Below are 72,089 nucleotides of genomic sequence, written 5' to 3' on the forward strand. Positions count from 1 at the left end.
TAGACACCCCAAGCCAGCATACAAGGCTAAGCAGGAGCATGGTGTAGACTTTGATGAGGTAATTTTCTCCTGTCATTAATATGACCACCCTACGCTTAGTCTTGGCTTTGGTTGCTCAGCTTGACTTGGATTTATACCAGATGGATGCCAATACGACTTTCTTACATGGGGACTTGCATGATGAGATTTATATGGAGCAGTCTAAGGGCTTTGCAGAACCTGGTAGGGAGCACCTAGTGTGCAAATTGAAGAAAAGTCTTTATGGCTTGAAGCAGGCACCTAGGGAGTGGTATCATAAGTTTGATGCCTTTATGCAGTCATAGGGCTACATCCCGAGTGCTATGGATCCATGTCTTTACACGAAGAAAGCCCGTGAGATAGTTCTTTATTGATTTTGGTACTTTGTGTGGATGATACGCTGATAGTAGCAGGGAAAGCTCATGATGAGCTAGATACTCTTAAGGCTCAACTCAAGAAGAGATTTGAGATGAAAGATCTGGGACATGCCTCTCACATACTTGGTATGCCCATTAGATGTGACATGCATCAAGGAGTCCTCTATTTGTCATAGAGGGAGTACATTCATAAAGTCCTTGAGCGCTTCTGCATGCAGGACGTAAAGCCTATTGGCTATCCATTGCCTTCTTATGTGAATATATCATAGGCTAATTGTCCACTGACAGATGACCAGAGGGCCGTGGCCGAGATTCCCTATGCATCTGCAGTGGGCAGTCTTATGTATGCCATGATAGCTACTCGTCTAGATATTGCCTTTGCAGTTGGTGTTGTGGCATGCTATATGGCTACACCTAGTAAGAAGCATTGGGATACCGTGAAGGGTATCATGAGGTACCTGAAGGGCACTGCAGATATGTGCCTATGCTATGGCCGCTAGGATACATGAGTTGTGGGGTACACTAACTCTGATTATGCACGACATGCAGATAGTAGGAAGTCCAATTCTGGCTATGTATTCACCTATGCTGGAGATTTTGTTTCTTGGATGTCCAGGTACAGAAATGCACGACCCTTTCTACTATAGAGGCCGAGTATGTTGCAGCCACTCAGGCTTGCAAGGAGGCCATTTGGTTGGGTCGTTTGGTTGCTGACCTTGGTATTGATGCTACTCTACAATGCATTTGGATTCTATGAGTGCTATTCACTTAGCCAAGAATCCGGTCTTCCATGCAAAGACGAAACACATTGAGGTGAGGTATCACTTCATACGTGGGGTCGCTGAGGACAAGTCTACTGACCTTATCAAGATATCAATTGACCAGAATTGTGGAGATCTACTCACAAAAAGCCTCTCTACAGAGCACTTCTCCTTCCTCAAGAGGTTGATGGGCGTGGGATGAGATGACATCTTTCCTCATCCTGTTTTACATGTGTGCATGTTGTACTGTCTTTTTTTCTTTTCTTTTCACTCCTCACTAGGGCAGATTCGACTTGAAGTGGGAGGTTGCTGGGGGTAAAGGCGCCTCCACCTAGCCGTGCGTGTATTACTACACTGACAGTCACCACCATTGCACACTGTAGGTGGCGAGCGCCCATCACTGTCACTTTATTCTTTATTCTTTTAGTGACAGTTTCAATAAAGGAAGGCCCGGTCACACGTTGTGACTATTGGAGTTCCCATTTCTTGTCTCTCTCTTTCTTGCTCTTGCTCTCCCGCCATAGCTCTCGAGTGCAAGCTTCGATCCTTCTCTCCTTTCACTATGTCTCTGCAGTATCTCCTAAAACCACTCCCTCCATCTAGCCCAACTGTGTGGTCCAAGTCTGGAGCATCGACCTCATCTACCAAAAATTGAAGCATTAGAGTGTGCCGAAGTAGATCTAACAAAATGGCCTGATGGCGTTTGAGACAGATGCTGGTCCACCATATCTCTGAACCGAATAATATGATTTGGAGACATATGTGTGAATATCTCTTGCAACTCCTTATCGCTCATTCCTCGACTCATCGTGCTCTCCAAATATCACAAAAAGGTCACGTGTACATATAAAAATTGATGTTATCATAATCAATATAAAGATTCAAGCAAAGCATGGTAATATAACTTTGAAAAAAATGATATTAGTTAAAATGCATATTCTAGAGTACCCTTACAAGTGATTCATCAACGGATTGAGTAGGCGAATCTCCTGATACAACTCTGCATACACTGGAAGGTCGATGGAAAGGTCACCACAAAAGGATGAGTCCATCTTGTTCTCAAAGAATTCTTAGTCTCCTGTCTTTCCATCATCGTTACCCGATTCTATCTCCTCTATATGCTCCAAGCCATCTTCGACCTCCACCCCTTGCAATATTGACACCTCCATTTGCATACTGTCCTTATCTATGCTAAGATCATTGCTTTCATCATATACTCTTACACTTTGGGAAGCTAAAGGTACAACATACCACTATCGAGGTTGTCGAGGGTTCGGATAGAAAATTACATGTTCAAAATCACATACAAGAGAGATTTAACATTTCACTACAAGATAGAAGCCTTATACTGACGTTCAAAGTGACGAAAATATTCATAAAGAAATTTGTCCCCGTCGTCGCAAAAAATATCGGTATTAGCGACGCCATAGAATAATCGCTATCGGCATCGCGATCAGCATCGCTTTGCAATGCACATTGCGATACTAACAGTGACGCGTACAGTAAATTTGCGATGCTAATAGTGACGGTAACATAGAGTTTTTTTTGTTTGGGCAATACAAAAAAGTTTTAGTAATGTGTACAATGCTCATCTAAATGAAGGCAAAGTGTACTTGAACCAATAAAATAAATACAAGATCACGTAATGAAAGTGATGCTACAATCATGTGTGGCAAGATACAAAGGATGATAATAACATAGTGGATAGAAAATACCTACATAAATCACATGACTAAAAAAGAAGAGCATGTGAGCTCCACGGATCCAAGGGTGAGCTATAGATCCTCGTCATTCGAAACCTCGTCCTGCCCTGCAACAAAGGGGTATCCAACAGACTCTGCGAAAAAAGAAACAACTACACATCAGTCCACCATACAATAATGCATTCTAATTAAAATTAGTAACTACGGATAAGAAAGATGAGTGACTTATAGGGCCTCTGCATCTATACAATCGGTCTGTCAATGCAGTGAGACCATGTCTCTCTACATATCGAGTCTCTAGCCTAGTGGGATCGCGGTTTGTAATGGAGTGTTGCAAAGAAAACAAAATACAACTGTTAGAAACATGATTGTCAATATAAGGGATATTGTGAAAAAATAAGCAAGCATAAAAAAATAAAAAATTACAAAGTCCTATAGATAAGTCCTGTGGTTGCCACTCCCAAGATGATGGACCACTCTTGCCTCCAGTCATGCCCTCGCCGCCTCACGCTACTTACTCCAACGTCTTGGAGAATCTGTAGCCTCCTCCCCCCTAATTTGGCGCCAGTAATTCGTGTCTAGCCACTTGGGCTTTGAGGCCCCACTCTTAAGTGCCTTGTGTGCCTCAGATCGTCTGTGTGACATGTATGCATGCATGCATTCCATCATCCAGCCTGTAGAAAACCTATCTGCTACAGCGAGTACCGGAAACTCCTCATGTAAGAATGCTACTATGTAGTCCTTGCTCCCCTCCAGTATGTTCTTCTAATGATCCAAGATGTTGTGCCAAAAAACTTGTTGACACAACTCTCTCATATGAGCCCTCACCCTCCTCCCTGCATCATTCATGATGATGGCTCCTATCCTATCATCTATAAGGTATCCATACCCCTCTAGGGTATGTCTAAGATGTGTCCTCTCCCACATGCGAACATGCTCATGGGCATATCCAAGAGGCCCTTGTACATTTGGTGTACCTACGGGGGTAGTATCTCTCAGAGTAGCACCCATAGGGGTGCCACCTATGGACAGCTGAGCAAACTCTGATAGAATAACGAGACGGACACACTATGTTGGTACCTCCATAGCAACCACCTGAGCCACCCTCTCTCGAACCTGCACGAGAGTGAGGAGTAGCACCTATATCCTGAGCCAACCGTGGGCTCACTGAATCCACGTCTCAGCAACATCCCCTAGAATCACTCTCTCCGTCCGGCCCAAGTCTGGAGCATCGACCTCGTCTACTGGAAACTGAAGCATCAGAGTGCACCAAAGTAGATCTAATAGAACGACATGATGGTGTTCGAGATAGCTGTTGGTCTACCATATCTCTGAATCGAGCCATTTGATCTAGAGACATACATGTGAAGATCTCCTATAGCTCCTGGTTGCTCATCCCTCGACTCATTGTGCTGATCTAAATATCCACAAAGATCACCTGCACAGAAAAAAATTGATGTTAGTATAATCAATATAAATCAAGCAAAGCAGGGTAGTATAAATCTTAAAAAAATATTGAGTAGATGGATGCTCCAAGTATATGAAGTATCCTATGGTTCCATGTCAATCTTCTGACAGAACTCCGCATACACTGGCAGGTTGATAGATAGGGCACCACAAAAGGATGAGTCTGTCTCATTCTTAAAGAATTCTGGACTCCTATATTTCCATCATTATTACCCGATTTTGGCTCCTCTACATGCTCAAGCTTTCGGTGTCCTCCATCCCTTGCAATATCAACCCCTCTATTTGCATACTGTTCTCATCTACGCTGGGAACATTGCTTTGATCATATACTCTTGCACTTCAGGAAGCTGAAGTTATAACATACCACCATCGAGGTTGTCAGGGGTTTGGATAGAAAATTACATGTTCAAAATCACGTACAAGAGAGATTTAACTTTTGTGACATGTACCATGTCATAATAATTTTTTTTAAAAAAAGTTTATACACCTGTCCACAATGGGCCGGCAACACAAACGTGTCACGCAAATCCGTCCATCTTTTTTTGAAATCTATTTCAAGAAATCCAGATGGACCTCATGGAATTGTTGCTCGAGCTCCTTCAAGTACCACTTTGAATCACTGCACATCGAATAGTATCATGGAGAAGCTACGATAATCCACTGTGATAATACTTTGCAAGTTTCCAAAATAATCCATCTCATCTATAATGGTGTTTGGATCTGTTGCTCGTCGTGAGATCTCTTGCTCAAACTTTGCCATGATACCACAATATGTTGTGGAGCGCATTTTGTCAGTATGCTCCACGTGGAAATGCCATCAGTGCGACCACGTCACACTGTATATTTTGCACTATACATTAAAACACTCAATTAGTTGCCCCATATAAAATGTAGTTATGACAAACCCTAAACATGTCGTCACCTTTGGACTACATCCCCTTGAGAATTCAAACTCCTCGGTTGAGACCTCCGCCCTTTTGCAAGATGTTGCGGTCAAAGCTCCATGCAACCATCACATTGACATAAACTATGGCATCTCCTCCATGCCCTTGTGATATCAAATCAGTCAATGGCGCATACTATGTCAAAATTCAGATCACGCTTCTTTCCGATCTTTCCTGGCTTGCTCGTATCTAGCGAGCCATGTCTCCATGGAGACATGGTGCAACATACAAAAGCGATTCATTTTCTCCTCCATTGTAGCATCCATTCTTTTTTCTACCCCATTTCCAACCACCACATCTCCATTCAGTCTATCATCATCCTTTAGTGAACATAGCATATTGTTGTCTGAATCCACCATTGGTAGCCACTGTGAAATATACATTAACACCTCAGACACCAACCAACCTTCAGCCATGCTACTTCTAGCCGAGCTCGTTGTTGCACAAATCCTTTTAGGGTTTTCATGAAGCACTCCAAGAAGAACATCCATCACATATGGACAGGTCTAACAATCGCTACTTCATCTACAAGATGCACAAGAAGGTGAATTTGTATCGGTGAGCATATTGGTGGGTATGTATTTCTCAAAGAGATAGACCGTCTCCATTGCTCCCTGCCTTGCAGATTCAATAGAGGATGTCTTGATCTCCTTCTGTGAGATCCATTGCACTAAATTTGACAACTTGTAAATTGCCCCGCATATATCTGGAGTAAGGCGTTGTGTGATCGTGATCGGTAGTACAAACTGCCATAAATGAGGAAGCATTCTGAACAATGACTACACTCTAAATAAAAAAGTACGCATGCCACTTACAATCCATTCATAGTACAAACTTGACATATCTTATGTCAATCATGGGATTTTAGCCCTGATAATTGGTCGTCTTTAGAAAATGCGGACCCGAGAGAACGCATCATACTCGTCGAAGTGCAGATAAAATTGATAATTTGCTTCACAATGCACTCTTCTTTAGTGGACAAAACCAAAGGAGTGCGAGCTAGCTGCAAGTTACTATCAGCACTCGACTGTGGCCAAATTGCCTCCATCTTGCCTACCTCCTTCAAATCCATTCATGCCCCTGCAGTGTCTCTCTTTCTTGTGATGTGGTCCCATAGTAAGTTGCCCATGTTCTTGAAAATATGCATGGGATCCAACAAGTGGTTGATTTGTAAGTGGGTCCAATATGGCAACTCGTAGAAAACTGAGAAACATCACATTCCGTTTGGATGTGACTCCGTGTGTACCATTTTCAGATCGTACCAACTTTGGGCATTCATACGTATTGGAGGTCGTCCAAGAAAACCTTCCCTGAGTTCATGACCCTTCGGCAAGAAAGCGGTGTGTCGTTGATATACCATCTTCTTCATGGTTCGTGGCCTTCGAGAGTCCCAAACAATGGACATGCATAATAACCTGAGGTAAGAAGACTTATCCCCTTACTTCTATCCAGTGAATACCAACTTGCACAAGCCATAATAGATATTACCAACGAGAATAGAATCCTACTTACATGAGCATTACCCGAATCCCAGAAAGTCAAGCATAGTCCACATGAGAATGGCTTGAATATTGGCGGACCTCAGGGGGGTCACTCATGAATATATATATATAATGTGAGTTCAAAATAAGGGGTTTTTAAAACACCATTTTTATACATTTTTTACATACAGAATGGTGCCATATAAAGGGGTTACTTATTACAGATTGAATAGAAAAGGATTGTGTTTTATTCAAGAAAAATTCACAGATTAGGATGTTTATTAATAGGCCATGAATGCATGTTATATAGAGAATATATATATAGTGAACCCCTCGAGTGGCAGACTGACGACCATCGCACTTACTTATAACTTCCATGGTGACCCCCTCCTCCCACAAAATCTTAAGCTTATCGACTAATGGACGAAGATACATGTCCATATTTTTGACTTTGTAGCGGTCGGGAACGAGCAAGCTAAGGATGAGATGCCATTTCTTTGTAGAAATCCATGGAGGGATGTTGTAGTTGACAAGGACTATAGGCCACACACTGTAAGAAGTTAAGCACAGACCGAATGGGTTCACGCCATCCATAGCAAGAATGACTCGAGGACTCATTGGCTCTTAGGCAAAGCCTGGAAAGGTAGAGTCAATGTGGCTCCATGAGCATGAATCTAGTGATATTTGTTAAACTCCATTTGTGGATCTATTTTGTGCATGCCATGTTGTCAAGCTCACCATGTTGGACGTATGAAACATGTGGTTTATGCAGGGGATAAGTAGAAAGTGTCTAAGAACTTTTTGAGGGATGGTTTTTCTTTGCAAGTCCTGTCGATACATGTGAGTACCACACTTTGGAATATCTCCATAGTCTCGCATTCTCCTCGAAACAGTATGCAATCATTGATACATGCATGGATGCTATTATAGTCTATGCCAAGCTTTCGTAAAACATGTCGTGCATCATCACGAGACTTAGACATGGTATTTTCAAGTGGTAATATATGATACTTCTGTAACCTGAAAAAAATCATAAAACACCTTGAAAAAGCACAATTGTTTTTTATGATACTGGCAAAAAGAAATCAATGAAGCATATGTACAAGGTACCTGAAAAAATTGGTCACACGCATCGTTCCACCTGTATTTTGCTTGCACACTTAGGAGTGCAAGCAGTGTCTTCAGGCGAGATACTTAGCACCCATCATATAATGGTATGGATGCTTCCTCTCTAAGCGAATTAGATGTCTTGACATCCATCGGCATCAATGCATCGATCATTGCCTCCATCACAAGCTCCAAGCTTGTAGGAAAGTTTGGAAGGCTGTCTGTCTCCTCTGGTATTGATGGTATAGATTGGGTATAGTACCTTCCAAGTGGTGGATTGTCTTAGGCACTCCATATATCACATGCCCATGAACTCTTTTAACTAGCCTCAAAGGGTGCCCTTCTCCTTGGGATGAGACGTCACCTCCTTGTAATAAAATTTTTAGCCACACCCAATGTTTTTGTATATGATATTCAATCAGTTTGTAAATACAATACATGATTGATATACACTTTTCTTACCATTTACTCAAATTTTGAGATCGCCTGATCAATGATCTTTGATTGAAACTCGCCGAAGCATCGTACGTGTTCTATCGACAATTGACATTTTCGCTAATTGCCAGCTTACATTTAGAGCAAGGACATGGGACATGCTGATTAAGATACGCCTTGTGATCTTGAACATCATGACCTTCATCGTTTTCCATTTGGTTTGTTATGAAAACAATTTGTTTTGGTTATCATTCTTTTTTTCTTTCTTAAATTGTTTGAGAAGGGACGTTTTCTCTTGTAACTCAAAAAAATTAATGTATGTTAAGTCTCCACCTACCCACAAATTAACATATGTTAGGGTGCTTCCGGTCTCGTGGTATTGCATTGGACCTCACCGGACCTTGCTACCACTATTACTACTACTACTACCAACAAGAAAAGAAGATCTTACTCCCTCTTTGATTTTTATCCATTCCTTCTCTTCTCTCCCTCCCTCTCTCTCTCTTTCTCTCTTTCTTTATTATGTTGTATGTTTATTCCCTCTCTCTCTCATTCCTTCTTTCTTTTTCTCTCTTCCTCTCCCTCTCTCATTTCCTTTACCAAAACATCTCTTTGTCTCTCTGTCTCTCTCTCTCTCTCTCGCTCTCTCTCTCTCTCTCTCTCTCTCTCTACTACTACTACTACTACTACTATGACCCTAAATAAGAAAAGAAGAAATAACAACAACAACAAGAACCACTACCACTACCACTACCACTACACCAACAACAACAACAAACAAGAAAACTACTACTACTACTACTACTACAAATAAGAAAACTACTACCACTCCCACTCCCACTACTACCACTATCACTACCACTACCACTACCACTACCACTACAACAAACAAGAGAACTACTACCACTCCCACTACCACTAATACAACAACAATAACAATTTAAAAAAACTATAAAGAAGAAACTACTACTACTACTACTACTACTACTACTACTACTACTACTACTACAAACAAGAATAGAAGAAATTAAAGAACTACTACTACTACTACTGCTACTACTAGAACAACAAATAAGAAAACTACTACTACAACAACAACAACAACAAACAATAAAAGAAGAAATTAAAGAACTACTACTACTACTACTACTACTTGAGAGTTGGGTTTAGGACCCGATTTGGACCCATTCTTGAAGCGATGGAGCTTTTCATGAAAAATAAAATGGTGGCAGATGGCCAAGCTGGAGTTTTTCGAGATGCAAAATGACGTCAGGAATCCAACGCAAGACTCGAATCTCCATTCTGAGGTCATTTGATCCCCCATTTAGTCCCCGCCGCAAGGTTCGGGGTTGTGAAGTGACTACTGGATCTGGGAGCAAAAAAGTATGTGAAAGGGCCCAAGTGTATAGATTTCGATATCACAAAGCCAACCGTCCAGTTGGATCACAAATCCGAGTTCGTTTGCACCCCAAAACAGGCTGAAAACCCTTCAATAGTAGTGTGAAAGTGATTTTTTTAAAAGTGGATATTTTATAAATGAAATAAAACTCTAAATGAAGAAAATATGCAAAAACATGTTGTGATGCAGGGAGGGGCATTTTTTGATTGATGCCCCATTTTTTGGGGATGTATGCGCCTCTTGAATGCTCAATCATGTAGAGAGAGAAGGGGAGATCCTTGATCTATGCAGAGAGGGCAAGATTTTGATGGTAACCACATGCAATATGATGAAGGGAATGAAATTTTGATTTTTAGTCTTTCTCTCTCCTCCCTCTCTCTCTTGCATAGAGGCACTTCATGTGGCCAGAATCAAGAAGAGGATCGGGTGATGGATGCTTGTCCGGGGGAGGCACCAAATTTTTCTAAGAGGCTAAGGAGGCTGAATGCTGAAAATCTATGTTGAAATCCATGGCTGGTTGGTGGAGACATAGTCCCAATTAAATATTCAAAAAACCCGAAACACGCAAAAAGGCGGTATGCTCTATTTTATGAAAGAATTTTGCTTGTTTTTTATCGTTCATGGTCTAAATGGTGTGCACATGGGTTGAAATTTTATTTGAATGTTCCTTGTATTATATTTGAGGGCTGCAATCATTGTTATGCAGAACCCATATTGATTTACATCCATTATAAATTTTTAAAACCCGAAAAAACACTAATTTTGATGAAAATTGATAGTTTCTTTGATTTTGAGTTGGGAAAAATGAGTGGACATGGGATAAAATAAGAAAAAATATTGAGTTTTAGTTCCAATGATCAGCCATTTAAAAAAAACCAAAAAAATCCTATTTTCTATTAAAAACAAATAGAAAAATTAGAAGAAAATTAAAAAGATGGATTTTTACGCTAGAAAAAAATGAAAAAATAAGATCTATGTATGTGAATGTCTGACGGGGCTGAAGCATGAGGTTAAGCCTTAGTTTGGCCTTGTTCTTTGTGTTAAAGTGCATCTTATTTTTACATACAAAAAATGACATAAAAAACCCTCTACACCTATATAATGCGGCAAAATTCAAACGGTGAGGGGGAGGATGATGTTATATCATAGTTTAAACGCTGAAATAATAAAAATTCTGATTGTTCTCTTTATGCATAACATTTAGGATGTGGTTTATTTAGAAATAATGGATCTAGTGGCAAGAGGTTAGCCTTGGTGCTAGGTTCCTATAACGAAGCATTGAGTATTAATGGAAATTCATTAAAAGGGCTATTTTTGCATGACACATAGGCTGATTTTATACCATAACTGTTTGTGCACAATCATTCACTTTTTTATGAATCATATACACATGGTATCTATTCCTAGCATGTATAGCACTTAGTTGAATGATAAATGACCCACGTTGGGGAGAGTAAGGCACCCGAGCTGTAGGTCTAGACAATGGGTCCAAGGGGACAAGTAAGTGAGGACTCGTGCATTCTTGGAACGATATAATATTGGTACCAAGAGCGGAGTCTGTTTCGTATGTGTTATATGTGTTAGCGACATATCGCGGGGCCAATCCCCAAGGTGTAGGAGGGTTGTAGTGGAGCTGCAGCAATTAGTTGAGGGGTATCTCCTATGTTGTTCTACGTGGTGAATTACACCAAAATGTGTAGAGTCTCCCTCTGAGGAGTTTGAGAAGGTTAAGGGTTGGACTACAAAACATGATACAAACGCAAAATGTATGTATGATGGCAGGGCAATGTGTCCTGTAGACGCTCTTGACCCCAAGGCCATGGGGTTGTCTTGTGCATGTTAGAGGTCCGGCTAGTGCTATAGCCAGTTCCGGCCCATTTTCGATCCCATCACTGGTGCATTTTTCGGGAGCTACCTATAAGTGGTGGTCTTTGGATCTAGGTTGTGAAGGGACCTATGTTTATAATTTCCATTAGGAGTGTGCTAAGCTAACCATAAAATGGGGTTTGTTCAAGGATAGAAAACCTTGACTTTCCCTATACGAAACTTACTGGTGGACTTAGTTAGTTATGTAGAGCATGAGTCCTCTACAGGAGATAATTTAGGTGATGAGAAGAGTAACCAGTTAGTGGTTACCCCATCCTGTAATGCAATGGCATGGGCCGAGGTTTGCCTTGGTGTGGTCTCTACCCAAGAGAAATCATGTATAACCATCCATCAACCTAGAGGACATGGGATTGATATGTTGGAAGCTATGGCGGTCATAGCATTAACAAGTGATTATGCTAAAACCATAGTGCCATGGGAAAAACTCGACATACAGTGGAGCACAATTATGTCTGAAACATCCCATGTGGTGGGGCATCGTGCGAAAAAATTTAGGTATCACAAGGATGTTAGAAGCCCTAGCTATAAAGGGAAAACAGTTGCTTAAGAGGCACAATCCCCATGACCTAAATGCTAAGGATAAGTTTGCGAGGGGCAGAAGCTCCTAGATAAAGCCATCAAGGAACTGCCTGGGAAGGGGCAAGATATGGAAGATCCTCTAAGAAAGGATCTGAATGACATGCTAAGAGCTATAGGACTCCCTAGACCACTATGTGAGTGGCAGAAAGGGATGGTAAGGATAATATTAACCTCCATACACTAGTAAAGCTGGAAATGGAAGAGGTTGTGGACCCTAAGACACTAGAGTTAGGTTATGATTACAAGGATTTTAATGCCCTAGTGCTGATTCCGAAGGAAAGGACAAAATGCCCTCCTCCTTATAAGGATCTCCCAGTGTTTCATGGGCTGGTTAATGAGGATTCGATGGTGCATTTACGAGAATACGGCCTAACTTGCCTTACAAGTGGGTTCAATGATATTCATCGGATGCTTGTATTCTCAAGTACCCTAAAGGGAGAGGCTAGAAAATGGTACTGGAGCCTCCCAAGAGGGTTGATTAAATCCTTTCATGAGTGATGTGATCAATTTTTAGATGAATATGAGAAGAAGGTGCCTATGACCCAAGTTTTAAGGCGGCTGATGCAAATTAGGCACGAGTCCTATCCTTCTGTTAAAGAATATGCTAGAGCCTTTGATGATCTTCTGAGGCTTTGGCCAAGAAGAGCTACTGCATTGCCAAGTGATGTGCTATGTGAGCTCTTTTTGAGTGGCTTAGATATTAACATGCAAAGCCAAGTGGAAATGTGGAATCCTAAGTCCTTAAGGGAAGCAAAGATGCATGCCATTGATTATGAGGAACATATTTAGAGATGTTGGGAAAACTTTTGGAGTTTTCTCTGCTCGGTACAAGTGCATCCTAGCTTCCAACCATTTCTACAAGGAGATAGCTCACCTATTGATACCAAGGCAGACTATGAGGGGAACCTTGGTAGCCAAAATCTCCAACCAGAAAATTGCAGTAGTAGGAATAATATATCCCTTGGGGATGAAAAGATTCCAAGCCCAGTAAGTCCCATCAAGGCTTGCAATGCTCCCATGAGAGGTAGTTGCGATGGCGGCATTGATAGGACCATCAGGCCTATGAGTATGAATAAGCGTGCTATGAGTGGTCCTAGTTGTGCTGTTAGTAAGGCTCTTGAGAAGCTTTTTCAGTTCAGTGATGAATCATGCTTTCGAGTAGATGCTATTCCTTTTAGTAAAAGCATGGTTCCTATGGTTAAGCAGTTGCAAAATGGACAAAAGCAAGTAAAGACCTCTCATATGAAGAAGATGCATGATGCCAAAGGTCCACCTGTACTAAATAGAAGTCATAAGGATGTGAGGCCATCTGGCTATAGCAATAAATCCACAGTGAGTCCATTGGACCAATGTGGGCAGTCAAGGCAGCCTAAGAATGCAAGAAGGGATACAAGATGGGTTTGGAAACCCAAGATCTCTCAAAATGTGGCTGGTGCGTTAGATACAAGGTCAATAACACCATGCAGATATATTGTGATCAATTCCCATGTAGGTGTGATAAAAGTCCATAATGATACATCTGACAATACGCACCACCCTAGGATACAGTCATGTGATGGGTCTTGGATTGAAACCCTACCTAGTGTTGGTTGCAACACTGACTTATGTCAAAACCCAAATAGGGAAGGTTCGAATGAGCACCAAGTTGTGATTCTTTCTATTGAAGAAGCCTTTAAACCGCTTGAATGACCAGCTCATTTGGATGACAATAAATTGGGACATGTGAGCCCAAAGATGTCATTCACCTAGCCAATGGTATCCAAGGAAGGATAGGCCATATCGAGGTTATATTAGCAGAAAGACTTGAACTAGTGGATTTATAAAAGCCTAAGATCAAGCCTTGAGTTGCGTGGCATGAGTAGCATGGGGCTCGCCATCCAATTGTTGCTATCCTTGGTATCCTGGTTAGTTTGATAGGATGTGATGTATATGTCAAGACGACCCTGTATTGCATGGATAAGAATGGCCTATCCATATTTAGGCCAAGAGGGCTAGCTAGTTTGCAGTGAAATCTACTATTTCTTTAGGCTAAGAGAGTCATCTGTCTATTTGGTGCAGGTACAGTTAATGGTCTTTAGGCCAAGAGGGCCAGCTAGTTTGCAGTGAAATCTACTATTTCTTTAGGCCAAGAGAGCCATCTGTCTATTTGGTGCAGGTATAGTTAATGGTTTTTTGTTGTAGTGATTGCATCACACAGGTTGATGAAGTCGCTAGAGGGAGCTTTTGTTGCGAAGGAGGTTCTTGTGGCTATTCCAGGTGGTTTCATCCCCTTTCCGAGTCTTTTTCCTTAAGCAATTAATGATATATGTGCGTGTAAGGGTTACTTTCTTTTGTTTGTTGGGGACCGGCACTTGAGGCATGAAGTCCCAGGTTTAGGCTTTGTATGTTTAGGGGTGGTTTGAGTGGTCATTACCTCCTGCCAAGGCATTGTCAAGCATTGAAAGACCTATTTTGGAAGGCAATTCTAGTGACCCAGTTTTGTTGACCTGCTAGGCGGTCGTTCTAGGAGTTCCTGTCAGTTGTGACGCAGTTAGAGAAGCCTACTAAAATAATGATGGAAAGAGACAAAACCCTACATATCTGAAAGAAAATATATGAATATACATAGGTGTGAAAAAAGAGGTTCTAACCCCTATAAAAATAGAAAAGGAAAGAAAGACCTATTTTGGAAGGCAATTCTAGTGACGCTGTTTTGTTGACCTGCTAGGTGGTCGTTCTAGGAGTTCCTGTTAGTTGTGAGGTAGTTAGAGAATCCTACTAAAATAATGATGGAAAGCGGAAAAACCCTACATATCTGAAAGACAATATATGAATATACATAGGTGTGTAAAAAGAGGCTCTAACCCCTATAAAAATAGAAAAGGAAAGAATGAAAAATCCTTGAGCTGTTGTTTATCGCCTTGTGAAGGCCTGGTAGGTTCCTGGGGCTGAGACAAGCCCTGGGGCTAATGCCTTGTCTTCTGAGGGGTGGCATCTAGCTGAAAAACAAAGAATACAAGAAGGTTGGAGCAAAAATAAAAGTGAGCATTAGAAAAGGATTCAGTGTCTCCTTGTGAGGGCTTGGTAGGTTCTTAGATACCAAGATAGGACCTGAGGCCGATGCCATGTTCTCCTTGGGTCACTACGCTTAGCTCCCTCCTTTTTATACACCCGAGTATGAAAAATAAGAGGCTAAAAGACACCATGTGCTAAAAGAAACTATTTCTTGATCAGGCTATAGGAGTTCTCGCCTAGTAGAAGCTCCTAGTTGAGTTGTCTTTAGTTAGGTAGGTAGTTTAGACCACCACTTAGGATGACCTCTTTGATAGTTCTTTTTAGCTTGGCTGTGTTGCAGCAATTGTTTAGTGACTAGATTGGGTTTTCTATCAAATTATGTTAGGCCTACTCCTCATGAATTTCATGCCTTGGTTTTGTCAAGGGGGTAGAGTGAGAGCTGTGATGTGTTTTGTTGTGTATCTATTTTGTATAAGCTTGATGCTCTTTGTAGTTGTGTTTATGTGCAGATCTTGTTGAGAATCTGCCAATCACACCCTATGTATGCCCCTTTGTATGGAACAACTAGGCTAGGAAGATGCAGTTCATTCTAGGAAGAGAGACAGATCCCATAGGCACAGTGATGAAATGTGCTACCAAGAAATCCTATATAATGATGTACTTGACTATCACTTTCATATCATGATAATGCAATAGTACTTGTCTCTTTCTATCAAGTCTCTGTGTCATTGTCAGTCCTACACAAGATTGTGTTTATGAGTTCAAGTCTCAATCTTGAAACCTAATTCACTTGTGTAACAGTTGTCTTCTTTGTCAATGTCAACATGAGTAGTATCTTCATCTTCCATCCTCCATAGCTTCCGCCTTTGCCATGTTCTAGATCCCGCATTTGTCACATGGTATCAGAGCCCAGTCGGGCATGGCATAACTCCCTTAACTGCTCTCTTAGTCCCTCTTAACCTCAAGTCAGCTCAAGTCCAACTCAAGGTTCCATTTCTTACCTCTATCCTCACTGAAGCTTCCATGGCAGCCATAGCCAGCAGCACCCTGTCAACTTGAAGCTCCTGGATCTCTCTCCATAGATCATATCTGAACCTGCTCTCTTCTAGACATTTGTTCCTTGACTCCCACGGCTTCTTTCTATCACTTAAGAGCTTGACATTGGCCACTCCATAGCTCAGCATTGCTTAAAATGTCAATCTCTGCTCTGTGTCTGCCATAGCTAGACAAGACATACAGCACTTGGAGCTTCTATATCTTACTCTACAAGCCATCTTAGCCCACGATTCCTTCTGGAGAAACATTCCTCTACTCGTGCCAAAGCTCCCTGATACATCACAGTCCCACATTGCTCATCATCGAGCCCAGCATTGTGAAAATTGCAGAAATCTGTAAGAACTGCGCCTGTTCACGGAATTCGACTCTACGCATGCAGTACGGGCCGCGATCTGGACGAGGAGATTAGGGCTTTGGTAGAGCATCTCATAAGCTACATTTCCATAAAAAAAGTTTTAAAAATGATCCACCATAGCTCCTGCAATGTTAGAAAAACCAGGCCCCTGTCTCAGAAACCCTAAAATCCACCATAGCCAAAATCCTTCAAACTCAAAAATTCTTCATTTTCTCTCTCCTGACATTCAACCCAAGCCTCTGTCACTCTGATCTACTGTGTTATTGAAGTTCCCAGCAAGATTTTACCAGCAAGGAGGGGATTCAAACAACGGGTTCATCAAGCAAAGGATCGGCATCAAGAATCACCATCTTCAACTCCAGTATCCCTTGATACTTAAGAGTGTTGATTTAACACTATCTTCCCTTGTGTTTTTTGACACATTGAAGATCAATTTGGTTGCCACTTACTCACAGATGTGAAGCGGATTCTTGGTCATATCTATGATAACCAAGAAGATTTATATGTGGATACACTTCATGAAAAGTAACATGACCTATGTTGCTTATCTACACTACATAGAAGATTTTTGTGATCTACTTGCAGAGAGACATGGAGTTGTTCATACTACAGTGCAATCAATGATTCCATCTAAAGTTTTTGAAGACACTCCAGTTACCTTGGCCATCATGAAGAATGAGATGTCTTTGCTTGAGGGGGACAAAGACGTGAACATGAAGACTAAAGTTGCAAGCAAAGTCAAAGAAGAACTAGACCAAGAAGACCATAAGATCAAAGAGCAAAGGAAGAAGGACAATAAGAAGATCAGACATGAAAACCAAAAGACCACATCATTCAAAGCTGAAGAACCAAAGATGAAAGACCAGAAGATTTTCCATGCTGAAAAAGAGAAATCATATGCTGAAAAAGACCACAAGGGCCTATCAGTCCTTGTCTCTCATTTTCTGTTTTAAAAGCATTGTACCTGCCTTAATGTTCCTTTCATAAGCTTTGTAAACTCCTCATGTAGCCTTGTACTATAGCCTCTGTACACTTTGTGAGGCCCGTGTTACAGCCTCTGGATGTCCACCATGTTTATGGTACCCACACTTAGCCTTTTCTGCGACAGCCTCTGGTGTTTTGCCATGTTTGTGGTATGCCCACACTTTGTAGGTGCTGCTCTCACTAAAGCCTCTACACACTTTGTACTTTTAGGTTGTGATTGAGGAGGGGTGTTGAGAATCTGCCAATCACACCCTATGTATGCCCCTTTGTATGGAACAACTAGGCTAGGAAGATGCAGTTCATTCTAGGAAGAGAGACAGATTCCATAGGCACAGTGATGAAATGTGCTACCAAGAAATCCTATATAATGATGTACTTGACTATCACTTTCATATCATGATAATGCAATAGTACTTGTCTCTTTCTGTCAAGTCTCTGTGTCATTGTCAGTCCTACACAAGATTGTGTTTATGAGTTCAAGTCTCAATCTTGAAACCTAATTCACTTGTGTAACAGTTGTCTTCTTTGTCAATGTCAACATGAGTAGTATCTTCATCTTCCATCCTCCATAGCTTCCGCCTATTCCATGCTCTAGATCCCGCATTTGTCACAGATCTGTTTGTGGGATTCGATGGGCTGAGTCACCCTATCCTATGGTTGCCAATGAGAGCTGGGTTTAGGACCCGATTTGGACCTCTGTTCTTGAAGCGATGGATCCCGTTTTTGGAGCCGAAAAGTGTCTGAGAGGCAGTAAAGAGCCAATTTTCATGAAAAATCAAATGGTGGCGGATGGCCGAGATGGATTTTTTCTAGATGCAAAATGACGTCAGGAATCCAACCCAAGTTTCAGATCTCCATTCCGAGGTCGTTAGATTCCCCATTTAATTTCCACAAGGTTTGGGGTTGTAAAGCGGCTACTAGATCTGGGAGCAAAAAACTGCATGATATGGCTCAAGTTTATAGATTTCAAGGTCACAAAGCCAGCCGTCCAGTCAGATTGCGAATAAGAGTCTGTTTGCACTCCCAAATAGACTGAAAACCCTTCCATAGTTGTGTGAAAGTGGTTTTTTTTAAAGTGGACATTTTATAAATGAAATGAAACTCTAAATGAAGAAAACATGTAAAAACATGTCATGATGTAGGGAGGGGCATTTTTTGATTGACGGCCCATTTTTTGGAAATGTATGTGTCTCTTGGATGCTCAATCATGTAGAGAGAGAAGGGGAGATCCCTAATCTATGCAGAGAGGGCAAGATTTTGATGGTAACCATGTGCAATATGATGAAGGGAATGAAATTCTCATTTTTATTCTTTCTCTCTCTTCCCTCTCTCTCCTACATAGAGCCACTTCATGTGGTAAGAATCAAGAAGAGGATCCGGTGATGGATGCTTGTCCGGGAGGCACCAGATTGTTCCAAGAGGCTGAGGAGGCTGAAGACTGAAGATCTATGCTAGAATCCATGGCTAGTTGGTAGATACATAGACCCAATTAAATATTCAAAAAATCCGAAACACGCAAAAAGGTGGTATGCTCTATTTTATGAAAGAATTTTACTTGTTTTTTATCGTTCATGGTCTAAATGGTGTGCACATGGGCTAAAATTTTATTTGAATGTTCCTTTCATTATGTTTGAGGGATTCAACCACTCTTATGCAAAACCTGTATTGATTTACAGCAATTATAAATTTTTAAAACCTAAAAAAATACTAATTTTGATGAAAATTGATAGTTTCTTTGATTTTGAGTGGGAAAAAATGATTGGACATGGGATAAAATAAGAAAAAATGTTGAGTTTTAGTTTCAATGATTACTCATCAGAAAAACCAAGAAATACCTATTTTCTATTAAAAATAAATAGAAAAATTAGAAGAAAATAAAAAAAGGGTTTTTATGCTAGAAAAAAATGGAAAAATAAGATCTATATATGTGAATGTTTGACAGGGCTAAAGCATGAGTTTAAGCCTTAGTTTGGTCTTTTCCTTTGTGTTAAAGTGAATGTTTATTACTTTTACATACAAAAAATGTGTAACGTGTCCACCTATTCTCTCGTAGGATACGTCTTCGCAGCCCATCGGAAAGAGAGTCCACAAAGCGCTGCCCGGCACTCCCACGGAATGTCACAGGGTTTGCGATCTAGGTCTTCCCGAGTTTGCCACGAAGTGGAAGCATTCCGGTCGTTCCCACTTAGGACCAACCTGAATCACGGTTTTCCTAATGGTCAAATTCGTAGAACAGCAGCTAACGTCGAACCCCAAGCGAATTACTTTACGCAGAAACGTCAGGGTTGAAGCGGATTCATGTTGCACTTGGTTCAAGGAGAATGGGAAACGAGAGGGATGCAAAGCTTGACCTCTCTGCCCATAAGGCATAGTCCCATTCTGTTTCCCTAAAACAACATAAATCGGGTCTCTAGTATCCTAGATTCTAGGTCAACGTTCCTTGCCGTCAATTTCCTTCGAGAAAAGTTTCCGACCAACCGGGACCACCCATCCGTAGGACGGACCCGTGGCCACATCCACCACACTTTCCTAAGGGTTGCTTTAGTTGTCTAATTACCTACCACATTTAGTTTGACATGCAAAAATAGCTTCCTTAATTAGCCAATTAATCACTGATTCCTTCACGTAATCTTAGTACTTGACATAGAAAAACGCTGTCAAACAAGTTCCTTTTCAACCATTGATCTTATTTATCTTTGGAATACATCATATAATCCATCCCGTAGGTTAATCCATAATCCGCCCGAAGGCAATCCAGCAATCCTCACGGATTACTAATCCAAGTTTTCGTCGGTAGACTAGTATGCGGGCCTCGAGATCCAATCTCGAGTCACATTGGCCTCTTGTGCAGGACCGGAAGGCAAGGGATTTACGGCCAAAGCCCCCTGGCGCCCAAGCCTCCTCCTGCTACAAGTGGCATCCAATGGAGAGACCTCTCATGGTGGGTTCGGTCCACGTTCCCGGTGCGGCTAACAACTCCCTTGGTTAGGGTCAGGCAGACAGTTGGGGGTAACTGATGTTGCCTCTCCCTCCGGGCCTTCAACCTGAAGCATTTATTATTTTTCCATATTTAGTTCTTTGAGCAAAGCAATACAAACAGTGCTCCTAAATTGTACAAATCAGTCAATCTAGTGGTCATTTATTTGGCTAACTGCTAAGGTGTGAATTCTTCTCTCCGAATGCATCCAGCATTCAATCCAGGATCAAATTGCGACTTGGCAAGATCTCCAAGGGTTTGTTGTTTATTTACCCTTTTATCATTGGGTTAGGATTTATACCCTGTCAACCCAATTTAGCAAACACCTTAGGTACCTTGACTAAGACAGTAACTCCTGGGCAACTTCGTCATCGTGACTTGATTGATCCTTTACTTGCTAGGCAATACATAACTTCTCCTAACTTGGCAAATCAGCCCAAGAAGGGTGATGTAGAAGGATAACTACACATCCTCTTGCAAGTTTGACTTGCGCTAGAACCTGCCAACCTTATTCCAAGGAGTGACAAATCTATCTTGTGATTAAAACACAAAAGCATGCGACGTTGCAACTTGTACACAAGTTTTGCACTTAACTTGTGGGATCGTTTCTCCCATCAAACGACGTTTCTCCCATCAAACGACGTTTCTTGGTCAAGAAATATGTTTGGCCAAGATGTAGGGTTTGGGAGTCCTCTTGACCCAACCCAACCCTAACCTTACTAGGTAAACAACCTTTGGACCTAGGGTTTCTAAACTCAATCGGAGATCTAGTATTAGGTCATTCGATCCTTAGGGTAAAATCTTAGATCGTTAGTGTATGGGCATCCAATTAACCCAAATATCCCGTGAATGTGGGTAGGACCTTTGGGTTTAAAGATCTCGACTTGGCATCCCAAGTGTGATACTAGGTATAATTTTTAACGTGCTAAACCCTACCTAGCACTTTGAAGTATTCATCGTACCAACAAGTTATGCTTTTACGAATCCCTTGAGGGTTATAACATTACAAGTGATTAAGCTAATTTGGTCTACTTGTCTTGCAACAAGAAATGATCTTTTCTTAGAGATGCTAAGCTTATTCTAAAGGTATAAATAGTTGCAAGACATCACATTACGTGTAAATATGTGATTCATTACTTCTATGCAACTATAAGGTTTGCAATGACCATTTCTTTTCCTTGCTAAAATCATGATGATTGACAACTTGGGGAATAACTTGCATAAAACTACATAGAATTGCGTCAAGAACTTATGCCTACAACCTTTCGTTTAATGCAATTGAATTTCAGGCTTTAATATGACATGCAACCTTTTCTAGATAGAACTTCGATAAATGAAGTTCATGCATTATGAATGTCATAAGACTATGTTGACTTAACCCATTCTACGACAATTAATGCGACTTAAAATGCAAGCATCATTGCATGCAACTGGCAAGTTCATGGTTTCATTTCCATGCAATGCAACTACTTGGACAACATCGACAATGATTATGTCATACAAATCTATAAGTGGAAAATTACTACCTAAATGCCTTATGCACTTTTCTTTTCCGCGGCCAATCAAAGATGCATTTAAAACAATTTCATCTTTTAAACCTAAGCAATATGCACTTGCGATTTGCAACTTGGAAATGCAAGCAACCCAATTGCACGACATGCACTAACTCTTGTGAATCGTTCAAGGAGATAATTTCCCAAATGTATTTTAACTAGACTATGTGATCTAGAAACATGCGTAAATGCATTCTTCCCATGAGAACTTAATGCGTCTAATGCATTGCTTTAATGCGGAATCATTCTTTTAAGAACCTAGGCTTGAGGGCTCGTAAGGATATCCATGTGTATGCTTGGGTTGGAGACTTCCGCGCGTGCGCCTTGCATCTTTTGTTTTGGAGCCATCTTTGAAGTAGGGGATTTTGGACTCTGCGGTTTGTCCTTGCCTCTATGCGATCTCTAAACTTCCTCCGGGCTTTGGCAAAATAGCCTCAAAATCTGCCTACTTTCTCCCTTGCGTAGGAATGCCCTTTACAGGACCTGGATTTTAGAACCTGGGAATAAGCCATGTGGACGAGACTTATGGAAGCTTATCTTAAGAAGCTTCTAAAGAAGGTTCTAAGAAGCTTGTTCTTCACAGCAAAATGACGTGGAGGAGGGGGGGAAATGAGTTTGGAGGAGAGGACAACGGACAGGGCGACGTCAACGAGGAGGGTGTGATGGTGGCGGTGGAGGCGGCTCGTAGCGCTGCAACAGGCGGGAGCGGGTGGCATGTGGTGGTAGCTCCTTGCATGGTGACGGCGATGGCGGCAGCATGTGTGCCTCTTTTTTCTCCTCTCTCCCTTCATGCCTCCCCCTAAGCTTAAGGGGGAGGTTATATAGCGTTTGAGGGGGGAAATAACCGCCCCCGTGGCACTTGCATGACTTCTCCCTTCTCCCCATTGAACTCCACCACTATGCCTTTCTCTCACACTCCCTCTCCCCCTACCATGCATCGACTGAGGGGAGGGGTAATTAATAAAAAATTTGCACTACCTTAATCATTTATCCATTTACCTTTTTGTAAGGGGTGTTTCTCGTGCGAATTGCGGGTTTTAACCTTGGCCTTATTTGGTCAATGCGGATGAGGATTATTATCGTGCTTGCGGGGTAAGGACTTTGCCACTAACATTATTGCGGGAGATGACTTAGCATAGCTTTTGCGCGGGGCGTGTATTGAACAAAGTTCTTCAATATTTCATGCGGAAATATTAAAAAATGACATAAAAAACCCTCTACACTATGCATTGTGTCAAAATTTAAATGATGAGGGGGAGGATGATGTTATACCATAGTTTAAACGCTAAAATAATGAAAATTCTGATTGTTCTCTTTATGCATAACATTTAAGATACGATTTATTTAGAAATAATGGATCTAGCGGCACGAGGTTAACCTTGGTGCTAGGTTCCTATAACGAAGCATTGCGTATTAGTGAAAATTCATTAAAAGGTTTGTTTTTGCACGACATAGAAGCTAATTTTATACCATAGTTTTTTGTGCACAATCATTCAATTTTTCATGAATCATATACACATGGTATCTATTCCTGGCATGCATAGCACTGGGTTGAATAATAAATGACCCACGCTGGAGAGAGTAAGGCACTGGAGCTATAGGTCTAGACAGTGGGTCCAAGGGGACAAGTAAGTGAGGACTAGTATATTCCTCGAATGATATAATATTGGTACCAAGAGCGGATTCTATTTCGTATGTGTTATAAGTGTTAGCGATGCATCAAGGGGCCAATCCCCAAGGTATAGGAGGGTCACAGTGGGGGCCACGACAGTCAGTCGAGGGGTGCCTCCTATGTTGTTTTACGTGGTGAATTACACCAAAATGTGTAGAGTCTCCCTCTGAGGAGTCTGAGAAGGTTAAGAGTTGGACTATAAAACACGATACAAACACAAAATGTACGTACAATGGCAGGGCAATAGAGAGATGGAGAGAGAGGGATGGGATGAGAGAAATAGAGAGATGGAGAAAGGGAGAGAAAGCACAAAAAGAGAGACAGAAAGAGAGAGAGAGAGGGGAAGAGAAATAGAGACAGAGGAGAAATAAAAATAGAGAGGGGAAGAGAAAAGAAAGGAAGAGAAATAGAGAGATGGAGGAAGAGATTAGAGAGGGAGGAGGGATAAAAATAGAGAAAGGAAGGGAGATAAAATAGAGAGGGGGAAAGAAATAGAGAGATGGAGGAAGGGAGTAGAGAGGGAGGAGATAGAAATAGAGAGGCGGAGGGTGAGGAAGAGAGATGGGGGAGTGAGAAACAAAGAGCGATGAAGAGAGAGAAACAAAGAAACAAAAAGAGAGAGAGAAAGAGGGGTAGGGAGAGAAAGAGAGAGAGGAGAGATAAAATTAGAGGGGGACAGAAAAGGAAGGAAGAGAAATAGAGAGATGGAGGGAGGGAGTAGAAAGTGAGGAGAGATAAAAATAGAGAGGGGAAAGAGGAAGAGGTAAATAGAGAGATAGAGAAAGGGATAGATAGAGAGAGAGAAGGTGAGGGAGAGAAACAATGAGGGAGAGAGAGGGGAGAGATAAACAAGAGAGAGAGAAAGAGAGGGAAAGGAAGGGAGAGAGAAAGCAAGAGAAAGAGAATGAAAGGGGAGAGAGAGGAAGGGAGAGGAAGGGAGAGACAAATAGAGAGATGGTAAAAAAGAGAAAAATAGAGGGGGGAGAGAGATATAAAGAGATGTAAGGAGATAGAAAAAGAGAGATGGAGGTTAAAAAAACAAGAGAAAGAGGGAGGGAGAAGGAAAGAGAGATGGAGGGAAAGAGTGAGATAAAGAGAGGGAGGGAAACCTTGCTTCCCATTTTTTTATTTTTTAAGTTTTTTATTTTCTCTATTTACTTTTGTTTATGGAGAGATGGATGGGATAGAAATAGAGAGGAAGGGGACACAAATAGATGGATGGAGGGAAAGATAAGAATAGAGAGCGAGAAAGAAAAGTAGAGACTAAAATGGGAGTAGAGAAACAATGAGAGAAACAAAAGCATGTTGTCTGCCACCATAGCATATATGAAATGGACAAAGATGATGGCGTAACTTCCAAGATCGTGAGGTGTATCTCAATCAGCATGTTTCGTGTCCTTGCACTCAGTGCAAGCTGGAAATTTGAGGAAAGTGCCACTTGTCTATAGACCATATGCAATGCTTCAATGACTTTCAATTGGAGATCATTGACTAGGAAATCTTAGACTTTGAGATAACGGTAAGAAACATATATACAAATCATGCCTTATATTTTGCATTGTAATTGAATACCACATACAATAATATTTGAATATCACATATAATGATATTAGATGTGCCTTGGAAATATCTATAGAGAGGTGTTGTTCCATCCCAAGGAATGCACCTATTGCGGCCCGTAAGAAGAGTCCATGGGCATGCAATGGATAGAGTGCTTAAGTAAATAAACCCATTGGAGGGTAGATCACAAACTACACCCTCAATACCAAAAGAAATTGTAGACCTTTTGGACCTTTCTCCAATCTTGGAAGGTATCTCGCTTAAAGATGCTATTTGAGCTCCTAAGTATATAGGCAACATATAGATGGAGCGATGCGAGTGTGACCGAGTTGTTCAGGTACATACTATGTTCCTTTGTCTTTTACTCCTTTATAAAAATAATTGTTATGTTCTTCAAACATACTATGTATGGCATGAATCCATTCAACACCATATTAGAGAATTTAGAAATATCCAAAGTCCCACTTTCAAATAGGGGGTAAAGATTTGGCCATGTGGCTAAGACTTAACCATGATTCAAAGTGGGACTTGGAAAGAAAACCTATATAGTAATTAGGGTAGAGTCCACTTTCAAGGCAGGGGACAAGATTTGATCATCTCACTAAATACTAACTATATTGCGAATTCCCAAAATATATGAAAATTTTCAAATTCCATAATATAGTGTTATTCGGTCTCTACTCAACTTCTTACAGTATATGGCCTATAGTCCTTGTAAACTACAATATCCCACCATGGATTTTTGCAAAGAAAGGATACCTCATCCTTAGCTTGCTCATTCCTAGAGGCACTATAAAGTGAAGAACATGGACATCTATCTCTATCCATTAGTTGATGAGCTCAAGAATTTGTGGGAGAAGGGAGTCGTTGTGTGGAAGACATAAGCAAACATGATGGTTTGTGGTCCACTAATATATGAGCCATTCTTATGTGGACCATGCATGACTTTCTAGGATTCGATGAGTGCTCAGGTAAGTTGTCTTCATTCTCATTATTGACATTTAATATGGCTCATTCAAGTTTGTGTTGACTAGATAGAGATATTGTGATAGATCTGGTAACCTTAGATAATCATGCATGTTTATTGTGTGTAGACTCCTAAAGGTCATGGACCATGAAGAAGATGGTGTATCAAGTATATGTTGCTTTCTTGCCAGAGGGCCATGAATTGAGGTAAGGTTTTCTTGGATGACCCCAAACCCACGAATAAATGTCCAAAGCTTGTATGAGTTGAATATGGTCCATGACAAGAAATATTTAATCATTACCTATATATGAAAAAAAAGGGCGTTACCTATCAATTCCCTACATAAAAATACACACAAGTAGGAAAAGTAAATAATAGGGAAAATGGAACATCCCTAGTTAGAGAAACTAGGAAATTGCATAGGAAATTTCCTTCATAGGAAAATTTTCCTACTTGGAAATTTCCCTAGTTAGAGAAACTAGGGAATTGCATAGAAAATTTCCTACATAGGAAAAATTTCCTACCTATGAAAATTTCCAATGCAATTTCTAGTTCCTCTAACTAGGGAATGCTTCATTTTTACTATTATTTACTTTCCCTACTTATCTGTATTTTTAACTAGGAAATTGATAAGGAATGCCATGGATCAAGAGGGCAATCTATCGATAACTACTATAGAACTCTTAACATCTTTAGACTTGCATTTTTAGACTAACGAGACAAATCTAAAGCTTTACTCACTAAATAAAATGATAATTTATCACCATCCAAGCATAAGAAGCATAACAATACTAAGATATAAACCCAATGAACACCAATAAGGCCTACAATTTTGAGATGTCGCAATCACATTGAAGCTTTAAACATTGATATATATAAGAGTGTTCACCACTAGCAACATGAGATACCTAGTAACTAGAACCTTTTAAAATTCTAGATCTACAAGCAAGTACTGAATGATATATTGATTCTAGTGAGCTGAAAAAAGGAGCATAAGAATTCAACTATTAGTACTAGCAAGTAAGACTAATATCACCGTTTAAAGAATGATATAACATACATAAGAAGATTCAACTCTAGCAACATGGGACACCTACTTGTAGCCAAAGACTTAATTGTAGGCTAGTAAAGCAAGTACTAAATGATGTATTTATTCTAGTGAGATTAGATAAAGACCATAAGAATTTGACTATTAGTACTGATCAAGAGGTCCAATATCACCATCTAAAGCACATGATATACATAGCTATGATTGATAGAATCTAAGATGAATGAGACCTATTAGACAAACATCCAACAATTCTATTTTTCCTTAAAATTATAAATTAATATGTTCATGCCTTGAGATGAATATGGAGCATCCTAATCATAATAAACTTGTAATGTCCAATTCTAATTTGTAATTATTAAAAGCTACAACCAATATAAAGTTTTAGTCATATTGATATGCATGGTACATCTTCTCTATGAGAGCATCAAATATCTAATTGTAATAATAAAATCTTAGGAAATGTAGGCCCCATAACTCTATATACACTTTGACTTGTATCTATTCAGACCTTGTAATGGGCCATAGGAACCCTCCCCTAAAAATTTTTAAAGGAAAATGAAAAAAAATTCAATTTTTTTTTACTCTCCCCGCCGACAGCATTTGGGAGAGGGGGAGAGAGAGTGGGAGTGGTGGATAATGGGGGGGAGGCATGCAACCTCCAGGTGGAGGGGTGGCCATGCCACCTACCTCCTCCCCTCCCCTATATAAGGGGAGGCTTCTCCCCTTCCTTGGTGAAAAATGAGGAGGCTACGTCATTACGCCATGAGCGTGATGGTGTGCCAATTCTTTCGTCTCTTGAGCCTTCTGGCCCGTCACGTCCTGAGCATGTTGTTGAATGGGCTTGGGCCTTCGACGCTAGGCACCCCCTGGTTACTAAAAGCTGTGCAGTCTCCCCCCCCCTTGACATGCTGCAACAACAGCTCCTATCAACGTGCCACGACTGGGCCTCCCTGGGCCCTCCACATAAATGGCCTCCCTCCCTGGTTGCCTCTTTCGGGCTCCCAAACACAATGCCTCCATGTGATATGGCTCGGCCGAATCCCCCCCCCCCCGTGTTAGCTAGCCGCCGACGGAGGCTACGGCCCCTCCTTACAATACCTCCCCCATCAACACTGCGCGGGCCATCTGGGGCCTCCGACCTTAGTCACCCCCCCGTTGACTATTTCATTGCGCGACCCTCCCTGGTTCTCCAAACCAGCCGTCTCCCCCCGTGAGCACCATCCAACATGGCCGTGAGAAGAGGAGTGTGGAGAGAGAAGAGAAAGTAGGGAGAGAGAGAAGGGAAGAAGAGGGAGAGAAGAAGGAGAGAAGAGAAAAAAAAAGGAGAGAAGAGAAGAGGGAGAGAAGGAGTGAGGAGAGAAAAGAAGAGGGAGAGAAGGAGAAGGAGAAGGAGAAGGAGAGAAGAGAAAGGAGGGAGAGAAGGAGAAGGAGAAGGAGAGAAGAGAAAGAAGGTGGGAGAGAGAGAGGAGGAAGAGGAGAAGGAGAAGGAGAGAAGAGAGAAGAGAGAGAAGGAGGGAGAGAGAGAAGAGGGAGAGAAGGAGAAGGAGAGAGGAAAAGAAGGAGTGGGAGAGGGAAGTAGAGAAAGAAAAGTAGAAGAAGGGAAGGAGGAAAAGAAAGGTAAAGGAAGAGGGAAGTAGAGGAAGAAAAGTAGAAGAAGGAAAGGAGGAGGAGAGAGATAGAGGAAGAGGAAGTAGAGGAAGAAAAGTAGAAGGGAAGGAGGAGGAGAGAGGTAGAGGAAGAGGAAGTAGAGGGAGAGAGGTAGAAGAAGAAGAAGACAAGGTAGAGGGAGAGGGAGGAAAGAAGTAGTAGAGGAAGAAGAAGAAGAAGAGTAGAAGGAGAAAAGAAGAGAAGAGGAAGAGAAAGAGAGAGAAGAAGAAGAAGACAAGGTAGAGGGAGAGGGAGGAAAGAAGTAGTAGAGGAAGAAGAAGAAGAAGAGTAGAAGGAGAAAAGAAGAGAATAGGAAGAGAAAGAGAGGGAAGGAGTAGAAGGAGAAAAGAAGAGAATAGGAAGAGAAAGAGAGGGAAGGAGTAGAAGGAGAAAAGAAGTGGGAGAGGGAAGGAGCGGAAGGAGAAAAGAAGTGGGAGAGAGAGAGAGAGAGTAGGAGAATAAGTGGAGAAGAAGAGAGGGAGATTAAGTGAAAAGAAGAAGAAGAGAGAGAGGGAGAAAGAAAGAAGTGAGAGCTGGTAACTGGAAGGAGCCACGCCCCAAACCACCCTCTCGACGAAGGACCCCCATCCAGCGGTCTTTTTTTATCAAACCTGTCAAACCGAGACCCATCAAGGTCCGGACTGCCCAAACTCCGCGAGACGTATGGCTCCGAAGAAGAAAGTCATGGGAAGCGTAGGTGCCCAAGCCACCGCCAATGCTAGAGGGGTGAGCAGAACGACCAACGCAACACACACGGATCAAGCCTAGGTTCTAAGCGTTAAAAATTTTTAATTTAGGAATTATTTCTCATGGAAGGGATGGAAGGATTGATGTCGTGCATAGGGTTTTTGCTTACTCTAAGAACTAAGTTGCATGTGTGAACGGAGGAGTTTGGAATTCACATAAAATGATAAGGTTATCGCCTTACCTAACATAAAATGATAGCTTTTAATCACATGAAATGATAGGGTTTACTTACATAAAATGATAGCTTCTTAACCAGTTCAGTGCATGAATAGTTATTTGGAATTCACGTTTCGCAATCATAGTTAAAAGAAACACATGAAATGTTATTTTCTGTTCATGAGATGCACTTGCATCGTTAGACAAAACCCTAGAATTTCATAGACGCAAGTCACATGTGTTCCGGTGCACTAGAAATAAGCATTCGTTGCCAGGAATATAAAAGTCGTTTAGGAGGTATAACTATACTAAACGCACAATGTGCATGATGGTAAAGGTTGATTGGGAAATCCTGCATAGAACCGCACTAAGAAAATTGGAAGGATCGCATGCATCTAGATTTCATCTTGAAAGTCAAAATGAAAAATCACGTGTTGCTATGTGTGTTAACTGAGCTTGGTTGGAATTAGAGATTAAAAGACCATTGGTTGGGCTACGAATAAGGCATGTCTGTTGCCTTGACTGACCGTGTTCGTTGCCAGGAATATAAAAGTCGTTTAGGAGGTACAACTATACTAAACGCACAATGTGCATGATGGTTAAGGTTGATTGGGAAATCCTGCATAGAACCGCACTAAGAAAATTGGAAGGATCGCATGCATCTAGATTTCATCTTGAAAGTCTAAATGAAAAATCATGTGTTGCCATGTGTGTTAACTGAGCTTGGTTGGAATTAGAGATTAGAAGACCCTTGGTTGGGCTGCAAATAAGGCATGTCCATTGCCTTGACTGACTAGCTAATGCTTGAGTTAGGGACTAAGATACCCTAAGGTAAAACCCAAGGGAAAAGGGAAAATATAAGTCAACTTACCAAGACCATTTTCTTGTGCATCCTATTCAAAATTATTGGGATCTCGCCAAGTTGTGAAAAGACCCACGATCGGGTGTTGGGGAGCATTTGGGAACAAGGGAGTCACACCTTAGCAGTTGGTCACACAAATGACCTCCGAAAATGTTCGTGCTTATACTTAGATACATTATTTGATCTCTTTGCTCAAGGAACCAATTCAAGGAAAACAGTTAATGCTTCACGTTGAAACCCTGGAGGGAGAGGCAGGAACAGTTACCTCTGGCTGTCTGCCAGGCCCTATCCAAGGGGGTTGTTAGCCGCGCCGGGTTTATGGACCTAACCCACCACAAGAGGTCTCCGTGTGTATTGCTTGGAGTGGAAGGACGCTTGGGTGCTAAGGGAGGCTTTGGCTATAAATCCCTTGCCTCTGAATCCCGCGCAAGAGGCGGACGTGACTCGGGATGGGATCTCATGGCCCGTGTACTAGTCTACAGGTGGAACTTGGAGCAGCGATCGTGTAGATTGCTAGATGGTCTTCGGGCATGATATTGAATGTAATCTGGGATTATGATAAATAAAGAACAGATACTTGAGAAAGAGAAACTTGCTTGACATTGTTTTTGTGTCAGTCCCTAAGTTACATGAAGGAACCCGTGATTAATTTGTTTAATTAAGGAAGCTGATTTTGCATGTCAAAACATAATGTGTTAGGTAATTAGACAACTAAAAAAAACTGAGGAAAGTGCGGTGGATGTGACTTAGGTCCATCCTACGGAAGGGTGGTCCCAGTTAGCTGGGAACTTTTCTCAAATGATGAGATGATAAGACAATGAAGACCCAGTGTCAGAAGATGTAGAATTTTTGGTTTATTCTGTTTACGGGGAAAGGAATGGGACTATGCCATATGGCAGAGAGGTTAAGCTTTGCCTCTCTCTCGTTTCCCATTCTCCATAAACCAAGTGCAACATGAATCCACATCGACTCCGTTGTTCCTACACCAAGTGGTACAACTAGAGCTCAATGCTAGCTCCTTCCTAGAGACTTTGCTGATAGGAAAAGGACCCTGACCTCAAGTTGATCCTAAGTGGGAACGGCTGGACACTTCCACTCGGGTAGACTCGGGAAGACCTAGATTGCAATCCCTATGTCATTCCCTGTGAGTGCCAGGCAGAGCCTTCTAGACCCTCCTTCCGATGGGCTACTAAGACGTGTCCCGCAAGTGGACAAACGGGCACAGCACAGATCTAGTCATGTAGAAATATGTTTTTCTAGACTTCTAAACTACTTCTAAGTGCTACAACTAGTTTTCAATTCAACACTACTATCCCTCCTCTCCCAAACTCTTAGGGATGGAAAGTAGTGGGGCAAGTAAAGAGTGCATAGAATGTATAACATACAATAACAATACATAATGAATGTTTGATGAGAGAAGTGTATATGAAAAGAATAATATGAGCCCTTGGCCTCCACATCTCAAAGACTGGGGGAATTGAGTTGATGGTGGAGTTGATGACTTTTGAAGTAGATCTAAGAATGTGTTATACTCAATATGGATCCTAAACATAGTAGGAGTAGTCATCTATGATTTGAGAATGATGTTGTGCAATTCTATGGCTATCTAGATAATACAAATACAACTATGATGGCTAGTTGCTAGCATGGCAAACTAAGGAAGACCATGGGACGTAGTAGTCACACGATTACAAAGGTGAAAACACAATAGTTTAGGTCTAAGTGGGGAGTAAAACCAATATGAAACACTAGCAATAGATCCTGAAAAACATCAAGTTTGATGTCAATTAGTAGGACATAAGTTGTCAAGTGTAGATGGCTGACTGCTATTGATGTAGGTTCAATTGAAAATGTAGTTGATGAGGAAGTAGTGATGAAAATGGGACAATGACCAAGATGATGGTATGAAAAGGCTAGAATGTAGTGATGGAGAGGGAAACCCATGACATGTCCTTTTATAGGCCACTTTGAGCTATTTGTCCTTTCATCCAACAATCTTTAATACATTTGACAAGTGCACATTTTGGAAAGACCATAATGTCTAGGGATGTCATCTCTGCTTGTTACATCTTTCATTATGGCTACGTGTAAATGGATTGAGTATTCAGATGATGTCATTGTGCTACAAGTTATCATACAACATGGTCCTCTCAACAACATAAAACATGCAACCCAAGGTCAGAGCAAATGTGTAAGACAAGATAGTGCCCATGCATTAACATGGACTAGGTATCCTAAATCATAGTTTACTTTCTTTCTCTCTCTTCTCTCTATGTTTATGTCTTCCTTTCATTCCACTCATAAACTTTCACATTTGTTGCACTTCAATAGTAACCTTTGAAATAGAGATCCTTACCTTGCACATAAGAAAAACATAGACCATTTTATAACTTTAGCTTTGCTACTTCACTTGAAGTCGTTGTAACTCTAGAATAGTTTTCATGAATATGAATACATTTGAAAAGATTGGCAATGCAAGAACAATAAGGACAAATCTTAGTTTTAAAAGCAACAATTAAATGATCTTAGGATATTCATCTAAGAAGTCACATGTTTAGACATGGAGCTCTAACACATGGGATACCTCATATGGTTGGTGAACATGCATGGATTTAATGTTTAGAGAGAGCTGCTTCTCAAGGTGAACATCAAAGCGAAAAGGAGAGAAAGAAGAAAGAAGTATAAAGAGATGTCTAAACCAAGAAAAGATGCATGCTTTAATTGCAACTAAATACTCTCCATGCATTGGATCACTTCATGCATCACTATAGTTGAAATGCATCAGCAATCTAGTCACAACTCTAGAGGGGCATCAATCTCATCTAGATTCTTGTATTGCTTAGACCATGGTAACTACAAATATAATTTCTTTGCTTGTTTTCAAATCAAGAATTTTATTAAAAAAGGAAGAACAGCTTTGCTACCACAATACTTCCCATAATTGCAAGTTCTTTCCATATCCAGGGTGACTTATCATGTCATGGTAGTACTTGGCTATAGCCTCCAATAAGAAAAGCCATGTTTCACACATATTCAATTTTTACATAGTCCAAAAGATAATTCACACATCCATCTTAAGCAAGTCTATTTTTGGAGCGACATAACATTGTGAAATCAAGCTTATCCACGTTTTTGCAGTGCGTAGGGTTGAAGGTTACCACACGAGTTTGGTAAGAAAACTGAATAAGATAGATGGAGATGTGACTTCAAGAGATAAGTAGATTACAATGACTGTTTAAAGGTTCAAGAGGTACTTCACAGTCAATCACAAGGGTTTGAGAGAGAAGAATGTATGGGGGTTTAAGAGCTTAGACTCCGGAGATGGTAGAGATAAGAGAAGGGTTGAAGGTTTCAAGCCAAGTTCTTGAAGAAGTTAATAGAGATTCCAACTCATGTTCTTAGCAAATATCACAAGAGTATTATCTCATAAGTTCTAACTCAAATCAAGCTTGTTTTCTTGACTATAAGTGCAATCACAAATTATAAAATCAAGTACAATATGCTGTCATGTATCATACACAACTTTGCATCCCATCATTCATACATAATGCCATAGAATGAATCAACTTTGCATGATTGCATTGAATGTAGACTATTAGGGACAAAAGCTTATGAGTCAATTACAAGGTTTGTAGGGTAAAGAGACTTGCTTCAAGAGAGCTTCAAATTGAGTTCCTGATAAGGATAAGATACCACAGCCAAGAAATAAGATAAAAAGCTTCTTAATTCAACTCAAATAATCTATGAATGATCTATAAACATTGCCCTGCCATAGGGGCACATAATACTCGCATATTTTGACAAGATGTCCTCTGTAGAGTAAGAAATTAATTAAAAGAGCACAGCTGTAGCTAATTCTCTGAATATGGATGAAGATATCAGCCTCAAATCAGCCCAAATAACTTTCAAAATTCGCCTTTAATGATAGCATAAACTTAGCCTAACATGGTGTCGGTGCGTTTGGAATTGAAAGTCTACCATGGGGGTAAGAGACAGCAGGGTGAAGGGAGATTCAAGGAGAGGGGTGGGCGGAAGAGAAGGGGTTCGAAGAAATACGAGACGTAGAAGAATACTCACAAAAAGAAATTAAAAATGTAGAAGAATACTAACAGAGAGATGAAGCCTATTAGTTTATTTCTGCATTATGAGAAGATAAAACTCAAAAACGTGTATAAAATAATACCTTTCTCTATGCTGCTCACATCACCAATCTAATGCTTCTATTGGCTCTGAAAGGGGGGTAAAATACTAGTACACCTGCCAGAATTGTGCCAGATCACTCCCTCTTCATCTCCCACTTTGGAGTGTTATTCATTGCCTGAAAACAACGATCACACGTCGCACGATTTTGCCAATCTCTCTTTTTACATAAAATCCACGATTTTGCCAATCTCTCTTTTTACATAAAATCCTCTCAAATTAGCTGAAAGCTAAATGATTTCTTTTACATGTTATCCTCATCTAGAAGTTGTCTACAATTTTATGGATTTTTACAAGAATTGGCTAAAACTTGTCCAAATATCTAATATTGTTTTGAACCATGGACACTAACACTAATGCCTAAAGTGGCATTGGCTCTCTAGATCTATAAGGAAGCCACACTCTAGAGTTTTTCGCACAATATGCGCATAGCGGCATGACATCCACCCCCTCCTAACCTACACATCCTTTGGAATGTGCCAAATTCTTATGGATCTGCAGTGTCAGAAGAAGTATCTATTGCCATGTCAATGTCTTCATCTCTTCTTTTTCCTCTATGTCTTCATGCTCTTGAATTATACCCAAGTATTCTAACTCATATGTTGAACTTTCTCTTCGTTTGAAGAGCTTGATTCTTTTTCCAACTAGGGGTATCTTCATGCCTATCCCATCCAATTCAGCCAATGAATATGTGACATTGTCATGAATGACCTTTACCACATACGAGCCAAACTGATGCTTTACTATCTTCCTAGAAGCACTGTATTGTGATTATCTAGGCTGTTGTCATAGACAAGAATCCAATCATTTTCTTGGATAGCTCTTGGCTGAAGTTGATGTTGCCTATCAAGTCTTCTTTTGTTTTTTAGTCTTGCCATTTTTAACTTCTTGATAGCTGCTTGGACATCTTCAGGCCTTCTTTCTAGCTGCCATGTGCGCAAAGTCAGCAACTCTTCTCTACTGATGCCTTTCTTCCAAGGTAGAAGACTCCATGTGAGAATAGATTCTTCAATTGGCATAATTGGTTATTATCCATGCATAAGTTTAGCTAACATATAGACAGTCACTATACTGTGAGTATTCCGGTCAGCCCATAATGCAAAAGATAGCATTTTAGGCCATTCTTTGATCTTCCCTCTACAAGACTTTACTAGAGCTTTGAGAATAGGCTAGTGCCCTCTCTCACTTTTCCCATTGCCTTCAGGGTTATATGCTGACGTTAAAGCCAACTTAATACCCAATTGAGCAAAGAAGTTGCATGCCTCATCGGCATCCAATTCTCCTCTATCTGCGGTTACCTTGCCAACAGAGCCATATCTGCAAAATACTTCTTCAAGCAAAAAGCAACATACAACTTGAGCGGTCTTGGTTGTTAAAGCTTTACCTTCAACTTGATTGGTTAGATCTTCTCTTGCAAGCACTAGATACCACATATTCCATATCCCTATACGCATGGTTACAAGTTCAATAACCCATCTATAATGTATAGATAAGGGATACGTCAGATGTAACCCATCTCGATGCTTAACCATAGATTACATTTGACACACATAACTGTTGAACAGTGTGCGAGGGAGACGAGGAACGAAGGAAGAGAGAGGACAAGAGAGACACGAGACACCAGAAGTGGAACCCCAAAAGTGTGTCAACTGAGCACACATGATAGGAATATATAGAGGGGACCTGGGGCGCTATATATAGACAGACTATAGCAGAGAGCCTCCTCTTCCTGCTGACCGCTCCCACACTTGAGGAGCTTTTGGAATTGCATCCTCCTCTTCCTGCTGACCGCTCCCACACTTGAGGAGCTTTTGGAATCGCATCCTCCTCTTCTTGCTGAAAAAGATGTGGAAGCTGGCATAGGAAAGGAGATTTCTAGTCCTATTGCATCGCCAAAAAATCTATCAGCTCCAAGCAGGCCCTTGCTGCCTGGGTATGCAGGACGGAGAATAATTGTTCGTGCAAATCATTTGAAGGTAACCTTTCACCCCGGTGACAACATCTACCAGTATGATGTTGAGATTACACCAAAAATTCCTTGAAAGAGCATTGCACGGATACTTGAAAGGCAGCTCATAGATGTGTATCAGTTGGAGTTCAATGGAAAGCTCCCTGTGTATGATGGAAGCAAGAGTATGTACACCCATGGGCCTCTACCATTTGAGCAGCAGGATTTCTCTGTCATCATGTCTGAAGAGAAAGGAGTGTCCGGTCGAGAACGGAGGTTTACCTTTGCTATTCGCCATGTCTCTACTCTAAACAGGAATAATCTACAAGACTTTCTTGCAGGGAAGCAGGTACCTACTCCTTAAGCATCTTCAGGTATTAGATGTTCTTTTGAGAGAGCACCCTGCTCTACATTTCATTCCTGTTAGCAGGTCATTTTTCAAGAGTGACCTAGGGATTATGGCCCTGGAAGGAGGACTTGTTGCAATAAATGGATTTTATCAAAGCCTTCGGCCTACAAAGGAAGGTTTGCAGCTTAACGTTGACTTGTCAACAACATCTTTTCATGCTAGCATCCCAGTTATTCATTTTCTGCATGAACAATTTAGGAATTTCAACCCCACTGTACGACTATTAGATTTGATGCGTCTAAAGGTTAGGAAAACTTTGGCCCGATTGAAGGTACAAGTGATTCACAGGCAAACACCATGTAGGTACTGTCAAGATTATGGGAGAGAAGGAAGGAGTCTCACTTGTAGCTTTCTTGCTTGCACAATGGGGGAATACACACAAAGGTGGAGGCTGAAAACAGTTTTGCTCTTCTTAGTTGTGTAGGCCAAAAAGAACTCTCATACAAAGAAATAGAAGAACCCTATATATGGGTCTCAAACCAAACTCAAATAACTAAGGTGGCATACTAGCTGAGCCACGAACTAGAGTAGATAAGGATAGCTGTCATCTAGCTATTATTCATGGGCGGTGTACCAACCACATCTGCAACTGACAATGCAGTGACATAAATGCACAACGGTCACCCTAGCATATCATGAGTGGAGCTCGATCTCTCAACACTCCCCCTCGAGCTCAATCCCAATTCCTGCACACCAAGCAGGTCTCTGAACTTGCGCAGCTTCTCTGCGCCCAATGCCTTCATGAATATGTCAGCTACCTGATCCTCTCTGCTGACATAAACTAGATCAATAAGACCTAGTAAAACCCTCTCCCGCACATAGTGATAATGCATCTCAATGTGCTTTGTTCTAGCATGATAGATTGGGTTATTTGCCAAGTGTATACTACTCATGTTGTCACAATAAATGACAATTGGCCCATTTATAGACTGATGCATATCATAAAGTAGCTTATGCAACCAAGCTACCTCACATGCAGCCATTGCTGCACCCCTGTACTCAGCCTCTGTGCTCGACAAGGCAACTGTAGGCTGTTTTTTGCTGCTCCAAGTGACTGCAGCACTCCCAAAAGAGAACACATACCCACTGGTAGATCGTATATTAGAAATACTACCAGCCTAATGAGCATCAGTGTATCCATGCAATTGTATCTGAACCCCATAGCCCATACTGCAATGTGGACTTCACATACCTGAGTATGCGTTTAGCCGCATCTAAATGCGGTTTCCTTGGAGCTTGCATAAACTGACTTACCAATCCAACAGCATAGCTCAAATCTCGTTTGGTAATAGTCATATAAATCAAACTTCCTACTATGCGTCTGTACATAGTAGGGTCTTCCAAAAGCTCACCTGCATCTGCGCTCAGCTTCACATTCTGCTCCAAAGGAACTGAAATAGGCTTACAGGCTGTCATCCCATATTTGGACAGCATGTCCAATCCATACTGCCTCTGCAAGAGCTGTATCCCACTTGGTGATCTAATCACCTCAATGCCCAAGAAATAACGCAGCTCTCCCAAATCCTTCATCTCAAACTTCTGCTTCAATAGCATTTTCACATGAAGGATATCTTCATCACTGTCACCTGTGATAATCAAATCATCAACATAAATGACAAGTAGCATAATACCTTTCTCTGTTTTTCTCACATAAAGTGAGAAATCTGCCTTGGAAATCTGAAAGCCAATAGTGACAAGATACTGTCCTATCTTGTTAGACCATGGTCTAGGTGCTTGCTTCAAGCCATACAATGCTTTCTTCAAGCTGCAAACAAACTCAGGATGAACAGTATGCACATAACCTGGTGGCTGCTCCATATATACCTCTTCTTGCAAATCACCATGCAAGAAGGCATTCTTTACATCCATTTGATGTAAAGACCATTCCTTTGATGCAGCCATAGCAATGACTGCTCTTACGGTTGCCATCCTTGCAACCAGACTGAATGTTTCTTCATAATCAATGCCATATGTTTGTGCATACCCCTTGACTACTAATCTTGCCTTGTATCTGTTCACAGAACCATCTACTTTGTGCTTCACCTTATAAACCCACTTACAGCCAATTGCATTCTTACCTTTAGGCAAAGGTACCAATTCCCATGTAGCATTTGCTTCCAAGGCATCCATTTCTTCATCCATGGCTTTCTCCCATTTTTCTTTTCCCATGGCTTGCTCAAAAGAAGTGGGTTCTAGTTCCTGTATCACTTTGACCATATATGCATAGTGAATTGTTGTAAATCCATCATATTTTAGCCTATCCATAGGATACCTAGCTCTGGTAGACGTACGCAAAGTAGGTTCACTCCCAGGTGCTCTCAAAACATCCCTGGTCTTCCTTACTCCAAGTATAACAATAGAAGGAATACCCAACTCATCATCAATGCTCTGTTCTGAGCCACTGGATTCACCATCCACATAAGAGTGACCTGCATTCACATCAAACATGGGCTGATCTACCTTCTCTTTTCCTTTTCGTGATACCTGAATACCACTATCTGCATTGCTTTGAGAAGATTCTCCTGATCTCAATTTGCCTGTCCATGGCGAAGAATGTGAACCACTGCTAGAGGACGCTCCAGGTCCACTAATATTTTGTGACTGTTGCTGTGAATTCTGTGCAGCATTACCATTTTGTGCATCTACATCATCAATCACATTTATTGGTTTATACCAGCTACTCATCTCATCAAAAACAACATCTCTACTCACTGTAAACTTAAGAGTAGAAGGGTTATAGCATCTATACCCTTTTTGCTACAGAGAGTAACCAATAAAGATGCACTTCTCGGCTTTTGGATCCAACTTGGATCTCAACTCATGTGGCACATGTACATAGGCAATGCAACAAAAAATTTTCAAATGAGAAATATATGGTTTCCTACCAGTATACCTCTCCTCTGGAGTCATCCCATGTATTGCTGCAGTGGGAGTCTTGTTCATTATATAGATTGCTGTAGCAACTGCTTCAGCCCAATAAAAATCTGGCAGGTCTTTTTCATTGAGCATGGCACGAGATACCTCTCCAATATGCATGTTTTTCCTTTCTGCAATTCCATTTTGCTGTGGGATATGACTACATGAATATTGCTGCTTTATGCCATGCTCCTGCAAGAACCTTGCATACTCATTTGAGAGGTACTCTCCCCCTCCATCTGACCTTAGGCATTTTATTTGCAGGCCTGTTTCTTTTTCAACCATAGCTTTAAGAGTTTTGAAATGCCCAAAAACTTCACTTTTCTTTTTCATAAAATACACCCAAACTTTTCTGCTATAGTCATCAATAAAAGTGAAAAAATAATGACAGCCTCCAAGAGATGCAGCTTTAGTAGTCCACACATCAGAGTGGATTAATTCCAATGGCTTCTTACTCTCTTGAACATGTCTAGGAAATGGTTTCCTTGCCTGTTTTCCAAACTGACAGGCTTCACATACCTTATGCATTTCTGCAACCTTGAGTCTAGGCAATCCTACAACAATATTTTGGGCCTGCATTGATTTAAGTCACTGTACATTAACATGACCAATGCGTTTATGCCAGATATTAATATCTGCAACTACACCGGTCCCATGTGCAAACATTGCTGCACTCAATTTAGACATGTCTACATCCAACGTAAACATTCTGCCCTTCTTCTTTCTTTTTGCTATCAAGCGACCTTTATTTTTCATATCCTCAACAAAGCATCCATGAGGATTAAATCTGACCTGCAAGCGCTGCTCAACCATTTGACCAACAGAAACCAGATTCTTGGTGATATTCGGGATATGAAATACATCGGACATGTATTTCTTTTTCCCATCCTGCATAGACAATGAAATTTTTCCAATCTGCACAATAGGATGTGCAGTATCATCACCAATCTTCACAAATCATGGTTTTTCCATTTTTCTTGCATCCTCCATCCATTCTGCATGACCTGTCATGTGGTTTGATGCACCTGAGTCAACATACCATACATCGTTGTTTTCTTCTGCACTTATCACAGAATTGTTTATGTGCTGCACCATAAACAAATATTCATTTCTGTCATCACCCTATCTACTAGAAGATGCATAATTTCCTTGTTGCAGTTTTCCATTCATGATGTCATTCTGCTTTTTATAGTAGTCTTTAGCCATATGACCCATTTTACCACAGTAGTAGCATTCAACATTGTTGTTTGCATTTTTCCCTCTTTGCCATCCACCACGACCTCTTTGGCTCCCCCTGCCTCTAGAGTTACCACGTCCTCCTCCATAGGACTGGTTTTCTTGAGTTTGCTGCATATTTTGATTTCTACCACAGCCTCCAGATCGGCCTCCTCTACCTCTGCCTCTACCTCTTCCAGCATTTGAGTAGAAGACAGCTTCTTTTGAAGTTCCTCCTGAAGAAGATGCACCACCATTTCTCTGCTCCTCAGAAATTAGAAGAGCAATCAACTCCTCAAAATCAGGAAATCTTTCACGGATGGAAATGGATGTTCGAAACTGTGCATAATCCTTTCCTAGACCATTCAAGGTCACAGAAACTAAATCATCATCTTCCACTGGCGACCCAATGGAAGCAAGTGCATCTGCAATCTTCTTCACCTTCATGTGGTAGTCATTGATGCTCATATTTTCTCTTTGAACATTATGCAACTCTTACTTGAGCTGCATTTTCCTGGCTTGAGTATTTGTGCTATACATTTTTGACAAAGTATCCCATGCCTCCTTTGGCGTACTTGCATCCTGAATATGCACAATCATAGAGTCTGAAATATTGATAGACAGCCACTACATAACTTTCCTGGCTCTCTCATGCCATGCTTTAAATGCCTGCATTTGCTGTTGATTGGGAACATCAGGAAGATTTGGTTCTTCTTCATTTCCTGCAACAAATTTCCAACATCCTTTTCCCATAAGGAAATTCGTCATTCTAAACTTCCATGCTTGGAAGTTGTTCTTGTCAAGCTTTTCAGTGACAATCTGTGAGAGAGAATCAGACGCCATTACAGAACACTGCAAAAAGTTCTGTCACTGCAAAGAACACAGCTTCAGCCTCACAAGGGCTAATCTGCAAAACTGACGAAAGTGGTATTTGACCACATAGTCACTTCCTAGTGACGATTTTGCATCAACAGGCAATAAGGATGATTATGTAACTCCCAATGTCTCTACACACAAGCATACAATGCAATTTCTACAGTAACTTTTCACCGACCTGTAGAATAGTGGTCGCACAGCATAAAACTGGGCCTTTTCCTGAGTGCGTGCAGAAAACTTCCGCCTCCAAAAACAAGCCCCGAAATGGCCTCAAATCAAAAAAACAGGATCGCCAAGGGCTAAAGCCCTTGCCCGCAGCATATACTGCCCTGTTGCTTCACCGCGAAGGGCATCTCAACCTGAGACAATGCACTCTTGCAATTTCCGGCTGTGCTACCTGCAGAGATCTGCTCCCAAAACAGAAAATGAAAGCAACACTGCTCCTCTTACCAGAACACCGCGAGCTTGGCTTGCTTTTTTGAGCTCCTTACCACGAATAAGGCTCTGATACCATGTCAAGGTTATGGGAGAGAAGGAAGGAGTCTCACTTGTAGCTTTCTTGCTTGCACAATGGGGGAATACACACAAAGATGGAGGCTGAAAACAGTTTTCCTCTTCTTAGTTGTGTAGGCCAAAAAGAACTCTCATATAAAGAAATAGAAGAACCCTATATATGGGTCTCAAACCAAACTCAAATAACTAAGGTGGCATACTAGCAAAGCCACGAACTAGAGTAGATAAGGATAGCTGTCATCTAGCTATTATTCATGGGCGATGTACCAACCGCATCTGCAACTGACAAGTCGGTGACATAAATACACAAAGGTCACCCTAGCATATCACGAGTGGAGCTCGATCTCTCAACAGTTATAGGATATCTGGACTCTCTTCCTCCCCGACAAAGGATCTCAAGTTCCCCTTGGAAGGGGGAAAGGAAATGTCTGTGGTGGATTATTTCAAGGTTACATACAATTATGCTATTGAGTTCCCTGAACTACCGTGCTTACAGGTTCAAGCAAACAAGCTGAGTTTCCTTCCAATGGAAGTATGTGTTATTTGCGATGGACAAAAGTATGGTGGTAAGCTTAATGACAAGTAGACCACTAACTTGAGGAAATTGGTTTGTGTTCTGTCGAGAGACTCTATATTCTAGTTGATGATACATTGTTTCGTTTATATTCTTTCCAGCTGATGAGGGTCTACATTCCAGCTAATGACACATTATTTCATTTATATTCTTTCCAACTGATGAGCGTTTATATTCCAGCTGATGACAAATTGTTTTATTTATATTCTGTTCATGGGGCCCCACAAGTGTTTTGTTGTCTATAGAGCGGTGTCGCGAACCGTCTCTATAGACCTTGTGTTGTTCTAATGTCACTGTAATGTTTTTCTTTAAGTTTTGATGTGACACTATAGAGCGGCGTCGCGAACCGTCTCTATAGACCTTGTGTTGTTCTAATGTCACTGCAACGTTTTTCTTTAAGTTTTGATGTGACAGATATACTGCTTACATCCCAAGTTTCAGTTGAAGGAATTTCTTGGAGATTTTATCTTTTGCAGTGATGTCGTTATCCTTATTTTACATGTTGTATATTTAGGAGTGATAAAGCTCTTTTGATGCCTCTGAATAGACTGTTGTAATTCAGAAGTGATGAAGCTCCTGAGTGATGTAGCTCCTTGCTCCTTTGATGCCTATGAATAGGCTCTTGTAAGTTCAACTTTGTAATTTTATATTTTGAATATTAATAAACGGTAGGCCTATATAGAGCTGTGGGTTTTTCCCTTGAGCCCCCAAGGGTTTTTTCATCCATAGTAAGGGACCTTTATTTGAGCGGGGGTTGTTAGCTATATATAGTCTGTCTATATATAGCGTCCCAGGTCCCCTCTATATATTCCTATCATGTGTGCTCAGTTGACACACTTTTGGGGTTCCACATCCAGTGTCTCGTGTCTCTCTTGTCCTCTCTCTTCCTTCGTTCCTCGTCTCCCTCGCACACAGTTCAACAATAACATGTTTCAAAAAAATGCTCTATGTCTCGATACATGTTCTGCCACCAATATTTTTCTTTAACTTTACCAAAGATTCCCCATATGCCTCTATGGCCTGCCCATAAGCTTTCGTGAAATTCCTTTATTACCTGTTGTCGCAATCTTTTGTTACCTAAAACATGAATAGGTGCTCCTTTCTTCTTCTTTGTATGCTTCCATAGATGCCCTTTTTTAAGGAAAAAGCCATAAGCTTTCCTCTTAATATGCTTGAACTCCTTATCAGTCCAAGTCTCTTTCTTCTTCATTATGCTCAAATATTGGCCGATCTTCTTCATAATCTTCTTCAAGGAAATGAATTATAACTTGAGCAATGCAATGAGCATGCTGGCTTCTAGTTGACCACCTCTTTGACATTTGTTGTTGTTTGTTGATTTACAGCACTGCCTTTTCCTATTCTTGATATACTTAATGATGTATCATTAAAAAGATTAGATATAACTACTATTTTCAGCTTTGGATCAGTATATGCAACAACTAAAATTGTATTTTTAGCAGCCATAGAATGAACCTCTTCAAGTATAGATTTTTCAGCTTCATCTTCTTCCATCAGCTCTTCTTCATTGTCATATCTTGCACGTGACAACATATCAAAAACTGGATTTTCCTTTCTTGCAATATGGTTTAATTCGGGGTTGAGAGATTTAATGTATGCAATCCATCTTAGCATAGCTATGTTGAGTATAGAACAGTTGGTAATCATGCCCAAGACTGGAAGACAATCAGTTTATACCACTACACTAGCACCTATAAAGTATTCACGATTACACTTTAATTCTGTTACAACTCACCACAATTCCCTTTTTACTTGAGCATACCTTCTATGACGTTCATTGAGAACCTTTCCTCCAAAAAAAATTGTGTAGCTGTTATCTTCAAGATCTTCTTGGCCAATAACCCATCCTATTCCAATGGGACTTGTATCCATAGTAAGGATGGTGGATTGACCATTTGAATAATCAACCCTTTTGAGGGGGCTGAAATTAACAGCTTCTTTAATTTTTGCATAGTGAGAGTATGCTCTTTACCCCAAGAGAATCTTTGGCCTTTTCTTAATAGTTGATAAAGATTTTTGGCTACATGAGCAAAATGTGGTATCCATATGAGATAGAATACACATGCGCCAAGAAATATTCTCACCTCTAAAATATTTGTGCATTTTTCTTGCATTTTTGCTTATGGCATCTATCTTGATTGGTGAAGGATTATGTCCGTAGGGGCCACACCGACCATTAGGACTTCTTCTACTCCAAAAATTGACTTAGATGTACCTCTTCTAGCCTTGTCACAATCATGAATATGGTTGTCTACAAATGTCCTGCAGCCATCTTCATCAAGCTCGTCATTCTTTTCATTGACTTCACATCCCTTGATAGGTACATCATCAAGAAATGGAAGAGTAAGTTATTGTATAAAGTCCCTTAAGACTTTGTGCATGGCATTCATCATATGGGCTACGGAGTTTGTTGCACTTTGTGGTAGAGTGCACATGAGGACCAATCCAAGATGTGTGTTCATTGTGGTAATGTCTCAGCTTTCTAATGAAAGCTGAAACTGGTCATATCCTAAATATAGGTCACCCATAGAATAAATTGCTCTACTTGCAAAAGATTCAGCAAACTCATCACCAATTGGACCCGAACCAACATTTCGGATTGTGACATGATTAACATGCTGTAGATCTTGAATGAATCATAAGGATCCATTTTAATTGGGCACAGTAAACCATTGATTTGAGTAAGGTGTTAAAGAAGGTTCTAAAATCTTCATTTTGATATTTTCATTTAGAAGATCCAATAATTTGGGCAAATGTGTCCTTGGAACGAGAATGGGCTTAAGGTTCCAAGGCACATGTGGGAACGTAAAAATGACCATAGGAGCCACAATATTTGGATCCACATAGCCTACTTCACTTGGATAAAATGCAAAATCTTTTCCATGTTTCATTAGCATTTGCATAAAAGAGTATTTTTCAACCGCCCGGCAAAATGAAAGAATTATCACCTATTTTGAGCTCTTTTATACTTTCAGATGTGAACTTGTGACCAATGTTGAAAGGATCACGAAGACTTGCCTAATTTGCTTCCCTATCAGCCAACCCTTCACTTTCAGCCAACCCAAATTAAAAATTTTGACAGATATATTAAACTCTATGAAGTTAAGCATTGGCTCAAAGAATGTATAGTTAAGTTGATCCATACCAATTGAAATATGTACATATATGTTTAAGGATTGTGATGGTATGAGACATACCAAAAGCACGCATATCATAAAAGTTGCATTTGAGGATTATGTAACAAGGATTCTAGGCAAAATTTGGATGTCAAAAATCACTCATAGTATTGACATGGTAGAGTGTTGAGTCACAACAAGCGAAATGTCTTCCAAGTAAAATTTAACTCTATTCGTTGACTATTTTCTTTGGGATAGATGAGCTAACATTCCTTCCCAATCGAAGGTACCTTGTCATATGACAGACTTTATGCCTAGTTTTTAAGTATTGTAAATGAAGGATGGTCAAGGATGAATGGTTATGCCGTGATCAAGATACACATGAAAGTATAGCTATGGATGTTACTACCATCTGTGAAGGCCATGAGTCCGAAGTATTACAAATGGAGGATGATTGGCCCTTGAGTATACTGCGCTAGGAAATCACAATATTAATGGAGAATCCACATGATAGCTTCTATTTTAAATTAGATGATAGGAAGATTCAAAGCCGATTTGAGGGTACTATTGCCAAAGAAAAGTGCATGGCTCCACATATTTTAGAAATTGTAGAGTCTCCTTAAAATTTCAACTCCATAACTTGTAATATCCAATACTTGTAAACTTTTGGATTTCTTTGGCTAATTAAATATTATTTATTTGCAAAATCATACACTTAAAATATTTAATTTTTTTATTTTTAAATTTTTATATTTACATAATTATATTTGAAACTATTCAAACATGTGTATGTGTATATACTTTAAATTTTGAGACAAGATGCATGCTTTCAACTACACACCAAGGAAGAGAAACATCTACCCTAACCTTCATTATTCTAAACATATATACACATTTTTAAAATCAAGATAAGACACATACATCCAAGCATCCACCTAGGGATGGGAAGAAGGTACCTCCCTTTTCATGTTAATCGAACGAGTACATGTATACTCTTGCAATTTTCAATGAAATTTTTGAATATATATAATACCCTTTTATTAACATCTAATATACACGAGCACACCTATGTTGAGATGACAAGCTCAACACATGTGGACATTAATGATGGACCGCCTGGTTAGATGGGTCCATATGTCTATACTTAGCACGTCGGTAGTCATTATGAATCTCACATGGCCAATGACTCATTACTTATTATATTCAGGTTGTTACACCTATTTAAGCTGGAATAGTTATAGCGCTAGTCGACTAGCGTAGTCGGTTATGCATTGTTTGACTTAATAGGCCACTTTCCTTTATATTGTATCTTATCTATACTTTGTGTACATTGTAAAGTGTGTGGAAGAAGAAGAAGAAACTAGCAAGAAAACGTTTTGGCTCCATCTCTCTTCTTGTCTCTTGAGTGAGCTTCTCCTTCTACATTCTGTGTGTGTTCGGTGCAGCATCTTGAGCAAGTCCCCCCACCACATGATTCGTGAGATGGTATCAGAGCTGCACCACTGATTGAGGCTAGTTTTGAAGGCTAAAGCGAAGGAGAGGAGCCAAGGATTGGAGCAAGCAAGCAATGGGTAAGAAGCTTTTCCATTCTCTACTTCTTTTCTTAGACAGTGCCTATGGAGGCACCAGAAGCAGGGCAGAGCAAAAATCTCAGATTGCATTGAGATTTGGCCATCCGAGGTCATTTCAGGCCCCATTTTAGACTCGTAAGGTTGCGGAGGTATCTTGCAATTTCAGCTGTGTCTGCCGTATACAAGTGCACAGGTTACAGATTTCAGATCTGTAAGTTCAAAGGTGTTTACCAGTGAATAAACACAAGGTTTATCTACAAACTGGTTGCAGATTGCATGTATTATTGAGCAGATAGTGAAAAAGGCTGTCTGGTGTATTACTGTGCACTACAGGTCGAGGGTTGCAGAAGATTTGCTTGATGTTTGGTATTAGTTTTGTGATAATAGCAGAGAATAGTGGAAATCCCATCATTGAGAATCTCAACAAGAACAACTACCCTTCATGGAAGTTTCATGTCACGAACTTCCTTATTGGAAAAGGCCTCTACGAGTTTATTTCAGGTGAAGAAAAGGAGCCGGAGGTGAGTAATCCTCCAACTGCAGAAGTGACAAAGGCACGGAAGGAATGGAATGCAAAAGATAAAAAGGCCATGTAATGGCTGTATGCAGTAATTGACAATAATATGCTGGGACATATTAGAAATGCAAAGATTTCATATGCAGCTTGGACCATACTTGAAAGTATGTTTTCTGTAAATACAAAGGCACGAAAGATTCAACTCAAGCAAGAGTTGAATACATTGAAGAAAGGGAAGATGTCTATCAATGAGTATACACTAAAGGTAAGGAGCATTGCAGATGCCTTGGCAGCGATTGATGCAATGCCCGATGATGATGATTTGGTGTCGTCTATCTTGGGTGGACTTAACAATGAAAAGGCTTGGAAGTCTTTTGTAACTTCTGTATATGTCAGAAAGCCATTTCCAGATTTTGATGAGTTGGTCTCCCTTATGATCATTGAAGAGATCAACATGCAAAGTGAGACATATGAAAAAAGTGGCGAACAGGTCCAAGCTTTCTACTCTAGTTCAGGAAGGGGACATGGCACGTCCTCTTCAAGAGGCCATGGTACAAGACGTGGTAGTGACAACTAGCAAAACATATTGAATCAGAAATTTGGCGATATGCAAGTTTCAGGATGTTGTGGTAACTTTAGAGGCAGGGGGAGCTTTAGAGGAAGAGGTGGATGGCAAAATAGAGATTCTAACAACTCTGGTTTTGTGTGTCACTACTGTGGCAAAACAGGGTATATTGCAGTCCAATGTTGTGCTAAGAAAGATGATATTCGCAGTGGTAAGTTGCAACAAGGAAACTATGCATCATCTTCACGACAGAATGAAGACAAAAATGAACGTCTGTTTGTTATGCAACATATACTGAATGCTATTACAGGAAAGGGAACACATGATGATGTTTGGTATGTTGATTCAGGTGCATCCAATCATATGACCAACCATGCAGAATGGTTTGAAAATATGCAGGATTTGCTAAATATAGGTTATGTGCAAATGGGTGATGATTCATGCCACCCAATTTCACACTTTGGAAAAGTTCCCTTGTCTTTGGATGATGGTAAGACAAAGAGTCTTTCAGATGTATTACATGTGCCATCTATTACAAAGAACTTGGTGTCAGTCGGTCAGATGGTAGAGCAAGGGCTGCAAGTCAGATTTAATGCAAAGGGTTGCTTTGTAGAAGACTTCAATGACAAGTGTAGGTTGGTTACAAAGAGAAGTAGAGTTGGATATATGTTTACTCTCGATGCTGGAATTCCTACTATGAATGCTACTATGTATGCTAAAGGAAAAGGTGTTGTTGCAGATATTGAAATTTGGCACAAATGCATTAGACATGCAAATGTACAAAGGCTGAAATTAATGCAATCCAAAGGGTTGGTTACAGGTTTGCCTACATTTAGAATTGCAGAATTTCATAAGGTATGTGAAGCATGTTAGTTTGGTAAGTAGGTAAGACAACCCTTTTCAAATGACAGAGATGTAAGCAGAAATATCCATGATGTTGTGCATACAGATATTTGGGGGCCTACACAAAATGTATCTCTTGGAGGCAGTTCTTTGTGGCATTCATTCATGATTGTTCTAGAAAGATGTGGGTATATTTTATGAAGAAAAAGAGTGAAGCGTTTGAGCGCTTTAAAACTTTCAAGGCTACAGTTGAAAGAGAAACAGGCTTGAAAGTAAAGTGCTTGAGGTCAGATGGAGGGGGAGAGTACCTCTTGAATGAGTTCAGTGATTTTCTGAGGTCTCATGGGATAAAGAGATAGTTCACATGCAGGTATATCCCACAGCAAAATGGGATTGCAAAAAGGAAAAAAGGCATATTGCAGAAGTTGCACCCGCCTTGATGGCTGAAAAGAATATGCCTAAGTATTTTTTGTCTGAGGCTGTTCATACTGTTGTTTATATTATGAACAGAACTCCCACAGCTGCAGTTCATGGTATGACCCCCAAAGAATGTTTTACAAGTAAGAAGCCTGATGTCTCACACTTGAAAGTGTTTGGCTGTATTGCATATGTTCATGTGCCACATGAGTTGCAGAAGAAAATGGATCCAAAGGCTGAAAAGTGTGTCTTTGTTGGATACTCTTTAAAGCATAAAGGGTATCGTTGTTATAACCCTGTCACATGTAAGTTCAGAGTGAGCAGGAATGTCATCTTTGATGAAATGAGCAGTTGGTATGCATCTAGTGGTGATGCATTGGATGATAATGATGATGATCATGACACTCATGTGTAGGCTGAAAAGCAAGATTCATGGACTCTTAGTGGACCATAGACATCATCTAGTAGTCCTTGGTCTGGGAGACTAAGGAGTAGCTCTACATCTTCAGGTGCATCTAGTAGCACTACATGTAAAAACAAAGGAAAGAATAAAGTGTTAGATGGCATTGATGCAGTTCTTGATGGAGACTCCAATGGCTCAGAGAGCTTGGATGATTAGCTTGGCATTCCTTTAGTGAGGACTATAGGTGTGCAGAGAGCACGCATCAATGCAAAGACTCCATTGAGTGATCCAATGGTACGCAAGTCTAGCAGGGTGAGACACCCTGTTAACATATTTGGTTTTGAAGGTTATGCAGCTCACCATTATGCTTATATGGTGAAAGTGATTGAGGATGTTGAGCCCACATGTTTTGAGGAGGCTGTTGGTCATGCTCATTGGGATGCAGCAGTGGATGAGGAGATGGCTGCATTAGAGGCCAATAAGACTTGGGATCTAGTATCATTGTCGAAGGGCAAGAAAGCTATTGGATGTAAGTGGGTTTATAATATGAAGTACAATGCAGATGGTTCTATTAGTAGGTACAAAGCTAGGCTGGTTGCAAAAGGCTATGCCTAGACATATGGCATAGATTATGAGGAAACCTTCATTCTAGTTGCTAGGATGGACACTGTCAGATGTGTGATTGCTTTGGCAGCAGCCAAAGGTTGGAGGTTGTAGCAAATGGATGTGAAGTATGCCTTCTTGCATGGTGATTTGCAGGAAGAAGTGTATATGGATCAACCAGCAGGTTATGAAGATTTAGAGCATCCCACGTATGTGTGCAGGTTAAAGAAGACGCTCTATGGGCTCAAGCAAGCACATAGAGCATAATCTGACAAGATCAGAGAGTATCTTGTCAATATTGACTTTTATGTTTCTGATGCTGATCAATCACTTTATGTGAGAAAGGGAGATGCAGGTTTGGTCATCATAGTCATCTATGTGGATGACTTGATTATTACAGGTGATAGTGATAGTGGGATTACTAAAGTCAATGACTTTTTTAAGAAGAAGTTTGAGATGAAGGATTTAGGTGAGCTAAGGTACATCCTTGTGAGAGCGGAATTTAGGTGCCGGGAAGTGTTTAAAAATAGCTAAAAATTATGAATATCAAGGGAAAAATATTCAATATCAAAGGCGGCGGCTCGATCTAGGACGATTTTAAGCACCACAGTGCTTTAAAGGTGCCCGAGCGACACTTGTTGATTTTTCATAATTTTTCAGAAAGTCGTGCGGGTTGACACAAGCTACTGGCCAATGCAGGATGCTAAGCTGGGCACCCAAGATTTTTTAAACATTTCACACAAAATCCACTCAAGGTACCATTTAATCGTATACAGGAATGTACCATTGTCCTTATTTCTCTTTCCCCTAGACCCCACGACTAGCCTATGGCTTAGGGTGTCCTGTTTCTCACTCAACGTGGGTCAAGGTCCTAATGAAAGCCATTGCTGTGCATCCAAGATTTCTGATACCTTTAAATATTTCCATGATTTATGCATAGTGTGGATGCTAAGTGATCAAACAATTATAAAATCAATATTGTGCACATGCGAAAAACATCCTTTCAATGATTTTCAACTACCATTCTTATGCGGCATTGCACGAACCTAGCACCGAGGAAACCCTCGTGCTACTAGGCTCTTATTTTATAATTATTCACCGATCTATGTGGCATGCAAACAAAAACAGCAATCTTTTCATCATTTGACTCCACATTTAGACACATTCTAACCACTCTACCCTCCCATCGATCAAATGTTGTATTGTTGTATGGATTTATAGGGCATTTTGCCATCATTTTATGTGTAAAAAGCGGAAAAAGACGCACTAGAACAAGAAGGTGGGGATGAACTGAGGCAAATCCTCATGCTTCAATCCCCCCAAACATTCACAAACGTTGTTCTTAATTTTCATTAATTTTTCGCACCCAAAATGCATTTTTTCCCTATTTTTAGTGGTTTTCCTCTATTTTCCTTGTATTTTCCCTTATTTTCTGCATTATTTAATTACTAAAAATTCAAAATAGGTTATGGGTTGTGGCCCTTAGTTCCTTCTTGCAGCAAAAATGAAAATTTAGTTGGTTTCCTATTGATTTTCCCATTTTTATGCTCAAAACCATCATTTTCCCTTGATTTTCCATATTTTACGTGTTTTAGTGTATTATTTTGAGCCACAAGATGCATATTTTTCTGATTTTCTGATTATGATCAACAAGTACTCATGGAAAAAAACAACATAAACAATTTTTAGCCCACATGAACAATATTTTATCAATCAAAAGCCATGAAATCTCAAATTTCCTTTGAAAAAATTGAATTACCGCTTATTTGCGTGTTTCGGGTTTCATGTCCATGGCTGAAAATCTGAAAATCAGTAGCACTTCATGTCCAGCACAATCACAAATCACCATTTCCAGCCCGTGGAGCAATCCGATCCATGCCGGACAAGCCTCCACCATTCTTTCTTCTTCCTTCTTCTTCCCACATAAACTCCCTCTTAGAGGAGAGAGGGGGGAGGAGAGAGAAATACTAGATCTCCATCTCAGCATTCAGGCCATCAATTGAGGAGCGAAGGGCAGCGAAATGACCAGCATACAGAGGGGAATGAGGGCCAATGATCTGCTTGATAGGTTGTATGCAACCTCCATGCCATGATGAAGGAGGAGGAGGCGCATTTTTCGGGCACATCCTGGCGCCTCCTCTCTCCACGATTTCATGCTTTTCTTGCATCAAAATTTCATGTGACATTTAAATTTCTTGGGCTCCCAAAAGTCATGCCCACTTTGGCCACTCTAATGTCTACCTCTTCGCATCTTGACCGTTTTCTTGGCCATTTTCCCGTCCGGACTCGGAATCCCCAAGGTGTAGGAGAGTCGCAAAGGGGTGGCGGTACTTAGCCGTTGGACGAACCCCTATGTTTGTGCTTCGTGCCATTAGGCAATGTGTAAGGGACTCCCTCTGAGGAGTAGTGGGTGAGAGAAGAGTGGACTACAAACGACGTAATACAAACGCAAGATGTCTAGGAGGCAATGTATGTGTCATCAACGCTCCTCACCGCGAGGCCGTGGGGTTGTTGAGCGCGTGTGATAGAGGTCTAGCTAGTGCACGAGCCAGTGCCGGCCCGTTCTAGGTTCCATCAGTGGTGCGTCTGCCGGGAGCCGCTTAAAAGTGGCGGTCCTCGAATCCTGGTTGTCTAGGGACCAACTAGCAGTTTATGCCAAAGGACACAGTGATTGATCCATTATTTAGCGATAAGCATCGTCTAGCAGAAATCCAAAAGCAAGAAAGAGACGAAAGAGCTAGGCGACGTGCTGAAATTTTTAGGAGATATTCCCCTAAGCATAGCGGGGCTGAACCCTTACGAGGGAGTGGATCTAGTGGTCTTGGGGCCACAAGCAGTAAGTTAGGAGAAGGTGGAAGCTCTAGTGCTCCCCTTTCTGCCATAAGCCAGTCTACATCAAGTGCGGGAGGTGTAACCCCACCGTCCCCTATTCCTAGTGCAAATCCAATCCTTGTCATGGCGCAGCCTATTGCAATTCCAGCAGAAACGACAGATTTTCCGGCTCTAGGTTACCCGCTACCCATTTTTAATGGGCTAGTTGAGGAAGATGCGGAACTCCACATTAGGGAGTTTCAAAAGCTGATGTTTAACTGTCGCATTCAAGAAGAAGGACATTTAATGATGTTCTTCAACATGACTCTCAAAGGAAGAGCCGCTATATGGTATCATGGTTTAGAAGCCGGAACCATATTGAATATTGATGCATTTTATGGAGCTTTTCGAAGGGAGTTTGCCCTTGAAAGGGGTGGGCAATATTGGTTGCGTGTACTCAACGTGACCTGCCAAGAAACACACGAGGATATTCGTGCTTATGCAAAGAAAATAAAAGAGGTTTTTCGTAAGCTGGACACCTCTATTCCTATTCCTGCAGCTGCCCAATTGTGATATTTCCTACATGGTTTGGACTTTAATATCCAATTACAGTTGAGCAGTGTCCCCTTGGGGGATATAGATACTGCCATTACACGAGCACAAGAGGTGGAATCCCGACTACAAGCAGCCTATGCTTCTCGAGGCAATTCGAATATGGGTTTAGTATTGGGAAACAATATGGCAATGGCCAATGGAAGTAGTGGCCAAGGGATAGCGATGGCTAACACTAATGGGAGAGGGAACATGATGCAGAATGTCCCTTTATTACTAGCTCCCCCTAGCATGTCGATGCCTATGGGCAGTCAAATGACTCCAAATGGTGGAGGCCAGGCGGTCAATTCTAATGCCATACATGTGGCTCAACAACCAGTGCCTAATCGAATTGTTAGACTGATGGAACGACATGGTAATGACCAAGGCTATGAGTCGAGCGCTTCCAATGTTCTTGGCGAGGTTAAGGACATGATGAAGCATTATACCGACATGATCACGGAGCAATATCGGCAAATAGCCCTTGATGTCAACTTCCTTAAAAAACAACAAAATTTGATAGGAAGTAGATACCCAGAGGAGGGTGCACCTTCGAGGTTTAGTTGCAAATGGTGTGGTGGGCAGCACTATCCAAGAAATTGCCCAAATGTTAAGTGCGACATTTGTGGAAAATCCGGCCATTTAACAGCTACTTGCTAGAGTAAGATTAGTTCCCTCCAGCGAGGAAGTCGGCAACCAGGGCCTGTTAATCATCGTGCCCAAGGAAATGATTCCCAGCGAGAAGACGGGCCTAAACAAATACTTCAACGACCAAAGACTACAGTGGAGGAGCTACCTAGTGGTAGTGGGGTTAGTTTGATTGAGGCTGTACGCATTAATGATGCTGAAACCTCTAATTTGCGAGCTGTTCTTACAAGAGGCCAAAAGTGTAGAGAAGCCGAAAAGGATAAGCCTGTCCACGGAAACCCTAAACAAGGCGACAAAGGAACGCAAGTTTTGGATCCTGACATGGAAGGGGGACCTTTGAAGCCCGTGGAAAGTAAAGCCGATAAGGAACCACCAAAGAATAATGTGAAAGTTAAAAAAGAGGCAATAAAGACAGTTCAACGACCTAAAGAGTGGATGGTTTGGCGTGAAAAGCGAGCTCTATCGAACTATCATGAATTCGATTTGGCGAGCTCTCTTTGTGAAGTCAAGCTGGATGTGAATCTTTTACAGCTTATTTAAGCTTTACCCAGGAGTACGCAAGGAATTTAGAAAGATCCTACGTACCAGGTATATCGTAGAACCTTTGGATATTACACGAGTTGGTGATGACTGGTTCGAGCATGCTGAGAAGCATTGCATAAGGGTTGCAGCCTATGTCGATGGGATATTAGTAGATTATGCATCTGTTAACATTATGAGTTCTGAACTGATGGAAAGGTTGGGTCTTGCGATCCAGAAAGATACCTCCACAATTCTCAGAATGGCAGATGATAGTTTGAGACAGCCGGAAGGATGCATTACTAAGGTCCATGTCACTGTTGCAAATGTAGAATGCCTGTTGGACTTTAGGGTGATTTGTTTTGCAGGCCGTCCAAGTTACCAAGTATTACTCGGACGACCTTGGATCTTGCAAGCGGACTGCCAAGTAGATATACCTGCCGGTCGACTAATATTCGGCAGAGGTGCATAGCGTGTGGTGGTTGATGCTTATCCTGAGTCCTGTAGAGTGAGAGAGCTCCTCTATCTTCTACAGAATTGGAGACATTAGAAGATGTATCTGCCAGTGAGACATCATCGAGTGATGAGTCCAAAGAGGGATCCACCACAGAAGACATCTATTAGATTACTTTGAATGAGCCGATAGAGGGCCAAGATCCTATAAGAGATGCAGATGTTATCGAGCTAGACCTTGGTACGCCTGATGATTCACGGCCAATCAAATTAGGTTCTATGCTCAGCATAGCAGAAAGGGAGGACTATGTGGCCCTGATCCAGGAATTCCGTGATATCTTTGCCTGGAGTTATGATAAGTTGAGAGGCATTCCTCCTAGTCTTTCTATTCATACAATTCCGTTGAAAGAGGGCAGTCGTCCTGTACGGCAGAAAGTAAGGCGTATGCCTTTCGAATTGAGGGACGGTCTATTTGAAGAGTTACAGAAGCTTCGAAAAGCGGGTTTGATTTTTCCTGTGCAACACACGGAATGGTGTTCGCCAGTTGTGATAAGAAATAAGAAGAATAATCAAATCCAATTATGTGTAGACTTTAGGGAGCTGAATAAGCAGACAGTTAAGGACTACTACCCGTTGCCATTTATTGACCAGATTTTGGATCAATTAGCGGGTAGGGAAATATATTCGTTCATGGATTGCTTTGAGGATATAACCAGATGGAAATTGCAGAAGAGGACAAGTTGAAAATAACTTTTATTACTATATTTGGTACTTTTGCGTACCATGTGATGGCCTTTGGTTTATGTAATGCGCTTGGTTCGTGGCAACGAACAGCAGATAAGACATTCGGTGACATATCCCTTGAAGAGTTGAAGGTGTTTATTGATGACTTAGGGGCCGCCACCGTGAGAGGAAGGCAGCTGATCATTTCAAGAAAATGCTTTGAGCACTATAGACAATTCTGCATCGCCCTAAACCCATGAAAGTGTGTTTTTGGAGTACCTTATGGGCTATTGTTGGGTCATGTGGTCAGTTCGGTAGGAATTGTGACAGACCCCGAGAAGGTCAAAGTTATAGTTGCCATGGGTCCACCACGCACTCCGAAAGAAGTTCATAGCTTTCTGTCTTCGGTTGGTTACTACCGTAGATTCATCAATGCCTTGGCAGAAAGAACGTTGGTGCTTACAAATTTATTGTCCTTTAGCTGTTCGTTTGTATGGGGTGACCCTTGTAAGGTAGCATTCGAGGATGTGAAACAAGAGCTAGCAAGAGCGCCCGTTTTAAAAGCACCTAAAAGAGGTGAGGTGTTCTATATATTCTCAGCAGCCACCATATATAGTATCAGTTGCTGTTTAGCCCAAATTTGGGAAGAGAAGTGGTACCACCCGATAGCTTTTGCTAGTCGGAAATTGGGTGTTTTAGAGATCAATTATACCTACATGGAGAAGTTGTGTCTAGCAATGGTCTTTGGGACCAAGAAATTCAGGCATTATATTCTCTATGAGAAAGTCGTGCTTTATACGAAGGTGGAGGGACTTCGATTATTGATGAATAAGCTACAGCCGCCTGATCGTCTAGCAAAGTGGTTGATCACTTTGTAGGAATTTGATTATGAAATCAGGAGTAAGCCACCAAGGTTGCAAGGCATCGTGGAATGTCTAGTGGACTTTGGGGAGCCGAAAGAATCTGTGGTTGAAGGCAGTGACATGGAGTTGTTATTTAAAATAGATACGGTATCTATTCCCTCCTGGTATGCTGCAATAATGCATTATTTATCAATGGGAGAGGCGGGATCCGAACTATCTAAAGCTGGGAGAAGGAAAATCAAGCAGCAAGCATTAAAGTTTGCCTTGATCGCAGGTACATTATATCGGCAAGGGGTTGATGACATCTATCGCTGATGTGTGATGCCTGATGAGGTGCCATTCATTTTAGAAGAGTGCCATGATTCTGCTTGCGGTGGCCATTTTGCTGGACGGCTTACAGCATAAAAGGCTTTAAGAGCAGGTTATTGGTGGCCTGCCATCTTCCAGGATGCGTTTGCGTATGTCAAGAGATGCGATATTTGTCAACGACATGATAGTCGAGAGAATAGGAAACGACCACTCACCCCTATTATGGCGATACTACTATTTGAGAAGTGGGGAATAGACTTTGTGGGTCCTATTACTCCGTCGTCGACTATGCAAAAGAGGTATATCATTGTAGGAACTGACTACTTCATAAAGTGGTTAGAAGCACGTGCAACAAGGAAAGATGATGCTAAAGAAACTGCTAGTTTCCTTTTAGAGAAGATAATCTGCCGTTTTGGTCCGCCGAAAGAATTAGTGTCGGACCGCGGAACCCATTTCCTAAATAAGGTGATGACAGAAATTTGGCAAATTAAGCATAACAAGACAACCCCATATAACCCGCAAGCCAATGGGCAAGTTGAAAGCACCAATAAGTAGCTTGTGGGCGTCCTGTCCAAAATTGTATCGGAAAAGAAACGGGATTGGGATAAAAAGTTATACGTGGCAGTGTGGGCCTATAATACGACCTTAAAACGAGCCACTGGCCAGACCCCGTTCAAGTTAGTATATGGGGAGGAGTGTGTCTTGCCTTTAGAGATTGAGCTGCCGACCATTCGGTTTGCCATCAATCATTCTTTGAGTGATGAAGACGCACTTTTTGAGCGCTTGACGACACTGGCACATTTAGATGAGCTTAAGCTGCAGAGCGTATTGCACCAAGAAGTGGCGAAGCGCCGAATGAAGCAGCTACACGACCTTAAAGCCAAGAAATACACTTCAAGAAAAGACAGCTTGTTCTATATTATGACGCACGACGTGAATTATTTCCAGGCAAGCTAGAGCGCAAATGGGATGGGCCCTATAGGATCGTTAGAATAGGAAAGAATAAATCCACAGTTTTATTAGCTGACCTTGAGGGGATATAATTTAAAAATAAGGTTAATCTTAATAAGATTAAACCTTATTATTTTTTATTTCACTAATACTATGACTGCCTTGCAGGTCTGGGAGAGATCGATCAAATATCTGCAAGGAAATCGTGATAGGGGTTGATGGGTCATCTGATCCCTTATTTAGAACACCCATATTTAGAACAGAGGTATCATCAGGGAAAGCTCATTTGGTGGAGCAAAGGATATAAGGTGACTGAGCAAGAAGGCGGGACATTTATTTGGGAGATCCAGGTCTTTTGCCATCACTGCCTACAAATGTTGACGAGCATCCCTGTTGAATTCAATGATGATGGAGGGATGGAGCCTACAGTCCACCCGTTGAATATGCTGAATTTCGATTACCATAATTACGAGTAGAGTTCAGGATGGCGGGATATGTAAACCCTTTATGGACGTAAACCTTGTACTTTGATGGGGCTTCTAGGGGTGCATGCAAAAAAGGAAGTGTAGGAGTTGTCATCCAAGACCCCCGACGACGCATTGTCATGAAGTTAGCTGCTTATCTCGAGGTGAATTTTACCAATAATATGGCAGAATACAAAGCCCTGATTATAGGTTTAAATCTAGATTTGTCTGAATTTTTTGTTTCAGAATTGAAAGGAGTTTTTAATGATTTGTTTTGTATTTTTCAATGTTTTTGTATTTTTTGTTTTGTGTGTGTTTTTTTTTGTAAATTAATTAATTGGTTGTAAATATGGGTTCCATGTGTAAAAATATTGTAAAGTGAAAAAGAAATGGAAAAAAGGTCAAGGAGGGGTGAGAGGAATTTTGGAGATTTTTTTAGAATTGTTTGGGGTATTGTTGACTAATTTAAAATGAGTTTTTGTTTGTTGTTTGTTTGGTTTTTTTTGTGTTCTCTGTTTTTTTAGGTAATGTTGAATAAATTTGGAAAATATGGAATTGTTTGGAATTGTGGAATAAGAAATTTCAGGCTATAAATATATATATATATATATAATGGTGGAAAAAGGTGTCAGGAATTTTTAATAAAATTACAAAATGTTTGTCAAATTCGTTTATGATTATTTTTTTAATTTTAAGTGTGTTTAATGGAGGTGTGGATGTTTAAAAAAATGATATTCGAGATGCCAAAAGGAATACCTGGACACTCGTGACAACTGCGCATGCATGAACCAGCACGCACCACCTCAATCAGCAAATCCAAACGCGCGTTCCGCGCGTGAACAGCAGCTAAAAGATACGCCCGCATTCACGCACGCGAACAACCGCGAGGAGACACGATAAAACCCACCGCACAGATTGCGTTGTGAGAACCATATGTATTTGGGGTGTTGATATGGGTGAGTTGACACGTGGGATTGCTGCGGGGAGGGGTGAGCCGGAGTTAGGGTAGGGAGGGAGTGCGTAGGAAGGGTGGTGGGAATGGGGATTTGGGTAGGGGTGTGTGAATAAGGGGGGGGATAGAAGGGTGTGAATGGGGGTTTGGAGGTGGAAAGGTGTGAGGGTGGGAATGGGGATGTGACTAGGGAGGGTATGTGGGTGGTGGGAAGGGGGGTTAGTGGGGGGTGGAGTGGAATGGGTAGGAAGGGGGGTTAGTGGAGGACACGTGGAGGAGGCACGAGGTCAATGGGCGTGGCAGAGGCAACGGCTCGTCAGCAGGCACACGGGGGTGCCACGTGGCGAAGGCGGGCGTCAGAGGGCGACGGCAAGGAGGGGCAGCGGGCGTCGGCGTCGTCACAGGGCGGACAGGGCTCGACGGGGCAGGCGTGGTAGCTGAGGGCGGGCAAAGGCGTAGGAGGCCCACAACAGCAGTGGAGCAGGGCGTCGGCGGCCAACAGCGACGACGTCGTGGGAGGGAGGGCGCGGGCATCGAGGTGGCAAGCGGTGCAGGACCGTCAGCACAACAGGCGGCGTCGTCACGACGTGGCCGTGGGCGGCACGGGAGGAGTTGGAGCAGGGGCGGACGCTGCGATGGCGAGGGCAGGAGCGACGTCGGTGTGCTGGACTGCAGAGGACAGGGAGAAGAGGGAGGAGAAGGAGGGCGTGGTGAGGGAGGAGAGAAGGAGGGGAGGATGAGAGAGGAGAAGAAGGGAAGGAGAGGGAAGGAGCAGAAAGGGAAGGAGAGGAGGTGGAGATGGAGGGAGAAGGAAGGGTGAAGGAGATGGAGGGTGAGGTGGAGATGGAGAGGGAATGGAAGAGGACACGCAGGAGCGGGAGAGGGAGAGAGGAAGGGAGGTAGTTGGGGTGGGGAAGGGTTGTGAGAGGGGAGGGGGGATAGGGAAAGATAGGGGTAGGAAGGGCAATGGGCAGGGTAGGGGTAGGGTTATGGGCGGGGTAGGGTAAGGGGTACCCAGGGAAGGGTAGGGGTGGGGGAAATAGAAATGGGCGGGGTAGGGTAAGGGGTACCTAGGGAAGGGTAGGGGTGGGGGAAATACAAATGGGCGGGGTAGGGGCCCAAGAAAGAGGCATATCCCCGTTCCGCGTGCGTGAGCGGAGCGGGGTAAAAAAAATTTGCCGTGACAGGATTGAAAGAGCGCCGGAACGTCGCGACGGGGTACGTGGAGGCGACCGAGGCGCGTTGAAACGCGTAAAATCCAAAAAATGAACAAAAAAACGCAATTAAAAAGTAATATCGAAAGATTCGTGCATCGGAACGAGGTGCTAGAAAAAGGAAAACTGTGCAGAAAGATGTGCCGGACAATCCTATCACATCAAAACATAATTCCAACTGAGATAAGACACGTTCACGTGGGAAAAACCCAAAAAATAGACCCGAAAATGGGATCAGAAATTAATATCGGACAAACCGTTCGCCGGAATGACATGCAGTAAGAAGGAAAAATGTTCGCAAGAAGGAGTGGCACAGGGTTATTATGTTAAACCGCAGTTCCGGTGGAAGTAGGAGGGCTTCACATGCGAAAAACTCCAAAAATACGCCCGAAAACTCATTTCAAAATTAATAAGGAAAAATCTGGAAGTCGAAAAAGATTGAAGGAAAAAGGAAAAAGGTGGGGGAAGGCACAGGGGACACGGGGGTCAAATCAAATTAGAATTCCGATGCAAACAGGGCAGGTTTGCATGGAAAAATGTCAAAAAAACGCACGAAAAAGTCTTAAAAAATCGGAAAATTAATAGTGGACAAACCGTGCATCGGAATGACTTGGAGTAAAAAGAAAAAATGTCAAGGGAAAAGTGGTTGGTAGGGCTATGACATCAGATCATGGTTCCGAAGCAAGAAAAGCACGTTCACATGGAAAACCGGCTAATCTGTGTAAAATACTTCAAAAATTAATAACGCGAAAATCGTGCACCAGAACAAGGGTAGGAAAAAAGGAAAAATGGTCAGGTCAAAAGAGGAAACAGGGCTATAAGGTTGGATTGGGACTTCGGTGAACGTAGGGTGCGTTCACATGACAGGACCTCAAAATCAAGGAATAACGAAAACTGCAAGGGAACAGCCCCAAAGGTGGGTGGAAAATAACCCGGTGGGTGGGAAGGGATCCCATGAGGGTAAAAGCAAGTCATGGCATACATGCATGAGTAGGTTAAAGCATATGCAAAGGATATACAATGTAGACGCATAGGGACGCGTCCCCACACTTAAGACCTCAATGGATAGGGTTAACCGAGCAACAGGGACCTAGGACCACGCCATATACCATCCACTAACATCCCCACACTTAAAACATGACCGTCACGAAGAAACCAAAGTGGGAGGGTTAGAAAAACTTGGCCCATTTCGTCAAGAAGCAAGGTTGAGTGTCGATGGCACGTCCAGTGTTGTTGTCGGCTTCTGGAGGTACCAAGGCATCTTCTCGGCACACGTCTGTCATGGCAGGGACCATGTGGCAGCACCCAGGGAGGTAGCTGGTTGAAGGAATTACAGAAAATTCGTCGATGATGAGGGACACTACACTCAACTCACAGTCACTCAAATGGAATGAAAGAACAATCACTCGCCCCATGACTAATATCACTAGAGGAATAAGGATTGAAACCCATATCTCGTACCCGGTTGAGGAATCGACAAGGGGGAAATGGTGTAGAAGGAGTATGCCAAGGTGCACAGTTGATGGTGCATTAGTGCGTCCAACCCGTATGGCATAAGTGCAAGGAGGAAGGCAAGGGAGCCTTACAGTGCAGTGTACAGAACAGGGCGGCGTGTCTTGTGATGACGGCAAAGACCCATCCCGTGGGTGCATAGGGAAACGGGGACATACCTGACTCCAATTGTCGTAACGTCCCTCAATCTCACCTCTCGGTAATTGATTGAAGAAACTCCAGTCACACTCAGCCCACCCCCTCTGTCTCACGCTCTGTTGAGAGATACAGGAGGGCAACCATGTCCTGAAACCCATTGATATTATCCTCACAGTCACTTGTGCAAAGGTTGTATGCCTTGTGCGCATTTGATGGTGCAACTGTGCATCCCGCCCTGTGCTGGCATACGGTGCGAGAAGGAAGGCCAGGGAGCCTTATAGTGCAGTGCACAGAAACAAATTGTGATTTGTGCATTGAGAGGCCCATCCCGTGTGTGCAACACTTCATTCACACTACTCACCTCTCATTGGATTTGAAGGGAAAAGACTGGTCTCTCGCTCCACCCTCTATCTCACGCTCTGTTGATAATTATAGAGGGCAACTATACTCACTTCCCCATCCGGTTAGGATGAAAGCTCACGTCACTCGATTGTTTGTTGATGAAGATCGCGTCGTTAGTTGTTGAAGAGGTGTACCCAAGGAGGTAGCCATCAAATCGAACGTTGTGTTAGATAGGACATGTCGTATGCGAGAGGACAGGTAGACACTCTGCAGAAAGACCCAGGACACAACGTACCAAGGGAGGTAGCTTCGGAATTGGATCCTGGGGATATCAATTAATGAATCCACTTTCTGGACTGCTGGGTATTGGCACCTTTTCCACAGCCAGCTTCCCGCCCAAGGGTGTTTTCCACCTTTTCTTGGAACGAGGCCTGCTATGACAGGGAATTGCTTCCTTTTCTCTCATAACAGATTTGTTTTTCTATCTTGTTTTGTTTTGTTTTTTGTTTGTTTTTTTCCCCTATTCCCGAGGGTGTGTCCACCTTGTCCCGAAGAATAGGTCGGCATGACAGGGACCTTAGTCCTTTTCTCCCATGACTGATATGTATACTTTCCTTCTTCTTTTTTTTGAATTGAGCAAGGGAATGGTAAAACTACCATTTGTCAGAACCCACCTCGCCACTGTCGCTGGTGGAAAATAGAGGATAAGAGATCAAGGCTGGAAGGTGAAGTGGAGGGGATAGAGGGTTGCATCCACCTCATCAGGAGTGGCTGAAGAACGGCTATTAGAAATAGCATCATAAGAAGTATAGTGCCGCGCCAATGAGGGAAAAGATCAAGTGACCATAATTGTCAAGATCCCCAAGGAGGGAAGTACTTCTTCAGGCGATATCCATTGATCAGAAAGGGATCATCAGAGGCATCAACGGTCTGCACTTGGACAGAGCCATTAGGATTGACGGCAAGTACCTTATATGGGCCCATCCACCGCTGTTGGAGCTTGCCAGGAAACTTGCCAAATCGTGAATCATAGGCTAGGACCAAATCACCTTCTTTGAACTCCTTGTGCTTGATGAAGCTATCATGGTAAGCCTTGCCTCGAGCTTGCGTGGCTTCCATGCACTGTACAGCCATCCTCCGAATTTCGTCCAAATACTCCAGGTGCAGGAGACGGCGTTGTAGTGAATCATCGTCCCCCAAACGCTCTTTGATAGCCACTCTCAAAGAGGGTAATTCCAGTTCAACAGGGAAAACAACTTCTGTACCATACACCAGCTGGAAAGGTGTCTGTCCTGTTGCTGCTTTATGGGAGGTTCTATACGCCCAGAGGGCCTCTGTAAGTCGATCGTCCCAATCACGACGATGTGTGGCAATTATTCTTGTCAGAATCGAGCAGAGGATGCGATTGGTGACTTCGACTTGGCCGTTGGCTCTAGGGTAATAAAGAGTGGACTTGCGATGGCGGATCTTATACAACTTTGTCAATTCTTCCATGACTTTATTAATAAAATGAGTGCCTCTGTCACTTACCAGCTCTAAGGGACTACCAAAACGGGTGATGATATTCTCGTACATGAACAGGGCCACGCTGTTACCATCGTCCCGCTTTAGGGCTTTAGCTTCACACCACTTTGTAACATAATCCGTACATACGAGGATGTATCGGTTTTGCTTCCTTCTGGTAGGAGGATCGATTGGACCTACGAAGTCGATGCCCCACTTCTCAAAAGGCTTCAAAGGAAGGATAGGTTGCAGTGGCATGGCACTTGTCTTTGTGGGTTTTCCCATTCTTTGACAAGCATCACATCTTTTACAGTAATCATAGGCATCCTTATGAATGGTAGGCCAACAATATCCTGCTAGCAGAGCCTTCCTGCTGTAGCTTCTCCTGCAAAGTGGCCTCCACATGGCTCGTCATGGCAAGCCTTCAGAATAATCCCAATCTCTTCTCCTGCAACATATCTTCTGAGCACTTCATCTTTGCCTTTCTTGTACAGTGCACCACCTAGCAGGGTGTAGGGGGCTGATTCTAACATAAGCTTCTTCCTCTCCCGACTAGAAATACTAGGAGGATACTGTTGGGTTGCCAACAGATTGGCAATGTCTGCATACCAGGGAGTTACAGTTTCTACCAAGAATAGGGAAGCATCAGGAAGGTCTGGGTCATCCTACTCCTCATCTGCAGTTTGTGGGATACGCGAGAGATGATCAGCCAGAACATGGGAACGACCAGTCTTAGTAATCACCTCAAAGTCGAACTCCTGAAATAGAAGGAGCCATCTCATCATTCGTCCTTTCACATCTGCTTTGTTCATCAAGAAGGACAGGGCCTCATGATCCACATAAAATTTAAAGTGGGTGGATAGGAGGTAGTGGCGAAACTTCTCTAGGGCAAACACCATTGCCAAGCACTCAAGCTCTGTCACTGTCTAGTTCCGTTCCCTATCATTGACTTTTCGGCTTTCATAATAGATCGGTTGATCCAGCTTCGAGGAGCCCTTCTGGAAAAGGACAGCACCTAGGCCTTCAATTGATGCATCAGTGTGTACATGGAACTCTTTCGTCCAATCAGGAGATTGCAGAATGGGTGCCTCAATCAGACACTGCTTGAGAGTGGTGAAGGCTTTGTCACATTCTTCCGTCCAAGTAAACTCTGCATCTTTCCTCAGAAGCTTGTGCAAGGAGGTTGCCTTTGTTGCAAAATGGGCTATGAACCTTCTGTAGTAACCCACATGGCCTAGGAATCCCCTCAACTATTTGAGGTTGGTGGGTGCTGTCAGAGCTGCAATCTTTTCAATCTTTGCAGGGTCTGTTGATATCCCTTGTGCAGAGACAATGTGGCCCAAAAGGACTCCAGAAGAGACCCCAAAGATGCATTTGTCGGGGTTGAGGGAAATCCCATACTCCCGGCATCGGTCAAAGCATTGTTCCAAGTGTTCCCAGTGTTCACGGATCAAGCTATAGACACAGAAGTCATCCAAATATACCTCAATAAAGTCGTGCAGATGATTTTGGAATGCGGCCATCATGACTCGCTGGAAAGTAGCAGGGGCATTGCAGAGTCCAAATGGCATCACTCGGTAAGCGTAGGTCCCCCATTCTGTGGTGAAGATTGTTTTGGATTGGTCTTCTTCTGCGATCTGTACTTGGTTGTATCCGTTGAATCCATCCAAAAGGGAATAAAGCTCATGTCCTGCCACTGTGTCCAACAGTTGGTCTGTGAAAGGGATAGGAAAGTGATCCTTCTTTGTCTTGGAATTAAGCTTTCGAAAATCCACACATATTCGCAATTTGCCATTCTTCTTGGGTACAACCACGATGGGTGAAACCCATTCACTATTTGCCACTGGATAGATGAACTCGGCTTCCAGAAGCTTCAGCAGCTCCGCTTTCACCAATGTGGAATAATTCGGGTTCATTCGCCTCTGTCGTTGCCGTACTGGCTTGGCATCAGGCTCCAAGTCAATATGATGTTGACATATTGTGGGATCAATCCCCTTTAGGTCTTTATAGGACCATGCAAACACGTCCAAATTTTCTTTCAACAAGTTGTACAAGGTTGACAACTCCTCTTCTGGGAGACTGCTACCCACCTTCAAGTGGCGTTCAGTGCCTTCTGCATCCACAAAAGTTAACTGCCTTTCACCTTCTACTTCACGGATGAAGGTCCCACGGACTGCTTCTGGATACAGATCCGACTCCTTCAAGGGAGTGGTGTCCTCTTTTGATGTCCCACTAGAACCAACTTCTTCTTTTGGTGGAGACTTAGGTTACTCCTTAAGATGTTGAAATGGGATTAGAGCTGTTTCGGGTTTAGTTTCAAAATTAATTACCTCTTGGTTTGAAGACTCCTCTTCTGAAGATGACACATCCAAGAACGTCACATAACAGGGACCCTCTGATGCCTGTTGGGTTTGTGGGACTGGTGCTCGTTGGCACGGTGCATCATCATCATCTTTCTTCGGCAAGGATGGGTTAGGACGGCATGAGCCACTGCTAAAAGATGGCTTGTTCTTCTTAATCCATTTCTTATAAAGATTTTGTATCTGAGAAGATCCATTTACTAGACCAAATGGTACCATCACCATTCTGTCCCATAGCATGAGCTCGTCTGCTTCTGATGCTTCTGAAACTTCTTCTCCAAATGTATCCTCTTCGGGTGGAATAGACTCTTCCATCTCGCTTTCATAACCTTCTTCTTCCATATCATATCCATCCTCTTCTGTCTCTGTCTCTGCTTCTGTCTCTGTTTTTGCTTTTGCTTCTATCTCTGTTTCTATTTCTGGCTCTGTCTTTGTTTCTGTTTCTGGCTCTGTCTCTGTTTCTGTTTCTGGCTCTATCTCTGTTTCTGTTTCTGGCTCTGTAGGAGCTCTGTAAGAGAAGAACAGGTTCTCCATTTCATCTTCTACCTCTGTCTCTGGCTTTGCTATGGCCATGTAATAGGGAGAGCAGTACATCCATGCTTCTATCTCATTATCAGAAGTGATTTCAGAATTCATTCCCGGTTCAGGTAGGAAGTATTCACCCATTGATAATGGCTTTGCATCTTTTGGAAGTCGGCTTACAGTATCCACTGTTAAGGAACGTGCCACTGTTTTCTTGGGAAGGATCTATTTGACAGCATCTTCGTCTGCTGATGTTCCATCTGTAGCCTCATTAGGGGAGTCAGAAGATAATTCCAAGGAGGTGGATCCATGTCCTTTTTGAGAACCATACAGTTTCAGCACCACTCTGTTGGGTCCTCTACCCAAGGTCAAGGTTCCTTTGAACCAATCCGCTCGGGCTTCAAAAAGCCATGGTCTTCCCAGTAACAGAGGATAGGATGTACCATAAGAGTTTGGCTTCACCACTAGATAGGTTAGCCAATAATCTTTTCCAGCCACTGTAGTCTTCACATATGGGAGAATACCCAAAGCCTTGATTCTACTCTGATCCGCCAGTCTGATGAGCCATTGGGTGGGTTGCTTGTAGCCCTAGATCCTTCATTGTAACATCTGTCATAATGTTTACTGATGAACCATCATCAATCAGTGCATTTGAAATGAAGCAGCCTTCTATCCACGTGCCAGTCTCTAGGGTACCTGGATCTAGGAAAGCGTTAGCCACATCCACTTCTTTTACAGGCTCTGGAGCCTTGTTGGACTTTGTTGCTATTGAGGGAGCAATCCTTAAACCACGTCTTCTTGTCAGTATACTTCTGAACCTTTTCCGGCAACTGGGAGACAATATCAATAATTGTCGGAATGTGAGGTTTGGTTTAAAGGTATCTAGATCTCTAACCAGATCGTATTCCTTAATAGGATCCACTGGCTTCTCTAACCGGTTAGGGAATGGGGCAACACCCATTTTCATTTTCCCTCTTTCTTCCAACAGAGGCATCGTGGGAACTTCTTCTGTCACTTGTGGCACTTCCTCTTCTTCTGTCTCCTGGACCTCTGGTCCTGTCTCTATAACTGTCTCTGTAACTCTCTGCGGCACTGTAGGGCTCTGTACGGCACTGTCAAGCTCTGTTCTGTTCTGTTCTTCTGGTGGAAGGTTGAACTTCACTGTTCTGGCAGGAGGGTTATTTTCTTTCTGGACAGGTGGTTCCTTCTGCTTTGCACGAGTGATGGCAGCAACTTCCAATTCCACTAAATTTGAGATAGGCTCTTGAGCCTTGGCCGGACTATCAGTAGCACTGTGTTTCACTGGGGCTGGGCTTGGACAGTCCTTTGCAATGTGGCCTTCTCCTTTGCATCGACTGCATAAGGGCTTGTAATCCACTGACCTTCTAGGATTTGGACAATTTGGTGAAATGTGTCCCTTTTCTCCGCATCTGTAACACTCCACTTCTGATCTCTGACCACCGCCAGACTGTCTTCCTCTGTAACTTTGGAAAGGAAATCTTATGGGTCCAAAATTAGGACCAAACTCTCTAGGCTTGGGTCCAATATCCTGTGTTGTCATTTTGGATTCCAGCAAGTTGAATCTTGCATCTTCTTCCTTCCTTCTCCTGTCATGCATCTCCTTCGGAGAGCAAATGTCCTCTGTATGGTTCTTCCGCAAACAATAGGAACAGAAGGCCCCAGGAATGGTTGGTTTGCGTGTACATTCAGTGGCTAAATGGCCTGCTTGATGACACTTAGCACACCAAGTATTTGACCGCATCACATCTTTTCCTGCTCCTGCAACATTGAATATGCTGGCAGTATTCACTTTCAACGTCTGTAGCTGCTCTGTAATTACATCCATCAACTCCTTTTTTATGTTTGCAACTGAGTTGGATAAATAGTCCTTCAAGCTTTCTCCTCCTGAGGCACTGGCAGGAGGGTTTGGAGGAGTCTCTGTAATCACTGCATAAACCGGTTGGGCTGGTACAGAGGGGTCTCTGTTCTGGTTCTGATTCAGAGCTCATGTTTGAACTGTTGGTTGTTGGCTCCAGTTGGTAGGATTCCACTGTTGCTGCTGATTTGGCATTGAGGAAATTGGTTGGGACCATTGTTGTTGTGGTTGAACCACCATTTGAGGCATGGATTGTGGCCACTATGGATTTGGTGCACTGTACTGTGATACTAGGGGCATCTGTTGGTAAGGGTAGGGAACAGTCCCTGGAACTGCATTTGGTGAGTACATCATTCCTGGTATCAGAGGAGGTAGGACTCCTCTTCCTGAATTCATCGCTAGTCTAGCTTCCACTTCATCGTACAGTCTTGCACCTTCTGTTGCAGCTTGCAGGGTGGCTGGTCTTTGTAGCTCCACAAACTTACGAACTTCTGGTTGTAATCATCTGAGAAACACCCCCTTCTGAATGCCATCATCTAGATTATGGTTAGTCCATCTCTTCAGGATGGATTCCATTCGTGAGACATAGTCTTCTACTCTTTCTCTAGAAGACTGTCTTAGGTTCATAAATTCCTCTCTCATGCGCTCTTCAAAACCTTCACGCCTGAATTTAGTGAGGAAGGCCAACTTCAGGTCGTCCCATGTGCCAAAAGTTCCTGCTGCTTGTCTCTCATACCATTGAAATGCCGCGCCCTTGAAAGTGATGGGGAATATTGCTAACCAATGCTCAGGGGTTCTGGCATTGTTAGCCACACATGCTACCATAAACTCTGCTACATGAAGATCGGGGTCTTCATTGTACTCTCCCTTAAAAACTGGCAATGGGACTACATTCGCTGGCCTTCCATCAATATTTCCAGGACGGATCTGGCTTGGAAGTGGACCTCCAGCAGAAGGAGGAAGGGCTTGATGTGCCATTGGAACTTCTGTAAAGAGTTTCGCAAGGGCGTCAAAGGCGGCTTCTGCTGCGAGCTCGTTCTCAGCCTTGATTTTTGCTTTCTCTCTTCTCACATACCTCTGGACTCGTTCTAACGCTTGCCTTTTTATTGCGTCATTCATCAGGGGTGTGGCTCCACTATGTTGTTAGTGCTCCATAGAGGGTTAACAGAAGGCTTGAGTCTCTAGAGGACTCTCTTGCCAACATTTCTTCTACTTCTTTCTTTTCAACGTCCCTGAATTCTGCTTTCATGCCACTGCACAGAGGAAGGTATTCGGTTCTGAAGGTGTCAAAATGCATCCGTCTAAGCGTTGTGGTGGTGCCATCATCATAGTAATGCCAGCTTCTGATGGTTTCAACAATGTATGTTGTGAAAAACACTCTGTCTACCAACTTCTAGTGGGTTGCTAATTGAACAAACAGAAGATTATCAGCACACCAAGCATCCCACGTATCTTACTGTTGAGCATCCACGAACAAATTCCAACTCTTTTCCTTCTTGTCTTTGTGAACCTCTACAGACCAAGACTCCTGAAGCTTCTTCACAATCTCCCACTTGATGTTGTCTGGAAACTTCTCAATGAATGCCAAATCTTCCATGGATGGTCATTCTCTCTGTTTCTGCTCTTCAGTTTATTCCCAAACAGTTTGCCACCAAGATGCAAGTTTCTGCTGCTTCAACAGGAAGAGGAAATTGTCCACCACATAGAGCATGCATCATGATGGTGATGTGTTTCCGCCATTGTAGGATGAACTTCTTGTGGAAAGTGGATTTGATTATGAGAAATTCCAACTCTTCAGTGGAAAAAGGAACTTTACAAACATCCATTGAATTCTTCTCTTCTTGGCAATGCCATTTTCTTCATTTTCAGCCTCTTCTGGTGCTTGTTGATGGCAA

General features: G+C 42.0%; 1 pseudogene; it reads left to right on the plus strand.

Annotated features, from left to right (window-relative positions):
- Nucleotides 1–22,664: 22,664 nt before the first annotated feature.
- Nucleotides 22,665–43,456, plus strand: LOC148035917 (protein argonaute 1-like; annotated as a pseudogene).
- The last annotated feature ends 28,633 nt before the right edge of the window (nt 43,457–72,089 follow it).

Source organism: Lygodium microphyllum, chromosome 5, assembly GCF_053477565.2.
Source record: "Lygodium microphyllum isolate KBCC chromosome 5, Lygodium_microphyllum_v1.1.10, whole genome shotgun sequence".
Lineage (NCBI taxonomy): Eukaryota > Viridiplantae > Streptophyta > Polypodiopsida > Schizaeales > Lygodiaceae > Lygodium > Lygodium microphyllum.